The 72,089-nt window shown below is 37.2% G+C and overlaps 1 protein-coding gene across 1 annotated transcript; it reads right to left on the reverse strand.

Moving 5' to 3' along the window:
- Positions 1-22,529: 22,529 nt before the first annotated feature.
- Positions 22,530-41,134, reverse strand: LOC149816748 (uncharacterized). The gene is made up of 5 exons (XM_089987461.1): positions 40,495-41,134; positions 39,813-39,952; positions 39,600-39,726; positions 24,295-24,746; positions 22,530-23,311 (listed from the first exon to the last, which is right to left on the reverse strand). The coding sequence occupies exons 1-5, from the start codon at positions 40,538-40,540 to the stop codon at positions 22,703-22,705; spliced, it is 1,374 nt and encodes a 457-aa protein (XP_089843587.1). The 5' UTR covers positions 40,541-41,134; the 3' UTR covers positions 22,530-22,702.
- Positions 41,135-72,089: the final 30,955 nt, after the last annotated feature.

The following is a 72,089-nucleotide window of genomic DNA, read 5'->3' on the forward strand; positions in this document are numbered from 1 at the left end:
AATCAACTCTAAAGATTTTTAAATTATCATTAAATTGATTTTTAATCAATCATATGATATGTCTTAAACGATGCAAAGACTTCATGCTTATGTTTAAGGTAGTATATCCAACAAAATCTTGAATAATCATAAAAAAAATAACATAGTAAGCTAATCCTCCCTTAGATACTACGGGTGTCTTCGCCTCGAAAGAATAGCGCGCAAAGTATTGGCGAAGACAAATACAACGATTGTTTTCCATCGCTGACTACAGCGATGCAAATAATCAATAGATAAGGAAAGGATTTGTTGCCATCGCTGGATACTTCGTGCTTTGAGTCGGAGAGCGATCTGTGGCATCGCAACATAAATCCGAGTGCACAAGTTGAAAAGATTTGTTTGTAAACGTAGATCTTTGTTCGGAAGTCAAGCTTCTCATTTTTCCAAAAATGCAATAATTACAATTGAAATTACTATTACAGAGATCTTTGTCTTCGCAATCGCTGTATTTGTCTTCGCATCGAAAGAATAGCGCGCAAAGTATTGGCGAAGACAAATACAGCGATTGTTTTCCATCGCTGACTACAGCGATGCAAATAATCAATAGATAAGGAAAGGATTTGTTGCCATCGCTGGATACTTCGTGCTTTGAGTCGGAGAGCGATCTGTGGCATCGCAGCATAAATCCGAGTGCACAAGTTAAAAAGATTTGTTTGTAAACGTAGATCTTTGTTCGGAAGTCAAGCTTCTCATTTTTCCAAAAATGCAATGATTACAATTGAAATTACTATTATACAGATCTTTGTCTTCGCAATCGCTGTATTTGTCTTCGCCTCGAAAGAATAGCGCGCAAAGTATTGGCGAAGACAAATACAACGATTGTTTGCCATCGCTGACTACAGCGATGCAAATAATCAATAGATAAGGAAAGGATTTGTTGCCATCGCTGGATACTTCGTGCTTTGAGTCGGAGAGCGATCTGTGGCATCGCAGCATAAATCCGAGTGCACAAGTTGAAAATATTTGTTTATAAACGTAGATCTTTGTTCGGAAGTCAAGCTTCTCATTTTTCTAAAAATGCAATGATTACAATTGAAATTACTATTACAAAGATCTTTGTCTTCGCAATCGCTGTATTTGTCTTCGCCTCGAAAGAATAGCGCGCAAAGTATTGGCGAAGACAAATACAGCGATTGTTTGCCATCGCTGACTACAGCGATGCAAATAATCAATAGATAAGGAAAGGATTTGTTGCCATCGCTGGATACTTCGTGCTTTGAGTCGGACAGCGATCTGTGGCATCGCAGCATAAATCCGAGTGCACAAGTTGAAAAGATTTGTTTGTAAACGTAGATCTTTGTTCGGAAGTCAAGCTTCTCATTTTTCCAAAAATGCAATGATTACAATTGAAATTACTATTACAGAGATCTTTGTCTTCGCAATCGCTGTATTTGTCTTCGCCTCGAAAGAATAGCGCGCAAAGTATTGGCGAAGACAAATACAACGATTGTTTGCCATCGCTGACAACATTAGAACAAATATATGCAAGATTGAATCACTAGAATTTTTTTGACAACTGTAGAACACATATATGCATGATTCAATCACTATAATTTTTTTTTACAAACTTAGAACACATATATGCATAATTAAATCACTATAACATTTTTCTACAGCGGTAAAACACATATATGCATGATTGAATCACTATAATTTTTTTTCTTCAAAAGCTTAGAACATATTTATGCATGATTGAATCACTATTAATTTTTTTTTTTTACAACCTCAGAACACATATATTCAATATTGAACCACTATGATATTTTTTTGAAAGCCTTATAACACTTTTTTGCATGATTGAATCACTATGATTTTTTTTTATGAGAGCCTTAGAATACATATATGCAAGATTGAGTCACTATGAAATTTTTTTTGGTAGCCTTAGAACACATATATGCATGATTGAATCACTATGATTTTTTTTCACAACCTTAGAACACATATATTTAATCACAAATATATGCATGATTCAATGTCTAAGATATTTTTTTTGACAGCAATAGAGCACATATATGCATGAGTGAATCACTATAATGTTTTTTGACAAGCTTAGAACACATATATTCATTATTGAATCAATATAAAAAAATATTGACAGCGTTAGAACACATATATGCATGATTGAGTCACTATAAAATTATTTGGCAACAATACAACCCATATATGCATGATTGAATCAACATAATTTTTTTTTGACCGACTTACAACACATATATGCATGATTGAATCACTATGAGTTTTTTTTTACAACCTACGAACATATATATGCAAGATTGAATCACTATGATTTTTTTTAGGGCCTCAGAATACATATGTGCAAGTTTGAATTTTTTTTGAAAGCCTTGGAACACATATATGCATGATCGAATCACTAAAAAAATTTTTAACAGCCTTAGAACACATATATGCATGATTAAATCACTATGAAATTTTTTGTCAAACTTAGAACACATATATGCATGATTGCTTCTAAATGAACTTTTTTTTACAGCCTTAGAACACATATGCATGATTGAATCACTATGAATTTTGTGTCAAACTTAGAACACATATATGCATGATTGCTTCTAAATGAACTTTTTTTTACAGCCTTAGAACACATATGCATGATTGAATCACTATGAATTTTTTGTCAAACTTAGAACACATATATGCATGATTGCTTCTAAATGAACTTTTTTTTACAGCCTTAGAACACATATGCATGATTGAATCACTATGAATTTTTTGTCAAACTTAGAACACATATATGCATGATTGCTTTTAAATGAACTTTTTTTTACAGCCTTAGAACACATATGCATGATTGAATCACTATGAATTTTTTGTCAAACTTAGAACACATATATGCATGATTGCTTCTAAATGAATTTTTTTTTACAGCCTTAGAACACATATGCATGATTGAATCACTATGAATTTTTTGTCAAACTTAGAACACATATATGCATGATTGCTTCTAAATGAACTTTTTTTTACAGCCTTAGAGCACATATGCATGATTGAATCACTATGAATTTTGTGTCAAACTTAGAACACATATATGCATGATTGCTTCTAAATGAACTTTTTTTTACAGCCTTAGAACACATATGCATGATTGAATCACTATGAATTTTTTGTCAAACTTAGAACACATATATGCATGATTGCTTTTAAATGAACTTTTTTTTACAGCCTTAGAACACATATGCATGATTGAATCACTATGAATTTTTTGTCAAACTTAGAACACATATATGCATGATTGATTCTAAATGAACTTTTTTTTACAGCCTTAGAGCACATATGCATGATTGAATCACTATGAATTTTGTGTCAAACTTAGAACACATATATGCATGATTGCTTCTAAATGAACTTTTTTTTACAACCTTAGAGCACATATGCATGATTGAATCACTATGAATTTTGTGTCAAACTTAGAACACATATATGCATGATTGCTTCTAAATGAACTTTTTTTTACAGCCTTAGAACACATATGCATGATTGAATCACTATGAATTTTGTGTCAAACTTAGAACACATATATGCATGATTGCTTCTAAATGAACTTTTTTTTACAGCCTTAGAACACATATGCATGATTGAATCACTATGAATTTTTTGTCAAACTTAGAACACATATATGCATGATTGCTTCTAAATGAACTTTTTTTTACAGCCTTAGAACACATATGCATGATTGAATCACTATGAATTTTTTGTCAAACTTAGAACACATATATGCATGATTGCTTCTAAATGAACTTTTTTTTACAGCCTTAGAACACATATGCATGATTGAATCACTATGAATTTTTTGTCAAACTTAGAACACATATATGCATGATTGTTTTAAATGAACTTTTTTTTACAGCCTTAGAACACATATGCATGATTGAATCACTATGAATTTTTTGTCAAACTTAGAACACATATATGCATGATTGATTCTAAATGAACTTTTTTTTACAGCCTTAGAGCACATATGCATGATTGAATCATTATGAATTTTGTGTCAAACTTAGAACACATATATGCATGATTGCTTCTAAATGAACTTTTTTTTACAGCCTTAGAACACATATGCATGATTGAATCACTATGAATTTTGTGTCAAACTTAGAACAAATATATGCATGATTGCTTCTAAATGAACTTTTTTTTACAGCCTTAGAACACATATGCATGATTGAATCACTATGAATTTTTTGTCAAACTTAGAACACATATATGCATGATTGCTTCTAAATGAACTTTTTTTTACAGCTTTACAACACATATGCATGATTGAATCACTATGATTTTTTTGTCAAACTTAGAACACATATATGCATGATTGCTTCTAAATGAACTTTTTTTTACAGCCTTAGAACACATATGCATGATTGAATCACTATGAATTTTTTGTCAAACTTAGAACACATATATGCATGATTGATTCTAAATGAACTTTTTTTTACAGCCTTAGAGCACATATGCATGATTGAATCACTATGAATTTTGTGTCAAACTTAGAACACATATATGCATGATTGCTTCTAAATGAACTTTTTTTTACAACCTTAGAACACATGCATGATTGAATCACTATGAATTTTGTGTCAAACTTAGAACACATATATGCATGATTGCTTCTAAATGAACTTTTTTTTACAGCCTTAGAACACATATGCATGATTGAATCACTATGAATTTTTTGTCAAACTTAGAACACATATATGCATGATTGCTTCTAAATGAACTTTTTTTTACAGCCTTAGAACACATATGCATGATTGAATCACTATGAATTTTTTGTCAAACTTAGAACACATATATGCATGATTGCTTCTAAATGAACTTTTTTTTACAGCCTTAGAACACATATGCATGATTGAATCACTATGAATTTTTTGCCAAACTTAGAACACATATATGCATGATTGATTCTAAATGAACTTTTTTTTACAGCCTTAGAGCACATATGCATGATTGAATCACTATGAATTTTGTGTCAAACTTAGAACACATATATGCATGATTGCTTCTAAATGAACTTTTTTTTACAGCCTTAGAACACATATGCATGATTGAATCACTATGAATTTTGTGTCAAACTTAGAACACATATATGCATGATTGCTTCTAAATGAACTTTTTTTTACAGCCTTAGAACACATATACATGATTGAATCACTATGAATTTTTTGTCAAACTTAGAACACATATATGCATGATTGCTTCTAAATGAACTTTTTTTTACAGCCTTAGAAAACATATGCATGATTGAATCACTATGAATTTTTTGTCAAACTTAGAACACATATATGCATGATTGCTTCTAAATGATCTTTTTTTTACAGCCTTAGAACACATATGCATGATTGAATCACTATGAATTTTTTGTCAAACTTAGAACAATATATGCATTATTGATTCTAAATGAACTTTTTTTTAGAGCCTTAGAGCACATATGCATGATTGAATCACTATGAATTTTGTGTCAAACTTAGAACACATATATGCATGATTGCTTCTAAATGAACTTTTTTTTACAGCCTTAGAACACATATGCATGATTGAATCACTATGAATTTTGTGTCAAACTTAGAACACATATATGCATGATTGCTTCTAAATGAACTTTTTTTTACAGCCTTAGAACACATATGCATGATTGAATCACTATGAATTTTTTGTCAAACTTAGAACACATATATGCATGATTGATTCTAAATGAACTTTTTTTTACAGCCTTAGAGCACATATGCATGATTGAATCACTAATTGGCCACATCGATTTATCATACTCAGGTTACAATTTACCGAATAGAACATACCCATCAGGCTATGTTTTACAAAAAGGAAACAGTCGAAATCGGCTAATGGAAATTAACATAATCAGGTTGTATTTTTCAGAAGAAAACACATGTTATTGGCCAACATAGATTTATCATACTCAGGTTACAATTTACCGAATAGAACATACCCATCAGGCTATGTTTTACAAAAATGAAACAGTCGAAATAGGCTAATGGAAATTAACATAATCAGGTTATATTTTTCAGAAGAAAACACATGTTATTGGCCAACATAGATTTATCATACTCAGGTTACAATTTACCGAATAGAACATACAGGTTACATGTTATTGGCCAAAAGCCGTATTTATATTTTTTTTAAACGCAATCAATTAATTAGCTTCGTGCTTTGAGTCGGAGAGCGATCTGTGGCATCGCAGCATAGTGATTTGTGGGTATTGTTCGAATGTCAAATCACACGTGGAAAACTTATTTTTGAATATTTAAAACCTAATGAGCGGCATGGAAAGACGTATTTTTGAATACTTCGAACGAAAGCATTTAATTTGGCGCTGTTATAAAAAAAAGGTGGTATGCGAAAAGCCGTATTTATATTTTTTTAAACGCAATCAATTAATTAGCGGGCTGTTTTCAACAAATGGTTGCACGTTAAAGGACTTTACCTTTGGACGGCGTTTCAGTATCTCCGTTGCAAAGGTGCCATCGATATCTCCGTCCAGGCATGGCGCCGAAGAAGGGGACAATTGGAGCAGTACGACCAGCCATGGCGGACAAGAAGAGGACTAGTGGAGCAATACGACCCGGCACGACGCCAAAGACGATGGGAGCCCTACGACCGGGCACGGCGCCAACGAAGAGGACGATGGTAGCAAAACGACCAGGCACAACGCCAGAGGAGTGGACGAGGGGAGAAAAACGACCAGGCACGGAGCAAACGGATAGGAGGATGGGAGCTAAACGACCAGGCACGTTGCCAATGGAGTGGACGATGGCAGCAAAACGGCCACGCACGGCTCTGAACAAGAAGACAACCACATCCACAGTCTCGGGTGGGCGGCAACGCCCTGACGAGTTCGTAGATGACATCGAGCAGATGCAAGATGAATTTGCAGATGGGAACACTATCAGTAATTTTGTAAGTATTTGTCCACTATCAATTTCTAGGTCATCGATTTGCATGTTCTGAAGTTCGTAACTTTGTGCAACCAGACAATGTATGATTTTGTCAATTACATTCAGAGCAACCCAACGAGCAATACAATACGCATCCTCAGCCCGTATTTCATGGTATGTCTGTGCCGCTGTTGTTCTGTTTGCTTTCAGAGTGGTTAAACCTTGCTATTTCGTGCAACAGATGTACGTCCGACGAAAGCCATACGACATAGGATTCGACGATGCACTACCTTGTTGGAACAACGATGATGAGTGCATAGACATTTCGAAATTTGGAAAGGTAAGTGAACAAACCTCTTATCCAAGGTTTATTCGTAACATCTCCATCACGATAAGTCTCTGGAACGAAAAATGATTTTATCGATTCACAGATTTTACTCCCTACACTCTGGCAACATCCAGACCATTGGGTCCTATACGAGATGAATTTTCAGCTAAAACAACTATGGTGCTACAACTCATTGGACTGCCACAGTGGCGTTGAACGCGATGCTATGCATTTGGTAAGCTTGTACCCAAAGGTGAAGTAGCTATTCGCGGTGGACCGGACTGTAATATATTATCCCTTTTTCACAGGCGGGATTCCTTAACAGGCAAATGGGTGTCGACATTGGTGAGTGGATGTTGCTTTGTGCTGACGATGCTTTGTTACAAAGTAATGGGGTCGATTGTGGCATATTCGTAATGAAGCATATTGAAGCAATATACAATGGAGAACAACCTTGTTTCCACGCTGTATGAGCTTCGTATCCGATGTTATTGGGTATTTCTGTTATATATTGGATTTCACATTACCTGTTTTGTTGCAGGAACATATTCCGGTAATACGCGATGAAATATGCGGAAAATTGATTGAGTTTAAAACGAACGGCAGACAGAATAGTATAAAGTGAAACCTATCGATTGCTCTGTCTGTACAACCTAACGAGGCCCTCCATCACCGTTCTCGCCGTCCTCGACAGTAACCCAGTGGTGCAGTCGCGCTGAGGGTGGCCAGCAGGATCTCCGCCAAGTCATGTAGTGTATAACTGTAATGTTTCAAGGTGTTAGTGGGTATCTAAATTTTTGTCATGTAGTGTAAAAGAGGGTCGACAGCTATATGTTGTAACCTTTTCAGGGTTTTGCGCTAATGAAGCTTAAGTTGTCTTCCCTCTCTATTCTCCTCTCTTCTCCTTTTGTTCTTGCTGGTTTCCCGATTTCAATATGGTATCAGAGCTCTATTGAAAATGAAAGGGTGCTTTGTTGAAGATCGGTGAGAGGAAGAAGCTTCATCTGCATCGGTCGTGCTGGGACCCACCTCAGCTTGTGTTCTCCACAGCTGACGTCCGTACCAACCTTGAAGTCTTGAACTTTTGGCCGATTGATGTTGGATTCCATTAGCTCTTGATTTTTGTGATTGAATGAATCAAGAATTTTAATGGTCGGATGAAATCTCAATTTTTAGTGGATTTAATTGTATTTTCTGAAAAAATTGATGAACAGTACCCTGAATGCAAAAAGTTTGTGATTGTGATGCTATCGGTGGGTTTTGTTTGCCCAAATCAATTGTAATCTGGTCATTTTTTGGTGTGATAGATTGGGACTGATTTGAAGGGTTATTTGGGTGTTTGGGTGTTTGGGTGCAATTTTGATGATAGATTTAGGTTCCTAGTTCAGGCGGTAACCCATTTTCTGTAGTTTTTCTCTATTTCGACCAGCATATTGTGTTGGGTTGCTAGTGCTTTCGACCAACACAAGTACGACCAGCATATTTTTCTCTGGCGAAAGATATTTCTAAATATCGCATTACGTGAACTTATCAATAAGAAAGGTTTGTTCTTAGAAATCGCTGTATTGATGAACCGACGGTAATGTACACCTAAGGCGATTTCTTTAGACGTACTTGTGGATTTATTTGAGACCCAAAGATTCGGTCTAATCGCATTGACTACCATTCAGAATAGGCCTCTGGCATGACATTGTTTTCTTTAATGCGGAGTGCTTTTTTATTTAAGATTTGCTTTTGGTTTAATGAAACTGACGTATATACTGGAAAACTGACGGATGGTGATAGGACGTTTCATTAATATTTGAATGACACAACACACAGTTCCACTTTGCTTCGCGAATAAGGAACCGACATAATCGACAATTCCTGCATACACTACTTATTCTTCAATCGAGTGCATAGGCGGCTTCGACGCAGTTGTCGTATCCGTCTATACCTTTTTCATAGGTCTGTAAGATCATAATTGAAGAAACCGTCGTTTAAAATTCAAGCAATTTTCAAATGCTGGCACAGGTTTTCATGGTCGTAGCAGTGTAGTTTGACGTTAGACCACCAAGCGTATCGCTTTGTACTATTCGTAAAATAAGAACGCGACATTGAAGCGATGTTTAAGCATACAACATTTCATAGCGATGTTGAATATTATCATTTCGAACATTAGAAGTCTTTGTTCATTGCACACATCGCAGTCTCACCCTGTGACTGTCAATCACGCGGGTTGAGCGCACATCTTTTATCAATTACAAGCCTTTTAGACCTCGCCTCCGTCAGTTTCTCCTCCGAAATGAGAAACGACGTCAACTTTTTGCAGAGTTCTTCGCGGAATTCGGGTATATCAACTTGCATAAACAAATTGTAAACTAGAAGCAATAAACATGCCCTTAATTGCCAATAACAAAGGCCAAGGAATGGCATACAGCGTTGAAACAGGGTTCTGCACCATTGTATATCGCTTCAATGTACTTCATTACAAATACGCCGCAATCAACGCCATTATCTTGTAAAGAAGCATGGTATGCCGTGCGAAAGATCCACTCGCTGACATCGACTCCCAAAATGGCTATGAGGAAACCGATCTGAGAATAATGCGACCAAAAGTAAATTCATGACCCCAGTACACTACACGATACTCATATAGATGGAATCTTACGAGATGGGAAATGTCTAGCCGTAAACCACTGTCAACTTCCAACGAATTGTAACACCATAGTTGTTTTTCGCGTAAATCCATCACGTATAAGACCCAATGCTTTTCAGACTGCCAGAGTGTAGGAATCAGTATCTGCAAATAGATCGAAAAATGTTGTTACCACTGTCAAGCTGTAATATTGCACTGTAGGTTTGTTTGCTTACCTTTTCACTTGTCATAAGGTCTCTGCAGTGATTACCGTTAACCCAATAAGGTTTTCCGTCTTGAAATCCACTGGAGTATGGCAAACGACGTAATATAGTCTGCAAACCGAAAGAAACATTGCTAACACCAACGTTAACATACGAATCAATTGGACTAAATCAATAATGAAAAGCAACATAAAATACAACCGATATACCATGAAATATGGGCTGACGACGCTCACAGTCTGGCTTGGTGCGTTGCTTTTAATATAATTTACGAAATCGGATATAGTCTGTTTGCAACAAATATGGTGTTGTATTGATCATACGTACACATGACTTACGTTTATAGACAACTACTACTAGTTTAATACTAACAAAATTACTGATCATGTTGCATTGTGCGAATTCACTGCGCATTCGGTTGATGTCCTCCAGGAGTGATTGACTAAGTTTTCGCCCAACTTCGTCGGTGGATGTTCGACTGAAATGAATGCGGACATTGCAACGACCGATATTTAAATTACATTATATAGTACACAAAAACAAATCGCAAAAAACGCATGAAAGAGACGGATTTTGCTGAACATGTAGACTATGTGTAGACAATATACCCATGATTCGCCATTGTTGGTCGTGTAGCTGTCTTCGTCTGCCTCACCGACTATAATTTTCTATGTTCGAGGGCGGATCTCTAGGTTTATGAAGGAACCGTCGGTTTGGTTGTTGCTGGTTCACGAAGTAGAAGAAAAACACACCTTCCAGTGCTTGTGCAACTATTTATGACCTAAAAGATGTACTGCTCAACCAACATGATCAATGGCTACTGTACGACAACTCAAACATTTATGGGTATCCGTTGGAAAATACACATTGAGTAGCCTTTTATTTATAATATATGGATACAACTTTTCACAAGAGAACTGACAATAATGATTTCAAAAGGCAAGTGGAGGTGTCGGGAACGCGAAAGATTTGCTGGAGAAGAAGTTCACTGGAGGTATATGGCGATTTGTGGTTATCGTTGAATAGCGATCTGTGGCATCGCAGCACAGTGATTGACAGTCCTACGCTGCGATGCCATACATCGCAGCACACTTGAACAATCCTTCACATCACGCTAAGATTGACAGTCCAACAATAATCAACAACGTTCTACGCTGCGATGCCACATATCGCTATCCACGTGTGATTAGACATTCGAACAATACCCAAAAATCACCATGCTGCGATGCCACAGATCGCTCTCTGACTCAAAGCACGAAGCTAATTAATTGATTGCGTTTAAAAAAAATATAAATACGGCTTTTCGCATGCCACCTTTTTTTGATAACCGCCGCCAAATTAAATGCTTCGTTCGAAGCATTCAAAAATACGTCTTTCCATGCCGCTCATTAAGTTTTAAATATTCAAAAATACGTTTTCCACGTGTGATTTGACATTCGAACAATACCCACAAATCACTGTGCTGCGATGCCACAGATCGCTCTCCGACTCAAAGCACGAAGTATCCAGCGATGGCAACAAATCCTTTCCATATCTATTGATTATTTGCATCGTTGTAGTCAGCAATGGCAAACAATCGCTGTATTTGTCTTCGCCAATACTTTGCGCGCTATTCTTTCGAGGCGAAGACAAATACATCGATTGCGAAGACAAAGATCTTTGTAATAGTAATTTCAATTGTAATCATTGCATTTTTGGAAAAATGAGAAGCATGACTTCCGAACAAAGATCTACGTTTACAAACAAATCTTTTCAACTTGTGCACTCGGATTTATGTTGCGATGCCACAGATCGCTCTCCGACTCAAAGCACGAAGTATCCAGCGATGGCAACAAATCCTTTCCTTATCTATTGATTATTTGTATCGCTGTAGTCAGCGATGGCAAACAATTGTTGTATTTGTCTTCGCCAATACTTTGCGCGCTATTCTTTCGAGGCGAAGACAAATACAGCGATTGCGAAGACAAAGATCTCTGTAATAGTAATTTCAATTGTAATCATTGCATTTTTGGAAAAATGAGAAGCTTGACTTCCGAACAAAGATCTACGTTTACAAACAAATCTTTTCAACTTGTGCACTCGGATTTATACTGCGATGCCACAGATCGATCTCCGACTCAAAGCACGAAGTATCCAGCGATGGCAACAAATCCTTTCCTTATCTATTGATTATTTGCATCGCTGTAATCAGCGATGGCAAACAATCGCTGTATTTGTCCTCGCCAATACTTTGCGCGCTATTCTTTCTAGGCGAAGACAAATACAGCGATTGCGAAGACATAGATCTCTGTAATATTAATTTCAATTATAATCATTGCATTTTTGGAAAAATGAGAAGCTTGACTTCCGAACAAAGATCTACGTTTACAAACAAATCTTTTCAACTTGTGCACTCGGATTTATGCTGCGATGCCACAGATCGCTCTCCGACTCAAAGCACGAAGTATCCAGCGATGGCAACAAATCCTTTCCTTATCTATTGATTATTTGCATCGCTGTAGTCAGCGATGGCAAACAATCGTTGTATTTGTCTTCGCCAATACTTTGCGCGCTATTCTTTCGAGGCGAAGACAAATACAGCGATTGCGAAGACAAAGATCTCTGTAATAGTAATTTCAATTATAATTATTGCATTTTTGGAAAAATGAGAAGCTTGACTTCCGAACAAAGATCTACGTTTACAAACAAATCTTTTGAACTTGTGCACTCGGATTTATGCTGCGATGCCACAGATCGCTCTCCGACTCAAAGCACGAAGTATCCAGCGATGGCAACAAATCCTTTCCTTATCTATTGATTATTTGCATCGCTGTAGTCAGCGATGGCAAACAATCGTTGTATTTGTCTTCGCCAAAACTTTGCACGCTATTCTTTCAAGGCGAAGACAAATACAGCGATTGCGAAGACAAAGATCTCTGTAATAGTAATTTCAATTGTAATCATTGCATTTTTGGAAAAATGAGAAGCTTGACTTCCGAACAAAGATCTACGTTTACAAACAAATCTTTTCAACTTGTGCACTCGGATTTATGCTGCGATGCGACAGATCGCTCTCCGACTCAAAGCACGAAGTATCCAGCGATGGCAACAAATCCTTTCCTTATCTATTGATTATTTGCATCGCTGTAGTCAGCGATGGCAAACAATCGTTGTATTTGTCTTCGCCAATACTTTGCGCGCTATTCTTTCGAGGCGAATACAAATACAGCGATTGCCAAGACAAAGATCTCTGTAATAGTAATTTCAATTGTAATGATTGCATTTTTGGAAAAATGAGAAGCTTGACTTCCGAACAAAGATCTACGTTTACAAACAAATCTTTTCAACTTGTGCACTCGGATTTATGCTGCGATGCCACAGATCGCTCTCCGACTCAAAGCACGAAGTATCCAGCGATGGCAACAAATCCTTTCCTTATCTATTGATTATTTGCATCGCTGTAATCAGCGATGACAAACAATCGCTGTATTTGTCTTTGCCAATACTTTGCGCGCTATTCTTTCGAGGCGAAGACAAATACAGCGATTGCGAAGACATAGATCTCTGTAATAGTAATTTCAATTGTAATCATTGCATTTTTGGAAAAATGAGAAGCTTGACTTCCGAACAAAGATCTACGTTTACAAACAAATGTTTTCAACTTGTGCACTCGGACTTATGCTGCGATGCCACAGATCGCTCTCCGACTCAAAGCACGAAGTATCCATCGATGGCAACAAATCCTTTCCTTATCTATTGATTATTTGCATCGCTGTAGTCAGCGATGGCAAACAATCGTTGTATTTGTCTTCGCCAATACTTTGTGCGCTATTCTTTCGAGGCGAAGACAAATACAGCGATTGCGAAAACAAAGATCTCTGTAATAGTAATTTCAATTGTAATCATTGCATTTTAGGAAAAATGAGAAGCTTGACTTCCGAACAAAGATCTACGTTTACAAACAAATCTTTTCAACTTGTGCACTCGGATTTATGCTGCGATGCCACAGATCGCTCTCCGACTCAAAGCACGAAGTATCCATCGATGGCAACAAATCCTTTCCTTATCTATTGATTATTTGTATCGCTGTAGTCAGCGATGGCAAACAATCGTTGTATTTGTCTTCGCCAATACTTTGCGCGCTATTCTTTCGAGGCGAAGACAAATACAGCGATTGCGAAGACAAAGATCTCTGTAATAGTAATTTCAATTGTAATCATTGCATTTTTGGAAAAATGAGAAGCTTGACTTCCGAACAAATATCTACGTTTACAAACAAATCTTTTCAACTTGTGCACTCGGATTTATGCTGCGATGCCACAGATCGCTCTCCGACTCAAAGCACGAAGTATCCAGCGATGGCAACAAATCCTTTCCTTATCTATTGATTATTTGCATCGCTGTAATCAGCGATGGCAAACAATCGCTGTATTTGTCTTTGCCAATACTTTGCGCGCTATTCTTTCGAGGCGAAGACAAATACAACGATTGCGAAGACATAGATCTCTGTAATAGTAATTTCAATTGTAATCATTGCATTTTTGGAAAAATGAGAAGCTTGACTTCCGAACAAAGATCTACGTTTACAAACAAATCTTTTCAACTTGTGCACTCAGATTTATGCTGCGATGCCACAGATCGCTCTCCGAATCAAAGCACGAAGTATCCAGCGATGGCAACAAATCCTTTCCTTATCTATTGATTATTTGCATCGCTGTAGTCAGCGATGACAAACAATCGCTATATTTGTCTTCGCCAATACTTTGCGCGCTATTCTTTCGAGGCGAAGACAAATACAGCGATTGCGAAGACAGAGATCTCTGTAATAGTAATTTCAATTGTAATCATTGCATTTTTGAAAAAATGAGAAGCTTGACTTCCGAACAAAGATCTACGTTTACAAACAAATCTTTTCAACTTGTGCACTCGGATTTATGCTGCGATGCCACAGATCGCTCTCCGACTCAAAGCACGAAGTATCCAGCGATGGCAACAAATCCTTTCCTTATCTATTGATTATTTGCATCGCTGTAGTCAGCGATGACAAACAATCGCTGTATTTGTCTTCGCCAATACTTTGCGCGCTATTCTTTCGAGGCGAAGACAAATACAGCGATTGCGAAGACAAAGATCTCTGTAATAGTAATTTCAATTGTAATCATTGCATTTTTGGAAAAATGAGAAGCTTGACTTCCGAACAAAGATCTACGTTTACAAACAAATCTTTTCAACTTGTGCACTCGGATTTATACTGCGATGCCACAGATCTATCTCCGACTCAAAGCACGAAGTATCCAACGATGGCAACAAATCCTTTCCTTATCTATTGATTATTTGCATCGCTGTAATCAGCGATGGCAAACAATCGCTGTATTTGTCTTCGCCAATACTTTGCGCGCTTTTCTTTCGAGGCGAAGACAAATACAGCGATTGCGAAGACATAGATCTCTGTAATAGTAATTTCAATTATAATCATTGCATTTTTGGAAAAATGAGAAGCTTGACTTCCGAACAAAGATCTACGTTTACAAACAAATCTTTTCAACTTGTGCACTCGGATTTATGCTGCGATGCCACAGATCGCTCTCCGACTCAAAGCACGAAGTATCCAGCGATGGCAACAAATCCTTTCCTTGTCTATTGATTATTTGCATCGCTGTAGTCAGCGATGGCAAACAATCATTGTATTTGTCTTCGCCAATACTTTGCGCGCTATTCTTTCGAGGCGAAGACAAATACAGCGATTGCGAAGACAAAGATCTCTGTAATAGTAATTTCAATTATAATTATTGCATTTTTGGAAAAATGAGAAGCTTGACTTCCGAACAAAGATCTACGTTTACAAACAAATCTTTTCAACTTGTGCACTCGGATTTATGCTGCGATGCCACAGATCGCTCTCCGACTCAAAGCACGAAGTATCCAGCGATGGCAACAAATCCTTTCCTTATCTATTGATTATTTGCATCGCTGTAGTCAGCGATGGCAAACAATCGTTGTATTTGTCTTCGCCAAAACTTTGCACGCTATTCTTTCAAGGCGAAGACAAATACAGCGATTGCGAAGACAAAGATCTCTGTAATAGTAATTTCAATTGTAATCATTGCATTTTTGGAAAAATGAGAAGCTTGACTTCCGAACAAAGATCTACGTTTACAAACAAATCTTTTCAACTTGTGCACTCGGATTTATGCTGCGATGTCACAAATCGCTCTCCGACTCAAAGCACGAAGTATCCAGCGATGGCAACAAATCCTTTCCTTATCTATTGATTATTTGCATCGCTGTAGTCAGCGATGGCAAACAATCGTTGTATTTGTCTTCGCCAATACTTTGCGCGCTATTCTTTCAAGGCGAAGACAAATACAGCGATTGCGAAGACAAAGATCTTTGTAATCGTAATTTCAATTGTAATCATTGCATTTTTGGAAAAATGAGAAGCTTGACTTCCGAACAAAGATCTACGTTTACAAACAAATCTTTTCAACTTGTGCACTCGGATTTATGCTGCGATGCCACAGATCGCTCTCCGACTCAAAGCACGAAGTATCCAGCGATGACAATAAATCCTTTCCTTATCTATTGATTATTTGCATCGCTGTAATCAGCGATGGCAAACAATCGCTGTATTTGTCTTCGCCAATACTTTGCGCGCTATTCTTTCGAGGCGAAGACACCCGTAGTATCTAAGGGAGGATTTGCTTACTATGTTATTTATTTTATGATTATTCAAGATCTTGTTGGATATACTACCTTAAACATAAGTATAAAGTCTTTGCATCGTTTAAGACATCATATGATGATTAAAAATCAATTTAATGATAATTTAAAAATCTTTAGAGTTGATTCCGGAGGAGAGTATCTTTTAAATGATTTAAAAAACTATCTTGAAAACCATAGAATAGTTCATCGTAGATCTTGTCCAAAAACACCACAACAAAACAGTCTAGCTGAAAGAAAACATAGGTATATTATTGAAACAACTAGAACAACTAGAAGCAAAAACCCGCTATCTATCGATTTTAACAAATTCAACCACGAACCGCAAGTCATCAATGACAAACGACTATAAACTCTCCAAAAACCCGGCATTTGGGAGATCGGGTCATGCAAAGAGGCATGCCAACTAAGTTAATAGCCCACACAAGATTCCTGTGTCCCAAACCAATCGGTCGACTGCATCGTAGCATGTCATGAAAGAGAAAATATTAGACACTGAATTAAGTTTCACAAGAAATGCCTACCTCCTCGCAACATCGATAACATACCAAAAGCCTTGTAAAACTGTAGCGATCATTGCCGGAAATCTGGTCGGGAGGAATGTAGGTTTGAACGTTTGCCGGTACTTCTGCAGGGTATTGCTGCATGATGGACATTACACGACTTAGCTATTTGACAAGCTTCACGCAATGGGGAGCAATATAATATTTTATATACCTGTTCATTCGAAGGGCTTTGTTGATTTTTATTACAGGTTGGTTGTTTCTTAGTCCTTTTCTTGTCAACCAATTCTAGTGCACCCTTTGCCCTCCGACGACTGCGATCAGAGGCAGGTTTTCTTTTGATACCCTTTGCTTCATGAATATGTCCATCATAATCAACAATGTTCACTACTGACTTGTTGAAGATAATGTTTACGCTTCGGCGCAACTTCTCGGGAGTGTCAAGCGAGACATGATTTTGACCTACGTTGTTCGATCCCATTTTCTTCGGTTGGTATTCATTCGCTGCAAAAGATTTAATGTGAATTAACTCCACATTTTCAAGTAACTCCGTTGCAGCTTTTCTCGCACATGCATAGCCTTCTTCGCTTCTCGATGCCAAATCAACAACATGCATGAATGACCTACACAGTTGTTGGTAACGGGAGGCTATGTGGCACTTCTCGTCAACACCAGATTTACTCGCATTGTCCATAACGAGCATTTCAATCTTCGCGCGTCTCGTCCATCTTCGCATTACGTAAGACTCAGGTATTTCTTGTATCTTCTCTTGATTGAGTGCCTTTAATGCATGACAGCATAGGATACCTTTGAATTCATACATTTTGCACGAACATTCTACCCTTCCGTTGTCGACATTGTACGTGACATGCGCTTCTTGCCTTTCCTGATGCTTTTCGCCCTGACAAAAAATATGGTATTTGTGCATATTCTCGGTTTGCACCAGTTCTTCTATTCTGCAATTCATGACATGAAACACCTCTTTCTTGATCCATTCAAATACAGTTAGTGTATACAGAGCTGCAGGTCACATCAATATTTTCATGCCAAAAGTTAGAGGTCGTGTATTGGAGCATTTCACGTCTTGTTCAAGCTCATTCTGTCTTAGACCGTCTACAAATAATTCATATTGTTCCATGAAACGAAACATTGTTAAACATGAATACAGGGTTTTCTTCAGCGTGGCATGCATAGATTCAGCTCTTTGTGTGCTTATCATACCTGCACAAAAGTATTGTCTTCCATATGCCAATGCCCACTTCTCTTTTTCTGTATATAAATTTTGTAACCACAGACAGTCAGCAAGGTCGTATGTCTTAATCATTTTGTCCCAATCTGACTTAAAGGTGACCTCGTCTACGCTATGAAGTACACACCTTGTAAAATGTTTGTCAAACCCTGTATTTTGATTAAATATGTGTCCTATGTTCTTTGCTGCATTTTGAAAGATATGCCACAAACACAGGCGATGATGTGCATCTGGCCACACATGAAGCACTGCAGCTGCAATTGCGTGATCACCATCTGTGAGTACAGTTTCAGGATGCTTCCCGTTCATTGCCTGTGTAAATACTCTGAACAACCACTCAAAGGTTTCCTTGGTCTGGTCATACACAAAAGCACCGCCTAATATACAACTCTATGAGTGATGGTTCACTCCCACAAACTGCGCAAATGGCCACTGTTCAGTGTTAATCTTTACTGTAGTATCAAACACAAGCACATCATTGAAGCATTCATAATCTAATCTAGACCTTGAATCTGACCAAAACATATTCACGGCATATCCATCTGCGTCCACTTGCATTGCACTAAAGAAACCATGTTCATTGCTTGATTTATTCTGTAAGTAACGAACCAAACAACATATTTCTCCGTTTTTCATGTTATCTGTCCTCTTCCTGCTCAAGTGGTTTCTAAGATCCAAAGGTGTGAATGGCACATTTTCGCGACCACCATCTATGCGGGTAAACAAATTGTATGTCTTCCTTGGTGCAATGCGGGCGCTATTGGCTATTTCAGCCATTGCAGCATGAGCTACAGTTACTTTACGATGTGACCTTAGCATAGGAGTCATAAATGATGCAGATAAATCATGATTATGATCACTGATTAAAGTACGCACGACAAATTTCCCATTCGGATGTCTTCTCAAAACCAATCTCGCATGACATCCACATCTTGATTCTGGCGTGCTTCTAGTTGGATTTCCCATTGATTTCTTCCAACCTTGCTTGGAACAGACATATGTCTTTCTAACCAAGACACCCTGTGCATTTTTTGACCAAGAAAACCTTCTCACACTGAAGCCAACTTTTAAGGCATAATCATTGTAAAATTTATATGCATCTTCTTTGTTATTAAAATGCATTCCTTCTACAGGAACATAGTCAAGTGCAATTCCATGTACATTCCCAGTTCCTACGGTTTTCTTAAGTGTACTGACATCAAAATCAGGATCATTACTGAATTGCATTTCTTCTCCTGGAACATTGAAGTCAGGTGTACTTCCGTGTACATTCCCGGTGCATACACTTTTATTATGTGCGCTGTCATGGTAGTCTACCTCATCATTGAATTGCATTTCTTCCACTGGAACATTCAAGTCAATAGTGGGTCTAATGCCTGCACCTTTCTTTTCATGTGCATCGTTAGTGCAGATGTTCAATTCTTCAGTTGGGTCATAAGTATAGATATTCAATTCTCCAGAGCTTTCTATTGATTGAGCTACATCGTCTTTATTACAACCTGATGATAAGCTCAATAATGTTTTAAGCAATATATCAATTTGTGTTTGCAGTAACATGGCAAACAAGTCGATATTATCTCACAAAAATGAGAGTCTGTTACTAATACAGCGATTTGAGATACAATGCATATGATGAGTGAATGTAGGATACCTGATGGGGTAGAGGCCCTTCCTAGCATCTGCAAACAAGCATTCCTGTCAACAGGTCCCAGCGTCTTACAAATATCGATAAGTTTCTAACCTTCGTAAGAACAAGATCTACCTGCAATAACCAAACAAAGCCTTAATGACACACAAGACGACATGCCTTCTTCATCGATAGCATGATGCTGGGAAGCTACTCACGCCGCCTTGATGGAACTGGTTGGAATGTTTGTGCATCATTGCTTTCTTCCTTAATGCCTAACAACAACGACAAATAAAAGAAGACAGTGGAATGTTTTGTAAGCAATATATCAATTTCCGTTAGCAAGCGGCATAGGTTTACTACGATTTAATCAGGATGCATATAAGAATGGATACCACTAGGGTTACGCAAGTCAAAGCAACAATTTAATGAATGAAAGTATCAAAGCAAGTGTGGTTTGATGTTTGCTTGTGCTGAGCATCGACGTGTCGCTTACCATGCCAATAAAATAAACATGTCGTACATGTGTGTTGACGATAACACTCTCATAATATCCACGAGGCTCTAAAGCGAGTTCAATAGAAGTCGCTGAGAGAGCAACGATATGCATGCGAAAATCGCCCTGCCATGCGTGTCAAGATGTGTTTCTGCACCCAAACGTTTTCAAAGTCTGTGTACAAATATCTTACAAATACATATTACAAAACATATAATATCTTACAAAACGATATGTATAGCGATTTGTCAGATATTGAAAATCGATACAGCAGTTCAGTTTTTATAACTTATAACTCGACGATACAAAAACATACTATCTAAAAGGTCGATAAATATATCACACAATAAATTACAAATCGATAAGGAAGAACTTGAACATAATAGCAAACAAATCGATATTAACTAACAAAAATGTATTTCACAAAAATGAGAGTCTTACTAATACAGCGGTTTGAGATACAATGCATATGATGAGTGACTGTAGGATACCTGATGGGGTAGAGGCCCTTCCTAGAATCTGCAAACAAGCGTTCTTGTCAACAGGTCCCAGCGTCTTACAAATATCGATAAGTTTCCAACTTTCGTAATAACAAGATCTACCTGCAATAACCAAACAATGCCTTAATGGCACACAAGACGACGTGCCTTCTTCATCGATAGCATGATGAGATGAAAAGCTACTCACTGTGCCTTGATGGCACTGGTTGGAATGTTTGTGAATCATTGCTTTCTTCCATGATGCCTAACGACAACAGTAATGAAGAGAAGACACTGGAATGTTTTGTAACACTGGAACGTTGATAATGGGAGCACTGTTACAGCAGATGGCGCAGGCGAACGTCTCCACTTTAAATGGTTAACATCAAACTTTCTGGAATTTCTGCTTTTTTGTCCTTTTCCCCACCCGTCGTTTCACAACTTTTGAATGGAGGATATTTTTGTCATTTCCTCAAACCGTCATTTCAGGGCAAGAAAAGCAAGTAAGGGTGATTAAGTCTTTGCAACATCACCAGAGTCCGATGCAAAGTTATGTCAACATACACGGGAATACGAGCCCCATGTGCATGAATACGTGGCGCTCATTCGATCCCCCGAACACGGACGTGGGATTCAGTGAATCATCGGGGGCGAACATACACAACCCTCTCATCTGCTCTGCATTGTAAAGAGTATCTTATGCACAAGTGAGGCCAGGTGTCACACTAGTGCACACACCATTTATTCGGCAAATTGGAACACGGATCCCATAATTTGAATATGATCATACATTCAATCCAAGTCATGGATGGATAGGATTGAATGTATGATCATATTTCAAATGATGGGATCCTTGAGGCCACCTTGAGGTCGTCAACAAAAGATCCTAATTTCAAAACCTACAATTTATATCCAAATACTTCATAACTCACAATTTTTATACCAATAAACTTCCAATCCACTATTAATCCCCCACAATGCATTAATTTTGAATTCATAAAGTTTAAACATTTGTTTTATCTAAATGCCCCTCGAAAGCCTCAAGGGGGGTTGGTGTAGTGGGGTGGGGCCTTGGCTGCTAGACGGGTAGTCATGGTTCGATTCCTATGGGTGTCACCTGTCTGCAAGCCAATGTGTAGCATGGGGCCAGAGAGCAGGGGGCCAGCATGACCAGGTCTTGGTGCGGCGTACCGTTTCTTCGGGTTATAAATCCCAAAGAAAAATGCCCCTTAAAAACGTGGTGGCAACCCTTTTTTTTAAAGCTTGGACATCCACATCTTTTTGAACCATTGCATAAATAGTTATAATATAAACATAACCAACCAACAGGAAGAGTAACTGGAGAGCAAATTCACAATCTCTAATAAGTTTTGAGAGTCAATTTAAGAATTATCATATGACAAAAAAAAAATTAAGAATTACAAATTGAAATATCTTCAAAGATATAGATATAAATAACGTTGTCCAATCTATGGAAAAAGAGTGGTTGTCAGGCAAGAAATGCCTGCATATCATTTTGAGGACCTATATATCTAAAGGTCATAAATGCCACCGTAGTGCACTTAGAATGGCCTTTTGTATTCGGCGAGCATAGAGGATCATGCATTGGAGAAATGCACAGCCGAGGACAAGAATGATAGGCCATCGAATCGGTGAGCCATCTTTCTTTCTTTTGAAAAATCTAACCGTTGAATCATCATATAGCAAAACAGTGGATATATATGCAATGATCATGAATAAGATGGCATTGTAAAGATTGCTCACGCCTTCTTGTACTATGGCTAGTGCAGGCTTAGAGAAGGACACATTTGGGCGACGACCCAAAACCATGAGGAACAAAAGCAAAGCATAGAAGGAGCTCCCCACTGATAAGGTGTCTGCAACAATGAAAACGGTGAATAGGGTTTTGCCCATGAAAAAGGGGAAACCTGTATCTTGGTTGGGGCCACCAGGGATGGCATAAAGGGCAGCTGAAGCAACGCTGGCCACGAGTACAGTGACCACAGAATAAGAAGTAGCCGCGCTCTTTGCCCACTCATCATCATCCTTCAAGATTGCATTGTGGCTGCTAACGAACAACATCTTGGCCGTCTTCCCATTTTTGTTTCTGTTTTTACCTAGAGCAGAAGGCATGATCTTCTTCACGGACTGCATCATCGTCAAAGAAAATTAGCTGCTCCTAAACAGTTTATCGCCCTACAAAATATAGTTATATATGGTTTTTGCTTTATCCAAACCCGTAGATGTGTTTATATATATCATTGCTTATTTACTAAGACCATGCTTTGGATTGCATCAACTTCATAAGAAAATTTAACTTTTATTTTATCAAGTTTTAGGGCCATATGAGCACTTGATTTTCAACGCTTTAAAAACTCTTCTAAACATGAAAGGGCCTAATATAATACAATGTATGTTTTTTGCTAAGTAGCAAATAAGACTATTTAAGACCTACTTCAGGCACACACACTGAATCATGATACCATATGGTTGTACACACTCATGTTTATGTGGATCTAGCCACCAAATCTTGAATCTGATCACATATATGTGTTTAACATAATTTATTCACCATCTGAGCGGGTTTAACCATCTCCAATGCAACATGTGATTTGTATTTCAAGATTATGAAAAATCAACTGTTCACAATTTACAAGTTGAGGATGATTTAAAAATGGCTCGAAACATCATGTTGGAGTCAACTTTAATGGTTGAAAATCGCAAACAAATAATTTTAAATATAATCTAACGGTTAGCTTTTTGCTTTTGGTGATTAGATCAATTAATGAAGTGCACTACCATAAGTTATGTTTGTAATAAGACAACCATAAGTTATATATATATATATATATATATATAGAGAGAGAGAGAGAGAGAGAGAGAGAGATTCATTAGGCAAGTCTCCATGGTAATCTTTCCTAAGAAGGGATAAGGTGATAAGTGCAGTTTCCAAACCTTGTGTAACTCTGTAATTGATAGAGTCCAAGGGCAGTAATCTCAACGGCTAGAAAGGGCTGTCAAAGCCATGGATGCTTGGACGATGTTTATCATAACAATCAACAAGACTCAAAGGTATTGTGCATGCAATAGATCACATGAAAACTTGTAGAAATGGATAGTGATGCTTTTACCTTGTACCATCGATCCTCCCAGTACATTGAATGTTTAGTTGATGCTTCATCCCCTTGTTGAGCAGGTGGACATTGTGCAACATGGTGGAGGACCATGTTTCCGCTCTTGTCAATTGCCTTGGCTAATGTTTCTGTATGGTTCATATCCCTCAATAAGTTGAAGATGTGCCTTTGACGGTTCTTTATTGCCAGATGCAACAAGTTCTCACCGTCAGCATTTACACAACGTTCTGCCTGTATGTTGTGCTTGCTTAAGATTTTGTCCACAACTATCAACATGCCATGTTTTACTGCCATCTCTAATGGAGGTTCTACGCGAGCACTCCTATTGTCTTGATTGGCAACTCTGTTGTTGCTAACATAAGGGTCATTCCCAAGGTTTGTTTTTCGGTTGTCGCAGTATGTTGCGTACCTTTCAACCAAAATGTCCACTAGCTTTTTCAGAGAAGCATCTGTCATTGGAAAGCGTTTCAATTAATAGAAGTCTAGTCAAGACAAGATGTCATGCTGCATTTAGGCATACAGTACATGTGAATACGGATCCCATCATTTGACATAAGATGGGTAGCATCCTACATACAATCGAACTGTCCAGCCAACACGTCTGTGCCTGGCCATCCAGATGCATCATCTGAATTGTTAGGATTGACATAGGATCCCTTGTATCCTATGTCAAAGGACGGCATCCTTTTTTAGTACATGCTGTGTGGTCCCCACATAAACACGTGTTCCATTGGCCAAAACATATCCTTGATATTTTGCTTTTCATAATCAAAATTATTAGTCAAAGAGCAGATGAGGTCAGGGGTGCCTCTGACGGTAATATTGTTAAAGGTGACTCGAATGCCATTGTTTGCGAGGCAGGTTATATCTGTTGTGCGTCTTGGGGCGTCCTGACTGTCGGCTGTACAGCGATGCCATACGCCACCTTGCGGGATGTACGACAGTGTATGTTACCACCATACAGCCGGCTGAGCACCACGCGGCTCTCAGTTGAGACCCCGAAAATGCACTACAATGCATATTCGAGAGAGAACATGCAACACCCTCTTTATTGTTTGAGAGCCTAGATTTTAGAGATGGGATTGGTGATGAGAGTGGAGGTGGGAAGCAGATCAGGTCATGCTGAACATGAGCGTTTTTGCTCATGCCAATATCATGGCCGCCCGATTTGTATTTTGAAAAGCTAAAAAGTCAACAAAACTACGTGGCATTCATAAAAAATGCAAATAGACAGCCACAATGTTAGCATGAGCAAAAGCGCTCATGTTCAGCATGACCTGATCTGCTTCCATGGAGGGGGGAGTGAAGATGGCCTTTTATTAATTCCTCATTTAACTACATCCATATAAAAGTTGACAACTACACTCTCATCACCCATTTTTATCTCCACTTACATCACATTTTTCTTCTCAACTCCAATACCAGCTCTCAAACTAATAATAATTTCCACAATGAACTTCATCAAAAACTATATATATATATATATGATGGCTCATTCTTTGCAACCTAGAAGACAGGTGGGGCTTAAACAAGTGATGAGTATCCCATCTGTGCTTTGCTCAAATGTCATTTATCTTGAGATGAATGGCATTCGAGGCACTCTTGGTGGTAATCACCCTTCACCTGATCCTCTCTCTAGCTTATTAGCATATCCCAACTTAGTGCATATCGTTGTAAAGTTTGGGCTTCAACAGTAATCATCGTTGTATAATTTAGCATACTTGATTACTAATCTTGGTAACTATTTATATCATTAATTGTACGATTTAACATTATATGTATAGTAATAAAATTGTGTGATATGTGTATCGATTTCTAAAATATTAATTGATTTCTAGTGTCGATTTGTTAGATATTTGAAGTATGTACTTGAAACTTGTAGGTGAGGAATAACAATTCTAGCGACTTCAGGTGGCCATTGGCATGTTCAAATCGTTGCTCACTTAGCCATCTCTATGGAAATCGCTTTACATCGTCGTACCTATAATTAAAAATTTGTCACGTGAATCGCTATTGTCAACAAGTATAAATCGCTATTGCATCAAACATACAAATCGTTTGTGCTTTAAACATACAAATTGTTGCTTCAAACATACAAATCGATGTAGAAATCGCACCCATATAAGTACATATCGTTGTAACATTTTGGCTTCAACAGTAAACATTGTTGTACGATTTAGCATTAAATGTATAAATTATTGTTGCTTTGTATATATAAATCATAAATCATAATTCATAAATCGCCACAACGATTTGCCTTTATTACGAAAATATGTGTCATTCATTTATAAAAGAAACATTGTTTCACATCCCGCTCGTTGTCAAAAATTGATATGCCTTCTCAGACCTGGATTCCGATTGATGATTTATGCAATTTACTTATTAACGTCTATGTCGGCCAAACGATTTGCCTTTGTATAGAAAATATTGGATTAGTATAACACAAATCGCGGTTGGTGTAACATACTATCGATTTGCGAGATATTGTTTTATTTGTTAATATCAATTTGTAAGCTATTATGTTGAATTTATGCATTGATTTGTAATATATTATGTGATATGTATATCGATTTGTAACAACGTGTGCGTCCGACATTTATAATGTTGTGTGATTGCGATGGCGATTTGCATATTCAAATCATTGTTCATTTAGCAATTAAAATTGAAATCGATTTATAGCGTCATAGCTGTCATTAAATCGTTGTCACGTGAATTGCTATCGTCAATAAACATATATGATAAGTCATTTATTTTATTGGCACGGTAAATAACTCAAAAATCATTACAAATAACAGAATGGCTTTTGAAGTTTTCTGACTTGTGATTGCTCAACAAAAGTGCCACCTTATCATACGATTTGTAATGCTGAAGCAACGATTTGTAACTTTCTGTACGTAAATCGTTTACGGTGAGATTTCTATAATGAAATGTACTTATCAAGTATGGGTGCGATTTGGACAATGATTTGTACTTATGAAGGTTGCGATTTTGATAACGAATTGTACATTCTAAGTTGATTTGTATTTATTTTCCTTTTATCAGTCAGTGTAAATCGTTATACCAGATATTGTCCCAGAGCGATTTACCCAATCACGTATGTATCTTTGAAGTAAACTCGATTTTTTTTTTACTAAGTCTACACATCGTATCAATTTGTTTACTTTTCTTTTTCACCATTTATGAATCAGTCATTTTGTAAATCGCGATGGAACATATCATTCACTTAGACAAAGCTCGTAAAGGAAAATCGCAATAGGATATTAAAACGGATTTAGTTCGATTATTTGGTTGGTTTTCGTAGCAAGGTTGTACAGATCGTGCTGTAGCAAATCGCGATATTTCATAGTATTTATACGTACAAATCGTTTATACATTTAAAGCAAACAATGATTTATACATTTAATGCAACAATGATTTATACATTTAATATTAAATCATACAATTAATGATATATATAGTTACCAAGATTTGTACTCAAGTATGCTAAATCATACAACAATGTTTACTGTTGAAGCCCAAACGTTACAACGATATGTACTTATGAAGGGTGTAATTTCTACATCGATTTGTACGTTTGAAGCAGCGATTTGCACGTTTAAAACATGAACGATTTATACGTTTTCTTGCAATAGTGATTTATACTTGTTGACGATAGCAATTCACGTGACATATTTTATTACAGGTACAATGCTTTGAAGCGATTTCCATAAAAAGCGTTAAATGAGCAACAATTTGAACACGCAAATGGCCACCTCATGTCGCTACAATGTAAATTTCTCACGCACAGTCTTCAAGTACATACCGTTCATTGTCGAGTTCATATACTTTTGAAGCATCGATATATATCGCATAATACCTTACAAATTGATATATATCACATAATACCTTAGAAATCAATACGGCAGTTCGATAAAATACCTTACAAATCGATATACATATCGTTTCATATCTTACAAATATATATACATATCGCATAATACCTTACAAATCGATATATATATATATATATAAATCACATAATACCTTATAAATCGATACAAAAATTCAGCAAAATACCTTACAAATCGATACACATATCGCATAATACCTTACAAATCGATATACATAGGGTTTCTAAAAGGAATGATGCCCATGTTGGCCCGTACAGATTGCAGGTGTGACCATATTAGCTCAAATTTTGATTTTCTTCTGCGATCTGAGCTGGGTTGGAGGTTACATACTACAACATTTAATACAAAATATCCAACAACTAATGAACCGCAAGATATTGGGTCAGGCCTGTTTAAAAAATGTAATGATCATGGATAATACAACCTTTCTTCAGGGATGCAACAAATATCCAGACCGACTTGGTTACCATTCAAAAGTAGATCAATTAGGTACTTAGGATAGAATAACTAAAAGAGTCAGATAGGAAACCAAGCATATGTGGTTGGCCCTTATGGCGCTTCGGCAATAGCAGACGACACAAAGGGGTGCTCCGGTGGCAACAGACGATGGCAAAGGGTGGTCCGACAACAGACGACGGTAAAAAGGTGCTTCGACAACAGACGACAATGAAGGGTTCTCCGACGACAACAGACGACGACAAAGGGTGATCCCATTCTTTGTAAAGATCTTCAATTATTTCTCTTCGATGAGTTTGTACAACCACCAAATGAAACAATATTGAACATAACAAACATCTGAGAAACTGTATCGATTTGAATGGTGCAGTGGGATGCCATTACGATTGAGCTTGTTTGCTTGCATGGATCCTCAGCTGCACGACAAAGGGTGGTCCGACAACAGACGACGGTAAAGGTACTCCGACAACAGACGACAGTGAAGGGTACTCCGATGGCAACAAACGACGACAAAGGGTGCTTCAGTGGCAGCAGATGATGGCAAATGTTGCTCCTACGACGGTGGAAGGGTGACCCAGAACGAATAGGGTGACATTTTTTGAGTTTGAGATTGTTCAAGTAGAGGAGTTTACTGGTTAGGGTGAAAACAATAGGTTATCTTCCATTTTCTGGCTGAAGGACGTTTTGGTACATTACTCAAAACGTCATTTCATGGGGATAATGGTGAAAAAGGGTAATTAAGTCTTTGCAACCTCACCAAATTCTAAGGCTAAGTGATGTTGACACACATGGGGAAATGAGCCCCACGTGATTACATACGTGTCACTCATTCAGACCCGATAACACGCAACTGCCTGCTCCTGGGGGTAACATATAACCTGCTTGCCGTGTTAGCCCATTGAACCAATACCTCATTCACAAGCCACCCTTCCATACGCTTCTTCATTTTCTCTAGTATATTCTCCGGTACTGTTTGTAAGAGTTTTCCAAGGTTGGGTGGGAAAGAGCTTTCTTCAACTGGTTCTCCTAATTGTCTTTTGAGTCTTAATACATGAAAAACATGGTGGACAAGCTTTCGAGTGTAGCTCCAACTATTAAGATAAGTAGTAACTCCGCAGAGTTACACTTAGAGGATGATGGATGATGGTTAGCATTTGTTGATTTACTGTTCCACAAAAATCAGCAAATGTAGATGGTACTGTTGATATCTTATCTTGTAACTTATCTTATAAACCGTGTATGGCTAACCTTAGCTGAACAACCAAATGAGAATCTACCTGTGTTACATGTTGATAGCTTATCTTGTACACCGTGTATGGCTAACTTGTTTTAACAGCAAGCCCATGAATGTAGTTATGGTAACAACTTTCCTTTAATAAAATTCTAACTCACATCTCATGTTAGATGGTGAGAGTGCATTCCTCAAACATTGTTATTCGTCTTTCATGATATCAGAGCCATCTTCTCTAATGAGCAAATCAATGACGTCCGATTCATCAAACTCGTTTGGCTCAATAATACCCACTGCGCCAACAATTCAGTAGAATACAATGGCAAGTCCAGTATTGATTAAACTGAATCGAGAAAACTATCTTTTCTGGCGTTCACAGCTTGAGTCATCATGGTGAGTCAAGACCTCTTAAGTTTTGTTGATGGGTTGTTTTCTCAACCCATTGAATTTGTCACCGACAAGAAAGGTAGATAGGTAGTCAATCTTGACTATCATATCTGGCAAAAAATTGATCAGCTAGCTCTAAGCTGGATCAAAGCTACTGTCTCTAAAGCGGTCCTTAGACAAATCATGAGATCTAAGTCTACCCGTGATGCCTGGGTAGCGCTGGAGAAAGCCTGTGGTTCGTAGTCACAATTATGAATCATGATGTTGAAGAAAGAGTTAACTTTTATCAAGAAAGAATCAATGGGCATGCGGGCATATTTTGACAAAATCAGATTTTTATCTGATTCATTGGTTGTCTCGCGTCATCCAGTTGATGACACAAATGTCATTCATATAACTCTTAATGGGCTACCCATTGAGTATGAAAGCTTTGTAACATCTGTTATAACGGGCGCTACTATTCATGACTTTGCTGATCTGTATGATCTGCTTATAAATCAAAAAAAGCAAGTACTCATGTTGCACTCAAAACCGTCTTAACCTCAAGAATCAACCCAAATTGCCTTTTCTGACACTTGAGGTAGAGGCTGAGGACGTGGTTCCTATAGAGGTCACTGGAATCAAGGAAGGGAACATGGGCACAATTCTCCCTCAAACAACAACTTCAATCAAGGTAACTCAAATCAATGAGTACTTGTAACCTATCAATACTATGGCAAGCACGATCATACTGCAAAAGACAGTTGGGACATCTAGAAGGCTTTTTCGACTATGTCTATGTAACAGAGTGGGGGCAACTATTGATACCCAGATACGGGTGCTACTAATCATTTGACGATGAATAAGCAGAACTTTGCCAATAAATCCCCATATCAAGTGAGTGAGTCCATCATGATAAGAAATAGTAAGACTATCCATATTTCTTATACAGAAGACATGATTCTTTCATTTAGAGGATCTCAATTTGCATTAAAGAATATACTCCATGTTCCTGCCATCACAAAGAAATTATTATCTGTTGGTCAATTTATTACGGATAATGACTGTATTTTTTAATTTACTCCATCTCACTTTTTTGTTGAGGATCGTCAGACATGCAAGATTCGGTTTCGGGGTTCAAAAACCAATGCAAGTCTACATCCAATAAAGGTAAGTAATGATTCTTCATTGATGGCAGCATATGCAAAAAAATGCAGATCTTTTGATACATGGCATAGGCGGCTTGGACATGCCAATAAGACAATTGTGTTATTTCTTAAATCTAGCAATGTTATTTCTTTTGATAAAAATAGGCAAATAAAACACGTGTTGATTGCCTCATTGGAAAGGCTCACAAACAGTCGTTTGGTTACTCCCAATCCAGCAGTTCACAAGCTCTAGAACTCTTGCATGCATATGTCTGGGGCCCTGCGCCTGTGGATTCTCGGGAAGGTTTCAAATATTATTTGCTATTAGTTTATGATTACTCATGGTTTTGCTGGTTATTTTCTATGAAAAATAAATCTCAAGTGTTTGACTATTTAAAAAATTTTAAGTCTATTGTTGAGAATCAAGTTGGCTTTGCTATCAAATCTTTGTTGTGTGACAATGGTGGAGAATTTACAAGTTCTGAGTTCAAAAGCTATCTTCAAAATTATGGTACATTGCATCATTTTTCATGTCCTCATGCACTTGAACAGAATAAACTTGTCAAACGTAAGCACAAACACATTATTGAAATTGGTCTTAGCATGCTCAGTGAAACAAATCTAGCATATGCCTATTAGGTTGATGCATTCTGAATAACCACCTACATCATCAACAACTGCCAACTCTAGTTCTAAGTCGCTATACATTGTACGAGCCTCTTTTCCACAACAAACCTGACTATACTCAACTGCAAGTATTTGGTTGTTTTTGTTATCCCTTACTCACACCCCATAACAGGTCAAAGTTTCAGCCTAAAACGATATCGTGTCTCTTTCTTAGTTATGTATCATGTCAAAAAAGTTATCTTTGTTTTCATCCTCCAACTGGTCGCACATATATATCTCGACATGTCTATTTTGATGAGTCATCTTCCCACAGTTCTCGGAACACATCGACCTCGCTTACCCTGTCATCTTCAAACTAGACTCAATGGGGCATTTTCCTATCAGTTGCACCTGACATCTCCTCCTCATCTGTATCGTCTTCACCACCCGTGTGTCAGTCACCCAAGTCTGATCCTGACCTCTCTCATGTGTCTCATGTACTTGTTGCGAGCACTGAGCTTGATTCACTTTCTCTGCTCCGCTCACCGTTCCCTGATCCTCACCCATCCCCTACCTTGCCCCTTGCTCCTTCGGTATCTTCTGATTCATTCTCATCTAGTCTCGCTCCACCAGTGTTTCATACATATCCTTTTGTTCCTACATCTAGTCCAAGCATTCAACGTCTTTCTGATCATTCTCATCCCATGATCACATGGTCCATAACTGACTCCTTAAAACCCAAATCATTCATGACCTCTCTCTATCCCCTTATGCTTACTGGCCTTCGTACCTCCTTTCTTGAACCCGAACCTTCCACCTTTAAACAAGCATCTCAACTTTCCCAATGGTAACAGGCTATAGCCGCTGAATATGATGCTTTTATATGCAACCACACCTGACACTTGATCTCCTTGCAATCTTACTTTAATGTTGTTGACTGCAAATAGGTTTATCACATCAAAAGGCACTTTGATGGCACCATTGCTCAATATAAAGCTCGTCTTGTGGCCAAGGGATTTCATCAGGAAGAATGCATCAATTTTTTTAAGGCTTCAGTCTCATCATTAAGCCTACTTCTATTCGGGTTATTCTCTCACTTGTTGTCTCCTCTAATTGGGTTATGTGTCAGCTTGACTTGAACAATGCTTTTCTCAATGGATATCTCGATGAAGATATGTACATGAGCCAGCCTCTCGGGTTCACCGATGTTAAGTTTCTCAATCATGTCTGCAAACTCGACCATGCTATATATGGACTCAAGCAAGCCCCCCGGGTATGGTACCAATGCTTGAGCACATACTTACTTTCTCATGGATTTGTCGTATCCCGGTCCGATGCTTCGCTTTTCATTTATAAAGATCATCATTTGCTTATCTTTTTACTGGTCTATCTAGATGATCTCATCATTACAGGTAATTCTTCAGAAGCCATCAACCACATCGTCACCAATCTCGGTTCTACCTTCTTAGTCAAATATCTTGGGCGCTTAAGCTACTTTCTAAGTATCGAGGTTCACTATCTTGACCATGCACTGCATCTGTCTCAATGTCTTTATATTCTCACTCTTATCAAGAAAGCCGCTATGGTTGATGTCAAGCATGTGACAACTTCGCTGAGTGCATCTCTGAAGCTCACCATAGCGAGCATTGCACTATTTTTGGATACAACATTGTATCACAGTATTATGGGAGGCCTGCAATACTTGTCTCTCACTCACCTGGATATTGTGTTCGCAGTCTACAAAGTTTGTCAGTTCATGCATCAGCCCTATGAGGCTCATTAGACTGCCGTTAAATGCATTCTTCGCTACTTGAAGGATACAGTTGAATATGGTTTACTTCTTCGTTTGTCTTCCTCTCTTGCACTCAGTGCATACTCTGATGCAGATTGGGCAGGATGTCCCAATGATTGCAAATCCGTTGAGGGTTTTATTGTCTTTCTTGGCAATAATGTTATCTCTTGGTTTTCCCACAAACAACACACTGTTGCCCGGTCTAGCACCGAAGCCAAGTACAAGTCTCTTGCATATGCAACTTCTGACTTGTTGTGGTTAAAGTCTTTAATCATGAAACTTGGAGTTCATCTGCACACCCCACCTGTTTTGTGGTGTAATAATATTGGGGCATTATTCTTAGTAGCCAATCCCGTGTTTCATGCTCAAACAAAAATGTCGAGATTGATTTTCATTTTGTTCAGGATTACGTCTGTAGTGGCAATCTCCAAATTCAGTTCATTTCTTCTGGCGATCAACTAACTGATGGACTCACCAAGTCGTTATCTACACTCAAGTTTTGAGACTTTCGAGATAAGCTCAACGTGCGTGCCCCCCCTCCCCCTCATTGAGATTGCAGGTGCATGCTAAGATAAGTGGTAACTCCACAGAGTTATACTCAGAGGATCACATATGATGGTTAGCATTTGTAGATTCACTGTTCCACAAAAATTGACAAATGTAGATGGCAGTCAACTGCCTGTTATTATCCCCCCATAAAGCCTCCTCATATCTCGTGGTTGGTTAGCTTAACAGCAAAATGACCGTCGACCTATGTTACTTGTTGATATCTTATCTTGTAAACTGTGTATGGCTAACCTTAGTTGAACAACCAAATGACCGTCTACTTGTGTTACCTGTTGATAGCTTATCTTGTAAACCGTGTATGGCTAACTATCTTTTAACAGAAAGGCCATTAATGTAGTTATGGTAACAACTTTCCTTTAATAAAATTCTAACTCACATCTCATGTTAGACGGTGAGAGTGCATTCCTCAAACACTGTTATTCTTCTTTCACCAACACATGAGCCACTTGGTCGATTCTCTCCGTGATCTTATAAAGCCCAATGTGTCATGGTTGCAACTTGTGATTCTTGGCTCTCCGAATGGTGAGTTTCTTATGAGGATGCAACTTAAGTAAGACCAGGTCTCTCACTTCAAATTCCTTCTCTTGGTGGCCTTTGTTGTAGATTTGCTACATTCTATTTTGAGCATCCTCTAAGTTCTTCTTGAGAATCTTGAGGATTTGGTCCCTTTCTTGAAGGACCATCTCTAGTGCTTCAGTCTGATAAGTTCCTATGACATGGGAGGCTATGGAGGGTGGTTGTCTCCCATATAAGGCTTCAAAGGGTGTCATCTTGATGGTGGAATGATACTTGAAATTGTAGGACCTCCCATTCAATCCACCGTAGTAATGAGACCCAAGTCTTTGGCCTCTCTCGAGGCATTTATTGAGCACTTTGTTTGGCCATCTCTATTTGAGGATGGTATGTTGTACTCATAGACAATTTAGACCTTTGGAGTGTGAAATTTTTTTCCCAAAAATTGGTAGACGTGCGGTCTTACTTACCCTTTAACACACATCACATTGCTTCACATACTCCGCATCTTTCTTAAGCCAAATTCTCTTTTTATTCTGTAGTAAATTTTGTCAAAACCTTCATGTTCAGCTGTGGGAATGTTATGGAAGTGGTGAAGCACCATCCCAATGAGACCAGATCCCAATGAAGGAAAAATATGACCTTAGAGGATGGCCTTGGAAATGAAATGAGAATTATAAATGGAAAAGAGGTTTGGTTTTCCGGGAAAGTCATCTAAAGGCATTGGCCATTTTCATGCAAGGGATTAAAATTCAAGAGAAGAACGATACTTATACAGTGTTTTGGAGGAATGTCTGGTGTGTTGATATCCCTTTGAGAGAAGAATATCTACTTCTGTTTCAAGTTTCTAGAGGTGGTAGTCAAACAGTCAGATCCCAAAACTCAAACAATATGAGCCGTGATATTGTGTTGAGGAGAGAGCCGAACGAGCAGGTCTTGCAAGAGTGGGTTTCTTTAATGCAACAACTATTTTATATTCACTTATCGAAAAGTCATGACGTTTTGAGATGAAAATTCTCTCATTCTAGTCAGTTCACAGCGTCGTCATGATACCTGATTCTCTACCCTCAGTGTCCTACTCTCTGACCTAACTGCACAATTTGAGGAGTTGGCCTACTGCCTAGAGTAGCTTTTTTTGGTTGGTTGGTGTTATGTGATAGAGTCAAAACTAATGAATTTATGAAGGAACATCGTTTTCATTTGCCTAGTAGATGTACGTTATGCAATAGGCAGAGGAAACTATGTTCCACATATTTGCAGAATGTTTCTTCATTCAAGAGCTTTTTCGCATGTTTTGAGGAGATGCTACAAGTTTATGGAAAAGCATTTCATCGCTCAGGGTGAATGTTTGTCTAGCGATGCTGGCTACTTTTGCTTTGGAGAGGAGTTTGGTTAGAACATAATAGCAGGGTGTTCAAGGATACTGATCTCCCAGCAAAGGGGATCTTGGCAAGAATAAAATGGGAATTTAAGGAGTGACTCGAGATTAAATGGAAAAATGAGGCACTGAGTTGGTAGGGTCAACCGAGGCTATGAATTTTCATTTTTTTTGAATGCTTTACTGTCACAAGCAGGTTATATGTTACCCCCCAAAACAGGCAGTTGCGTGTTATCGAGTCTGAATAAGTGACACATATATAAGCACATGGGGCTCATTTCCCCGTGTGTGTCAGCATTACTTAGCATCGGAGTCTGGTGCATTTGCAAAGACTTAAGTACCCTTTCCCGCCATTAGCGCCATAAAACGACATTTCGAGTAAAGGATAAAAATACCCTCCCGCCAGAAAGGGTTAAAATCATCATCGTTTTCGCCCTAAGGAGTAAACTCTTCTGCTTTTACAAAAGCTCCTCGCAAGATGTTGCCCTAAACATTTTGAATCACCCTTTGATGATGCACCATCTGCTGTAACAGGAGCTCTCTTTAACAATGCACCCTTTGCCATCGTCTGCTGCCGCTGGAGCACCCTTTTTCGTCGTCTGCTGTAGCCGAAGCACTTTTTGTCATCGTTTGCTGCCATCAAAGCACCCTTTATTGTCGTCTGCTGCCGTCGGAGCACCCTTTACTATCATCGTCTATTATCGCCGGAGCACCCTTTACTATCATCGTTTATTATCGCCGGAGCACCCTTTACCATCGTCGTCGTCTATTATCGCTGAAGCACCCTTTGTCGTCGTTTGTTCATGAGAAATAGCTGAACTACTAGAGAAATCAGCATTTTGTCTATTGTTCATCATAATACCAGGCTGCAAGCGTCGAACTGAGTAGACAAAGAATAATGTTTTACAACAGAGATAATGGTGGCAACATCGAACTGATTAGAGTAGAGTAGTGATTTATAGTAGAAATCAGATAAGAGAGTAGCGATTTACAGTTGAAATCAGATAAGAGAGTAGCGATTTATAGTAAAAATCAGATAAGAGAGTAACATTTTACAGTAGAAATTAAATCAGAGAGTAGCAATTTACAGTAGAAAATAAAACCAGAGAGTAGCGATTTACAGTTGAAATCAGATTAGAGAGTAGCGATTTATAATAGAAATCGAATCAGAGAGTAGCGATTTACAGTGCAAATCTGATCAGAGAGTAGCAATGTACAGTAGAAATCAAATCATAGAGTAGCGATTTACAGTTGAAATCAGATCAAAGAGTTGTAATTTACAGTAGAAATCGGATAAGAGAGTAACGATTTACAGTATAAATCAAATCAGAGAGTAGAAATTTACAATACAAATGAGATCAAAGAGTAGTGATTTACAGTAGAAATCAAACCAGAGAGTAGCGATTTACAGTAAAAATCAGATCATAGAGTAGCAATTTACAGTAGAAATGAGATCATAGAGTAGCGATTTATAGTATAAGTCAGATTAGAGAGTAGCGATTTATAGTACAAATAAGATTTCTACTGTAAATTGTTACTCTCTGATCTTATTTATACTGTAAATCACTACTCTTTGATCTGATTTCTACTGTAAATCGCTACTCTCTGATTTGATTTATACTGTAAATCACTACTCTCTGATTTGATTTATACTGTAAATCGTTACTCTCTGATCTGATTTTTATTATAAATTACTACTCTCTGATCTGATTTTTATTGTAAATCGCTACTCTCTTATCTGATTTCTACTGTAAATCGCTACTCTCTGATCTGATTTCTATTATAAATCATTACTCTCTGATTTGATTTCTACTGTAAATCACTACTCTCTAATTTGATTTCAACTGTAAATCGCTACTCTCTGATATGATTTCTACTGTAAATCGCTACTCTATTATCTAATTTCTACTATAAATCGCTACTCTCTAATCTGATTTGTACTGTAAATCGTTACTCTCTTATCTGATTTCTATTGTAAATCGCTACTCTCTGATCTGATTTCTATTGTAAATCGCTACTCTCTGATCTGATTTCTATTGTAAATCGCTACTCTCTAATCCGATTTCAACTGTAAATCTCTATTTTCTAATTTGATTTCTACTATAAATCACTACTCTCTTATCTGATTTCTACACAAGGGAGTGTTAGGAAACGCTCAAGCGAGAAAATGAAGAAACAAGAACAATCAAACCACAAAGAAGAGAAACACACAGATTTACGTGGAAAAAACCTCCTCTCAAACTAGAGAGAGTAAAAAAAATCATGGCCGCCCAGAGAGAAATCTTATTGCTCTTTTCAACAGTTACAAAAGAGAAAGAAAAGAAAGACAAGGGTGACAACTCTAAACCTAAACAACTTGAGTCTGATCCATAAGAATCTGGGTTTCAAACATAAGCCTCAATTTTTTTTTTGGGCGTTGCCCCCCTACGACCCCCCACCAAGGGCGACCCCCACTGGACCTCCGCCCACTGACCGCTCAGCGGGACTAGCGCTGGGGGAAACCCCACTTTTGTAAAGAAAAAAACTATGAATCAGGCTCCACAACTCATCAGGCAGGAACGAGATGGCAACCATGTGTTGTAACACAAGCTAAAAACAAAGCTAGAACATGCAAATCTATTTACGAGGAGCGGGAGGATATTTTTGTCCAATGCATATCTATCTTACGAGAGGACATTTCCATCAAAAGCATATCCACCTTTTTTATATGTTATTTTATTATAAAGTCATCGTGGGCAACATTGGCATATGAATTTGCACAGATCCCAAGATATTCCTTCATAGGGGGGTAACATGCAATTTGTGTTTCGGGGGTAACACACAACACCCTCTCTGTATTGTCCCTTTTGTAACTGCTGCGATCCTTTTTTATGCAAGTTAACTTTCTTTCAAGAAATAACAAAGATGCCCTCATCCTCTGCCACAATTGAAAAGATCAGGTGCAATATGATTGCACAAATATTTGTGCATTAAGCATCTGATCACCCTATCTTGAGGGCAGGGCCTTTCAGTTGTGGGGCACGAGGTCTGATATAGAGCAATCAGGTACTTAATGCACAAATTTTGTGCCATGTGATTGCACCCCCATCCGGATTCCTGCCACAAGCAGTTTCCCATTGTTGTTCCCAATGAGTACGTCAAGGAGCTGCTAAGGTGACATCTGGGTCATAACTTTCATAACGATGACAACTCCCAAAATGCAAGGATGAGACTAAATCAAATTGAGTGTTCTCAGCTCACCTATATTGTGAAGGAGTGTCACTTGTAGGCTATATTATGGATGTAGTGGCCGGGTCCAAAGCGGTTCTAGTTCTCAAGATTGTCATTGAAAAAATAAAACAATTACTTGACTTACCATTGTGTGCCCAAATAGCCTTGAAGATCTTTCGAAGCATTGAGCCAGGTATGATATTGAAGATAAGGGTCCATAAAAATTCAGATAAGAAACCAAACTCCACATCTTCTCCATGAAGGATGTCAGTCTGCCAAAATAGAAAGCTTCAGCCATGGTGCATAATGGCCATCAGGCAAAGAGTTTAATTTGATGTGTCAAAAGCACGATTTATACCTGCTCTAGCCTTATATATAGGAATTTACGGGAGACAATGGCCATTGGCAAGCTTGCAATCAGGTGCAAGGCTGTCATGCCTCTCTCATCACCCACGTAAATGAGATCAGGATACAATTTGGCAACCTCCAATGCTGTATCTGCTTTTCCAAAAGAAGAAATAACATTTTTTTCTTTATGTTATCAAGGGACGAGGATGGGCTAAATTCAATGGTATAACTGAATAAGACGAGGTTATTTGAAAGTATCCATATTTATCAATAAGACTAGGGGGGGGGGATGAGAAATTAATTTTTGGAACTATATATGGAGGCCACAATACAAGGTGTCATGTTACTTTCGTTTCCAATATAAATGATAAAATAAATTACAACTGAAGCCTTTAATTGACAATTTCATTGGAAAGTCGAGTCTTTAAATATCTTTTCAACAACATGATGCTTTTTTACATACGAATTAAAAAATGGGGCTATAAACGGAAATTTCTCAAAATACAACTATGAATGAAACACAAGCCAATTAGAAAGGAATTTACAAAATAAGAGAGAGAGAGATCTGCAAAGCAAAAAAAAAAAAGAAAAATCATGTGTGTGTGACAGAGAGGGATTTAAAAAAAAAAACACGGGCATGTTTGTGTGAAGCGTAGGTGGGTGAAGCAGCAACAGTTAGACGTGATACAAACCATAGTGTCGGCCGACGACACATAGATGAAGTGGGGGTGCTCCCATCCCTTCTTTTCATATACGAAATGGAGAAACCACCTTGTTGTTGTGGCCCAATTTTCCCGTGAAAATACACAACCAGGTCCGTTTTTCCGTTAGCCGCAGCACAGAAGAGCGGGATCTCTCCCATGAGGTTGGGTGTCAAGAGAAGATATGGGCTCTTGCCCACGATCATATCGGCCATCTCCTTGCTACCGAGCAATGCGGCTTCGTGGAGAATGGTGTTGCCTGTTTCCGCGTTTACCTTGTTGACTACATCCAGCTGGCTCGTTTCTAACAGCGTTTCCCACAGCAGTGCAACGTTCCCCGCAAGAACTATCTGGTGCAGATCATCGCCCGCAAGTGCTGCCCTGTCATTCCCTTCCTCCGAGCTTCTTGGATGGTTCATTTCCCTTCGCTGCCGGTGCCCTTCACGTACGTACCCCTAATTCTCCCTCTCCTTCTATCAATATCGTGCTGCGTTAGGCTTGGCTACCCAAGCCAACTCCTCTTGGGCTTTTATAGAGCAGAGATTGGTGGTGTAAATCATGTTTTAAATAATTAACAGTAAATGAACAATAGATTATTCTTAAGATAAGAACATACTCTTCAGCAAATGCTTATGTTACTTGATACAATATTTTTTATGGGGAATGCAAGGCCCGCTTGGATGACAGGACGTGGGCTCGTCGAGAGACTTGTGTTCTGGACACCAGAGCCCACTTTGGTTTCCCTAGACTTTTTGGGACAAATATGCCCCAGGAAGGGCGGTTTTGTCCTTGGCGATGCACTTTACAAATGCAGACAACCCACCAATGGGAACCGCTTTGTCCATTTGCAGGTTACATACAGTAGACCGGATGATTCTCTTGAACCTTTGACCTTTCCTGTGAGAAATTGGGACGGAAGAACCATTAGGCTTTGTTTGTTTCCTGCCACACTTTCATAGGAAAGTTCCGAATTGGCCCAACTGAGACTAAGCATTTCCCACCTCCCTCTCGTTTATGTGTAAACTCAGTTATACCACACCTCGGGGGTTGGAAGGTATAGCTTGGAGGAAGAGAAACTGGCAGGAGCTTTGGAAACTAGCGCCAGCCCCGGCCATGAAACTCTCTTACTTCCCATTGGTGGAAAATAAACGGACCCTTAAAAAATGAAAGCTCTACTATGTCAAAGTCAGGAATTGCATGAAAAAGCAGCTACACAGATCACATCCAAATGCCACAACTGTGGTCAGTAATAAGTGCTTGAATCAGATATCTGGCCAACTCGGGTCCGTTTAGTAAGAATTGTCAGTTTATTTCCACGTCTTGTAGCTACGGTAATTGGGTGGAAGAACCATTATTAGAAAACAAAAGCTCTAGAAAACTCCAAATCTAAAATTGCAATATTCATTGGATATGAAACCAACTTGGGTCCGTTTAGTAAGAATTGTCAGTTTATTTCCACGTCTTGTAGCTAGGGTAATTGGGTGGAAGAACCATTATTAGAAAACGAAAGCTCTAGAAAACTCCAAATCTAAAACTGCATAGAAAAGTAGTACATGGACCACATCCCAATTCCATAACTCTGGTCAATATTCATTGGATATGAAACCAACTTGGGTCCGTTTAGTAAGAATTGTCAGTTTATTTCCACGTCTTGTAGCTAGGGTAATTGGGTGGAAGAACCATTATTAGAAAACGAAAACTCTAGAAAGCTCCAAATCTAAAACTGCATAGAAAAGTAGTACATGGACCACATCCCAATTCCATAACTCTGGTCAATATTCATTGGATATGAAACCAACTTGGGTCCGTTTAGTAAGAATTGTCAGTTTATTTTCACGTCTTGTAGCTAGGGTAATTGGGTGGAAGAACCATTATTAGAAAACGAAAGCTCTAGAAAAACGAGAGGGTGGTGTATGTTCGCCCCCGATGATTCACGGAATCCCACGTCTGTGTTCGGGGCTTTGAATGAGCACCACGTATACAAGCACATGGGGCTCGTATTCCCGTGTATGTTGACATAACTTTGCATCGAACTCTGGTGTTGTTGCAAAGACTTAAGTACCCTTTCTTGCTATTCTTCTCATAAAGTAGTGGTTTGAGAAAATGACAAAAATGGCCTTCATTCAAAAAAGAAAAAACAAACAGTTAAAAAAAAGGACAAACATGTCCTCCATCCAGAAAGTTGAGGATGATGTTGACTCTTCAAAGTCTTCTTCTTCTTTCTCCGTTCAAAAAAAGGACAAACATGTCCTCCATCCCGAAAGTCGAGGATGATGTTGACTCTTCAAAGTCTTCTTCTTCTTTCTCCGTAAAACACTGTAAAACTCTCTCTCTCTCTCTAGAGAAGAAATCAAGGGAGGCAAAGAGTTCTCCCTGGAGAAGGCCATGAACATCAATCCTCTCACTCTCTCTCCCTTCTCTCTCTACTTTTGTGCACATTCAACAGATGATCCTACATTGCTCCATCACCATCTTCTTCTTCTTCCTTCTCTATAAAACACTGTAAAACCCTCTCTCTAGAGAAGAAATCAAGGGGGGCACAGAGTTCTCCCTGGAAAAGGCCATGAACATCAACCCTCTCACTCTCTCTCTCTCTCTCTTCTCTCTCTACTTCTGTGCACATCCAACAGACGATCTTACATTGCTCCATCGCCATCTTCTTCTTCTTCTTTCTCCGTAAAACACTGTAAAACCCTATCTCTCTCTAGAGAAGAAATCAAGGGAGGTAAAGAGTTCCCCCTGGAGAAAGCCATGAACATCAACCCTCTCACTCTCTCTCCCTTCTCTCTCTACTTCTGTGTCTGATTTAGAGTTTTTGCCCTTACAAGAGGGGGGTCCGGGGGGTCCCCCTCGGCACGGATCCTGCTGATTTGTAGTATTATCGGGCTTTCCTACAGCAATTTGTAGTATTTTTGGGTCTCCAATGAAACACTATAGTGATTTGCGGAAGACACTACAAATCGCTATAGCGATTTGCGGAAGACACTATAAATCGCAAATCGCTATAGTGATTTGTAATGTCTTCCGTAAATCGCTATAGCGATTTGTAGTGTCTTCAACAAATCGCTATAGCGATTTGTAGATTCTTCCGCAAATCGCTATAGCGATTTATAGTGTCTTCCACAAATCACTATAGCGATTTGTAGTGTTATTCAGTAAGCAAATCGCTGTAAATCACTACCCGGATTAGGACAAACTTGTCAGGGCCATATCTCCCTAACCAAAGGTCATATTCCAAATCCGTAAAAAGTGGTGTCTTCGTTATTGAGTCTAGTTTATTTCTGTAAATTTTCAATGATTTTTATTGTCATTTCATTCCTTATTTTAACTAAAAACCAGACCCCTATTATTTTGTGTTATTTGAGTTGCACAACACCATTCTCGCTTGACATCTACATATTGATTCTGGCATGCTCCTTGTTGGATTTTCCATTGATTTCTTCCAATCAGGCTCCACAACAGTTAATGTGCAGGTCAGCCGGTGCTTGATGGAGCAATGTAAGATCTTCTGTTGGATGTGCATAGAAGCAGAAAGAGAAGGGAGAGAGAGAGAGTGAGAGGGTTGATGTTCATGGCCTCCTCCAGAGGAGATTTCTTTCTCAGATAATCCTGCAGTGCAGAGACTGGGTCTTAAATAATCATCTTCGGGGCACAAAAATATGTCTTTCTCACCACGATACCCTGTGCATTTTTTTACCACAACACCCGGGACTCGTGCCGAGGGGAGCCCCCGGACCCCCCTCCTGTAAGGGCAAAAACTCTAAATCAGGCTCCACAACGAATCAAGTTGAACGATGCTACCCACACTGGGAGGAGCCCCCAAACCCTCCTCCTATAAGAGCAAAAACTTTAAATCAAGCTCCACAATGAATCAAGTTGAACGATGCTATCCACGCTGGGAGGAGCCCCCAAACCCTTCTTCTATAAGGGCAAAAACTCTAAATCAAGCTCCACAATGAATCAAGTTGAACGATGCTATCCACGCTGAGAGGAGCCCCCAAACTCTCCTCCTATAAGGGCAAAAACTCTGAATCAGACTCCACAGCTCATCAAGTTGAATGATGCTACCCACACTGCGAGGAGCCCTCAGACCCCCCTTTCTGTATGGGTAAAAACTCTGAATCAGACTCCACAACTCTTCAAGTTGAATGATGCTACCCACATTGGGAGGAGCCTCCAGACCCCTCTCCTGTAAGGGCAAAAACTCTGAATCAGGCTCCACAACGAATCAAGTTGAATTATGCTACCCACGCTGGGAGGAGCCCCCAAACCCTTCTCCTGTAAGGGTAAAAACTCTGAATCAGGATCTACAACTCATTTAGTTGAATGATGTTACCCACGCTGGGAGGAGCCCCCAAACCCTCCTCCTGTAAGGGTAAAAACTCTGAATCAGGCTCCACAACAGTGAATGTGCAGGTCAGTCGGTGCTTGATGGAGCAATGTAAGATCTTCTGTTGGATGTGCATAGAAGCAGAAAGAGAAGAGAGAGAGAGAGAGGGTTGATGTTCATGGCCTCCTCCAGGGGAGATTTCTTTCTCAGATAATCTTGCAGTGCAGAGACTGGGTCTTAAATAATCATCTTTGGGGCACTTAAGTCTTTACAACCACTCCTTTTCAAGAATCATCATTTTTTTTGCACCAATGGAAGAGAGGGTACTTAAGTGTTTGCAATCACATCAAACTCCAATGCTAATTAATGCTGACAAACATGGGTATACGAGACGCACATGCTTACATACGTGGTGCTCTTTGGGACCCCCGAACATGAGATGTAGCTAACTGCCCTGTTCGGGGGGGGGGGCATATAACCTGCTTTGCTAGAAAACTCCAAATCTAAAATTGCATAGAAAAGTAGTACATGGACCACATCCCAATTCCATAACTCTGGTCAATATTCATTGGATATGTAACCAACTTGGTTCCATTTATTAAGGATTGTCAGTTTATTTCCACATCTTGTAGCTAGGGTAATTGGGTGGAAGAACCATTATTAGAAAACGAAAACTCTAGAAAACTCCAAATCTAAAACTGCATAGAAAAGTAGTACATGGACCACATCCCAATTCCATAACTCTGGTCAGTATTCATTGGATATGTAACCAACTTGGTTCCATTTATTAAGGACCGTCAGTTTATTTTGACGTCTTCTAGGATAGTCGGGTGGAAGAAGCATTAAAAATAAAATTTCTACAAAATCAAAATCGGAAATTGCATAGAAAAGCAAAAGTACATGGACTGCGTCAACTCTGGAAAATATTCAATAATTAGCCCCTTGATCGGACATGTGACCAACTCGGTTTCATTTTATTAAGGATTGTTAGTTTATGTCGAGGTCTTCGGGTAGTTGGGTGGAAGAACCATTAGAAAATGAAGCTCTAGAAAAGTCATCGAAGAGTAGTACATGGACCATGTCCCAATACCACAACTCTTGTTAATATCTACTCCTTTGATCAGATATGTGACTTACTCGGTTCCATTTCTTAAGGATCGTTAGTTTATTTTGATGTCTTCTAGGGTAGTCGGGTGGAAGAAGCAACTCTGGTTAATATTTTACTCCTTTGGTCTGATATGTGACTTACTTAGTTCCATTTATTAAGGATCGTCTCTTTATTTTGATGTCTTCTAGGGTAGTTGGGTGGAAGAACCATTAGCAAATGAAGAAAGTCACCGGTGTGAAAGTGAGGCGAGAGAGAAATTACATTCTTTTAGAGAAGAAGAACACGGAAAAAAAATGAAGATGAAATGGTAATTAATATATCATAAATTACATTCTCTAAATTAATTTTATTTAAAACAAATTAACCAGGATATATCTATATATAGATTTGCAAGAAGACGAAACGGTAAAATACACAAGGGCATCCCAACCTAGCAAGACCAGGTGGCCTCTTTGATATTTGAGGCCACTGCCTAGGACCTCAAATAAAAAAAATGTATAATGCATATATTTCATATGTTGAGGGTTTCCAATGAAACATGGCACATGCATGTGCCTCATGTTGAGGGCCTCTAATGAAAATAAAAATATGGGCCTCCAATAAAATATGCATACGACCTCAACTTCTCTTGATCCACCCCTACAACCTAAATGGGACTTTAGGCAGGACAGCATAATCCGAGCATGGTATGCGTGAACATGGTAGGGATGTGCGAGTTAGATGCCGAATGAGTGATGCCCTTCACTAACTAGTCTTGTTGCTTGGTAGAAGCAACAATCTGTAAGGTCAGATCAACACTCATTCTACCCACAACTAAATTGAGCTCTTGTTGCATATTGGGTGCACCCGCAACGAACATTGAGAGGATGTGCTTGAGTCATGCCTTCTTTGAAGAATTATGCAATATTTACATAATACAAACTTAGATCCATTTTTTGTCAATCTTCACATGGTTCTGTGAAGAACGATAGGAGATTCACAAAATAAATGATCAAGTTAATATCCATTCTTTTCCTTCACTCAGCAAATTCACAAAGGCATTTCGTCAAATCTCTCAAGGCACTGTCTATCTTGTACCGCAATAAATCCATCTTGACTACACCCTCCAAGTCAAGTGCTGCTTGCCTGCATGACATAATGTATCTGGTTCGAAGTTTGGGTGGTGCAGAGGGGTAGGCTAGGGTTTAAGGGAAGCTTGAGGTTTGGTCATCTGGTATGAGGTATCAAGTATGTAAAAATATTTCTTTAGGATTTTTTCAAGGTTTTCTAAGGTCAGTATTAATTTCTTTCTGGGTTAGGTCAAGATGTTACAAATTCAGTCAGTTTTTTGAGTTCTGATAGGTTACAATGATTGAACCAGATGATGAGAACATAAATCATCCTAAACCTGATCCTATTTCCAAAGGCATATTTCTGATGGATCCAAAATCCATTTATGCTTTACTTTTTCTATCTGACCTTGCCCTGTTGTCACGACCATATCTCTCTATCCATAAGTCATATCATTACGTTCTAGGAGTCGTTGGAAAATCAATATTCAAGACTATATTTCTCAAATTCAATGAGATTTCAGATTTTGCCCATAAGGCCTCCAAAAATGCATGAAAATCGAAAAAAATTGTCATTTTATGATTGTTTACTACTAACCTACTTTTGCTTTTTAGATCATATCTCAACGTTTTGATTTCAAAAATTAGCATTTTCACAGCCATTGAAAAGCTAATATCTTGATTTGAAACTTCTTTGTTTTAAGTCAGAACCGAAAACCCCTCTAGGATCATCGTTTTTGGGTTGCAAAAACAAGGCAAAATTCTAGTGTGCAATAAGTGGTTGACAAACAATATGTCTTCCAAAAGCCATATCTCTCCAACCGTACATCGTATCAAGGTGATTTTAGTGTCAGTAGAAATTCCTCCTCTTTTTCAGTTTTTTTTTGCTATTTTTTTTATTTTTAGTGTTGGTGACTAAAAAATAGGTTAGATCTATCATGACCCAAAAAATTGACCATTTTTTTTTTACAGAACGGAAGAAGCTTGGCTTAAAAAAAATGACTAATACGGTAACATCCATGACAATGAATTGAACTCAAAATTTATATCTAACTTATCTTTTCCATTTCACCAAAATGAAAGTTCATTCATACAAAGTCTCCATATACAAAATTTTAATATCAAAATAGATGGAAGTCCCAAAAATCGAGGTCTCTGGAATAGAATGGGTCCTAGGTCCTGCCTTAATAAGCACATGAGTACTCAATAGTTAGAAGCACACAAGTATTCCACATCCATCACCTCAAATGTCAGCCTACCCATGGGTTCCTAAAAAGAAAAAGAGAAGTAGGGGTAAGACCAACCACTATCTTAGCAGGACACTCAACCTCCTGTCTTGCGATAGTGAACACAACTAGGTCTACAAGCAAGCAAGACCTACCAAGGGTCCACAATATAACCATGAGTCATACACTGAACAACACTTTTGGCAATGGGCTTTGTTATCAGAGAAATGATAGAGATAAATATGTTTTAATAGTTATGGCTTTTTTAGATGATGATTGGGTAGCGGATCCAGATGAAAGAATGTTTGTCTCTAGCTATTGTGTTTTTATTAGAAATAACTTGGTTTCATGGAGCAGTAAAAAATAAAAGGCAATGGCTTGATCAAGTACTAAAGTTGAATACAGGTTAATGGCGACAAGATCATCTGAAATCATTTCGATTAGATATCTATTGTATGATTTATATCAACAAATGTTAAGTTCTATCCTATTTTGTGATAATCAAAGTATGATTTGCGGGATTTGACTCAACACATCCCCAACTCAAGCGGAAGCACTAACAAAAGGTAACACAGTCCAAGACATGCATAATTCTAGATGCATGAACATATTTTAATTACTTTATTCATTTAGGTTTTCTCTTTTGCTCTCTATATGATGCAAATTATAAATTAGTTGTTTCGATATTACTTAATTATTTCGATGAGGGCACTAGTACTTCCCTCTGCTATAGGCTCAGCAGTCTACATGGGAGTGTATTTTTTAATCACTTGTAATTTTTGTATTTTCTTAAATCCCATAAGCACTCGGTTACACCAACACCAAGGTCCAAAACCCTTAGTCAAGGTGTTTCTTTTCTCGAAAGAAGTTGTAGTGTACTATCGGTAGAGTACGTAGCATGACCTTCAATTCTCAAGAATCCTTGTCCTCTAAGCCATCATGGTCGAGGACTGGTCCACACTCGTGACCAAATGATGGGACCTCACCCACACCAGGTCACCCATCAAGTCCACGGGGTTGGTGCAAACTCACGCTTAAGACTAGTATAAAGTCACTCAAGGTGACAGGTCACCCCATCTTTTAAGGGCAAAACCTCACAGCTCTGTGTAACTTGTTCCAATTTATTTTTTATTTATTTGCATCAATACAAAAGTATCTGAGTACCCACATGGTACCCTAGGTCCTTGCCCAATTACCTAAATAATGAAATCAATTAAGCAATATATTCTATTCATGCAAAAATTCTTATTCCACTCATGGGGTCACTCTCGTACCCCAAACTGCATCATGTCATGGATGAATCTCTATTGCCACTCATGCAATAGGCTCACACATGGCAAACTGTTTTTTCAAGGTCTAAAACCAACAATTACTTGGAAAAAATTTTGTAAAATTTGCATCTTTCCGAAGCCTATAACACACACATAGTCTACTAAGATCTATACATCTAAAAATTATCACTAATCCATTCTTATGGCCAACATGGATAAAAAAATGTTCAAAATCACCCAACCTAGGGTTATTTTCATTCTGATCACAATTAACAAGTATAGGTTCATTATTTGATTAATGCCACTACCTCCAAGCCTTTAGTTATATTAATGACTGCCAAAAATTAAATCGCTTAGCATACAAAATTTAACATCAAGCAGCAGGACAAACAAGTTAACTATGATGGCTGCATATGGCACCTCAGAACAACATGCATAATTTTACATAATTTCAATGATAGCATGCTTGCATCTAACCATCAAAACAATATGCATGGGTTTACAAAAACTATATTTATCATGCTAGCATAGAGTTAGAAAAAAATTTAACTATAGCACATAGACATAATCAGGTTTAATGTGAGGGCATATCGATGATGCACACTCACCCATACATACGTACAAAAAATGCACACTTACTCGGTGTGCAGCATGCTCATATAAAAAAGAAAATTAACTTTTATCAAATTAACAAGCAGAGTTCACTTATATCAGCACAACAAAATTTAAGTGATCAAAAAGAACACTAGGAACAACATGACTGTGAACTGAATAATGGTTAGTTCTAAAAGCCATGTGAGCATAGCCCTCGCATACAAGACTACAATAAAATATATACTAAAAATGTGGATAGGTGCAGACCTTGAACATGCCAAAACCGATTTTTATACCCATTTTGAGCAGCAGGAAAATTTGTTCAAGGACTAGCATTGGAGGAAGAAAAAGACTCTATCTGGCAATTATTCTTTGATGGATCCCAAAATGTGGATGAATTAGAAATCAAATATGTTATCATCACCCCTAACGGTGAAAAGATTCCCCATGCTTTCAAGTTGGATTTTCTTTGCACCAACAACATAGCCGAATATAAAGTTCTGATCTAAGGATTAAGGTGTCTAATTGAACTGGAAGCTAAGAAATCCATGTTCAAGGTGATTCTATGTTGGTGATTCAACAAGTCATAGGGATGTAGAGAATCGAGCATGAGAAATTGATCATTATGTCAATATTGTGTCAAAGATGACAAAAATGTTTGAATCATGTGAATTTTCTCACATTAGAAAAGTCAGTAATCAATTTGCTGATAGTCTGGTGAACCTCGCTTACATTGCTAAAATGAAGCAGAGTGTTATCATTGCAAAATTTTACTTTTGCATGTCAAACTGACCTTTGAAAAAGATTTTGAAAATAACTTGCCTCTGTTTTAAAATGTAGGATAATTCCAAAGAATGGGACTCGTCTGTCGGTACAAGGTTCAACCATTCCCGACACCTTTACCAGAGGTAATTAAACCAAGGATCAATCAAATACTTTGCTCTATTAAACTTATCTAAATCGATGTTCTAATTCCTAAATGCACAAAGAATCAGGCATGTGCTATGAATTTCAGAAAGCGCAGGTTTGAAAATATGATGTTTGTTTAAGGGATTTAGAATACTTGGAAAAGGGGGCACTGTGAAAATCATGAATCACAGTTGGACAACATTTCTGAAGAAAAGAAAAATCGATTTTTGAAGAAATCTTTTAAAAAATTGATTTTTGAGAAAAACTTGGATAATTCTGAGAAAAATCTGTTTTCTATGAATTTAAACTTGGAAAGTTGAAAATATAACTTGGAAATTCATGATTTTGAATTTGAAAAAGACTTGAAATACCATTTAAAAGATCAGAGTTTTGAGAAAATCAATTTCTGAGTAAGACTTAAATTTTTTTGAGAAAATCGATTTCTGTGAATTGGAATTGGAATTCGCAAATTGAATGAAATGAGTGAACATAGATTTGAAAGACATTGTTTTGAAGAATTGAGAAAACCTTTTGTATTTTTTAGAGATGCAGTGCATTTTGAAGTTAGCTTAAGAGTGTAGGCTGAATGTGGCTAATACGAAGATCACAAATCTGGGTCTCATTCGTATTCTGACTATGGCCATAAATACGAATTTCACCGAGTTTGTCAACTCCCTAAGAGCTTGTGCACGTGCCATTCGTGTCGACCATGGTGGAATTAAAATGTGTGCATGAATGACAAACATGGCAGTTATATATCAAAGTTTAAACTATATGCAATGCAATCCTAATCTAAGCAGGAATTGAAATTCTTATTCCAAATGTATTTACAATTTACATCACTAATTGAATTTAAATTCAGAAAAATAAAGGAAAATAAAGTCTTCAATATCCCTGCAAAACTAGAAAACTTGTTAGTGGAGATATGTCAGCTTTTCTAGATTTATCCAGTAATATATGGAAATTACTGGATTTATCTAGATATAAGCATTTTTTCATGATTCTCTGGAATAAACATAATGAAATATAGAATAAAATTGAAGAAATAATTAAAAAAATACTTTGAAATTCAAAATTTGGGGGAAAATGATAAAAATACCACTGAAAACAAGACTATGGCCTTGAAATCAGGGTTTTTCAGACATATACTTGGTAAAATACAAATTTTGAGGTTTAAATGAGAATAAATCAACACCAAGAGGGTAGGATATGGTTGAAAATGAGAAAATCAAAGTTTGTAATTTTAAAATTGAGGTCAAATGACCAAAATGCCCCTGATAGCAAGACTATGGCTTTGAAATCAAGGTTTTTCAAAAATATTTTGGTAAAAACTTTAGAATTAGGGTTTAAATGAAGTCAAATAAAACCTAATTTGATCATAAAGTGTCCTAATATGATTCTACACATGACCAAACCCTAAAAATATGGACTTATGCACAAAAATCTAGAAATATCATGAAAATCATGATTTTGGCAGTGTTTCGGGATCCTACGGGCACCCTGTTTTGCAATTTAATCAATTCAAGCATCAAATGAACTCCAAAATCAATAAAAATTGACATGTGAACTTATGATAACCCTAAAATTAAACTGGAATCATAAAAATCTATTTTCGATATTATTTAAATCCAAAAAGTGCATTAAAACCCTAAAATATGTTATTTTTATCTACTGGTACGAACCTGTCATGGTGTTAGACCCGAATCAGGGGTCAATTCATGATATAAATTTCTGAAATTTTACAGAGAAATAATAGACAGAAAAAAAAAATTTACTTTTTACATATTGAAAAAATCATTTTCGGTGAGGGAAATATCGTTCCGGCAATCAGGATTTGAATTTTACGAACTTAAAATTTAGTAAAACAAGTGTTTTCGGTTCTAAATACAAAGAAAAATATCAAAACATATCAAACAAATTTGAGATTTTAGCAAAGAATAATAGACATATAAATAAATAGTTTCTTTTTGTACAAATCATTGATCGAATCTACGGTTAGGGATCTATGATTAACACAAGCTAACTTAGGGTTTTAATAAATCATAACGAGTTCTAAAACATGGGTCTGACTATATGACAAAGGAAAAATAATAAAATATAACAAAAAATTATAGGAAAATTACAATAAATACTAGGAATTAACACAAAACTTATGCACTTTACGAATTATAAATCGAAGTTCAGATGATAGAAATAACGTAACTGCAAGCTCTACTTGAATATGAATAATGATTTTAACGCCTGTAAATCACGATTCAGTATTTTATTTTTTGACAAGGTTCCTGAATCCCAAAACCTCTGATTTTTTTATAGAGACTCACTGACATATCTGTGTATCACATATAAAAAAATCAGAAATTTCTAACAATTTGTTAAATATGAAACAACATGATTTCTATGGATCTAAAATCAAAACACACGAAAATCTAAAAAAGCCCTAAAAAAAACATGATTTAATAATGAAAAACAATAAAAAAATCTAAACAGCAAAACGAAATTTATTTTAATGCTGAAACACATGAAATAAACATTAATATGATAAAAAAAAAAAAACACAGGGAATCCATGGCTGAAATTGCTTTTACCTTTAAAAACATGGATTTAACCCATTTAACAGGTAAATCTCATGTTTCGTCGGTTAAGAATATGAAAAACAATAATGCAAACGATTCTAATGGATTAGAATCTCAAAAAACAGCACCAAACAGGGTTAAATCATCTTCTTGGGTCGACCTTGGGGTTCTTGGATGAGAATCCATGGTTAAAACCATGAAAGAGGGGGAGCCACTTTGAGTCGGCCCCACTTGAATTTTCAAAATCAATTTTAAAACCTGAAAATGAGAGGTTTTTTAAAAGAGATTCAAAATAAACTTGGAATTGAAGGTTTTGAAATAGCACAGAGTCCTGATTAGATCAGAACTCCTCTAGATATGGTGCCCACTGGATGGGCCCCAAGTCAGAGTTTTGAAAAATTTGAAATAAAGATTGAATATGGCTTAAGAAAGGTGTTAACATCAATAAATGGAATTCAAAGGCTTGAAAATAGAGTCTTAAGCAAGCTGGAACTCTGGGCTAGAGTCCTAAAATTTTAGGACTCTGAGATTTTAGAATTTTGAAAGCCAAATAAAGACGTTTTTGAAATATTTCATCAAAACTGGTAAAATAAGTCAGAAAACACAGTAAGGGTTAGAGTCCTAACTCAACCAAAACTCTGAAATAGAGTCATGAATTAACTGGACTCTATGAAACGACCTAATTTTTGGAAAAAAAATGGAGGAAATGGAAGTAAAAAAAATCTTCAAAACAAACTCCTAATTGGATTAGGACTCTGGGACAGAGTGTTGATCAAACTGAAACTCAAGGTTTTTTTTTGGTATTTTATGAAAAAACAGATAAAAGAACTTGTGAAGATAGTGAAAATAATAATGAACAGTGAAATCAAAGCAGAGTTCTGATCCAACTGGGACTCTAGGGATAGAGTCCTAACTGGACTAGGACTCTCAGAATTTTGAATTTTCTGAGAAAATAAATGAAAGGATTTTGAAAATGGGTGAAAACAAGATAGAATTGAAGTCTGGTTTGGAGTCCTGATCTGACTAGGACTCTGAAGAAGAGTCCTGATTCAATTAGAACTCTGAGAATTTGGTTTTCTAGAAAGCAAATGATGAGTTTTAAAAAGAACTTTTGAAAACCAGTGAAAATAAAGTGAGAAAGTGAATTTCGTTTAGAGTCCTGATCCGATCAGAACTCTGGGATAAATCCCAGAACTGTGAAATTCAGTAACAAAATTATAACAATTTTGAAATTTGGAAAGATAAATGAAGAGATTTTTTAAAGAATCTCTCAGAATTGAAATCAGGGTCAAATTCCTGATCCAACTGGGACTCTTTGAATAGAGTCTTGGTTTGACTAAAACTCTGAGTTCTTGACTCATTTTGAAAGATTTTAGAAGGTTTTGATGAAAACAAGTAAAAATATAGCAGTGAAAGATAGAGTCCTAATCTGCCTGAAACTCTGAAGAAGAGTACTAATCCGAATAGGACTCTAAAATCTTGGGCCAAAATAAAGGATTTTGACAGATCTTGTTGAAAACAAGTGAAAATAGAGATAAAAGCAGAGTCCTAGTCAGACTGAAACTCTGTGATAAAGTCTTAGTTCAACTGAAACTCTAGGATTTTGGCTCTTTTGAAAATCGGATGGGAAAGTTTTCGAAAACAGAAGTAAAGGATGAAGTCAAGATAGAATCCTGATTCGATTAGGACTCTAAAAAAGAGTCCTAATTCGACTAGGACTCTAAGATTTTTGGCCAAAATGAAAGATTTTGAAAGGTTTTCACAAAAACAGGTAAAAATAGAAGTGAAAGATAGAGTCCTGATCTGACTGGGACTCCGAAAAAAGAGTTTTGATCCAACTAGGACTCTAAAATTTTGGCCAAAATAAAAGAAATGGACATAGGATGTGACCACAACTGGTTTAAAACCAAAATAAAGTTTTGAAAAGACTCAAAAAGATGAAAGGATAGAGTCCTGATCCAACTAGGACTCTCAGAATTTTAAGAAATTTAATAAATAAAGAAATCCAGAAGTGACACCATCTAAATGGGTCTCATATGAGAATTGAAATTAGTTGAAATCGAGTTTAAAATGAATCCAGATCATTTTCTGAGAAAGACATTTGGAAATATAAGATCTTGGGGGTTGGCAAATGACAAAATGTCGATTAAAAACCCAGGTTTTGAAATTTCTTTTGAAAGATGAGTTCTAAAATCGAATCTAGATTTTAAAGACAGGAGTATTGGATCATGATGAGGAGATGCAATGCCATGAAATGATAAGGAATGATGAGAAATGATAAGATATGACATGGAATGTCATATGAAGTGCAAACCTTGGAAAAAGGATTTCAGATACTGGACCCCGATCGACAGTTGTACCAGTTTTAAAAAAATGATAAAAATGAACAAAATGACTAAAGAAATGGTTCTCGTTTCTGCAGGACCAAGACTGACACTGAAAGTTAAGGTTTAAACTGGTTTGAACATGAGTGGACTAGAACAAACTGGAATGAACTAGGTTCTAGGATTTTAGAACTCAAATGGACTGACAAGACATTGACTCCACCAAACTCCTTGACTAAATTGTCAAGAAATACTGTCATTCTTAGAGAAATGGTCACTAGAGTGAAGTCAATTACGAACACAAGCTGAGTTTGAGCTGGAACAAAGATCAGTAATACTAAGATGAACTAAAATTGAAGCTCAAACACAAGCTTAACTGACTAAACTTAGCATAATTTCAGCTAAAATAGGCTCCTAGACACTATGAAATGATTTTGAACTGAAACTGGAGCACTTGAACTCCTGGTGAGCTCAAGCTAGACTCATGGGAATAGGATTGATTGGGAACGACTGAGTCAGAGACAATTGGTTTGAATTTGAGCTAGAAATGAGCACATTTCTGAGTAAATGATCCCATTTTGGCAGGAATGGTAAAAAATGAACATGATCGACTCACTGTGAGCTCAAATGAGCTGAAAATGATTGACATTCTAACTTTTCTGAGTTTACAAATGAGCTTGGTCGACTTGGACTAACATGAGTTTAGGATGACTTAAGGGTAAAATAGTAATTTTCCTAATGAAAATAGGTAAAATGGTAATTTTACTGAAAAATGGGCTAAGATGACACTTAAACTGGGACAGACCTGGGATTAGACTCCTACATGGACTGACACATGTTGAAGGAGGGTATCTGAGAATAGTTGAGAAAAATTTGGGGTGTTTACAGATGCCCCTCTTTGTTACTAAGCCGGTTGAAAGCTGAGCTTAGTGGCAAAGAAAAACACACCAAATTTGGACTATAAAAATGCCCCAGTGTAGAAGAATCTGATCGAGTATGAGAGAATTAGCTTTGATGACAATGGTAGATATAAAATAAAGAATAAAGAAGATTCACCTCTTCGAAATGAGACTCAGGCTTAGCTCTTAACCTGGATGGAATGAAAAATACCTCGTGGAAGAACGAAGTTCAGACTTAACCCTTAACCTGAAAGGGGACAATACCTCATGAAAAAATGAGGCTCAAGCTTAACCCTTAACCTGAAAGGGGACAATACCTTGTAGAAAAACGAGGTTTATGCTTAACCCTTAACCTAAAAGGGATGATACCTCATGAAAAAATGAGGTTCAGACTTAACCCTTAACCTGAAAGGGGATGATACCTCGTGAAAAAATGAGGTTCAAGCTTAACCCTTAACCTGAAAGGGGACAATACCTCGTGAAAAAATGTGGTTCAGGCTTAACCCTTAACCTGAAAGAGGACAATACCTTATAGAAAAATGAGGTTCAGGCTTAACCCTTAACCTGAAAGGGGTTGATACCTCATGGAAAAATGAGGTTCAGGCTTAACCCTTAACCTAAAAAGGGATGATACCTCATGGAAAATGAGGTTCAGGCTTAACCCTTAACCTGAAAGGGGATGACAAACAGAATCCTCAAATGAAGAAATCATGATGGGACCTTCGAATTTTGCACAATAAATACGAGAGGGGTTTGCAAAAGGAAGAAAGGGGGTTTCCTAATACTTGAAAAGGGATTGATCTTGGGCGTCTCATTGCTAAGACTAGATGACTTTTAAAACAGATGACCTTTTGCAGAAACAATTCAGGTTTAACCTTTACCCTGAACGGGAACTGTCTATGGTGGGATAGTGGGGTATACGGGGAAGTGTGTGAATCTGAGAGCCCAAGCGCTTAGATCAAAACAAGAAGGGAAGGATATTGAACAACTCTCGTTATCCGATCCTAAAAGGGATAACAACAATGCCAAAACATATCAAAATAGACATCGAGCTTTCACTTCATGTCGAGATAACTTAAAAAGATTGCCAATAAGATAAAAAATGCAGTTGATTCAAAATAATTGAAAATAAGCACATTTGTTTGAAATATATTCCCTCTTCTACCTAGAGTATTACCTCCAACTGGGCTAACTTCGTAGAATCTGGAATCAAAATCAAATTATTTCTGTTGAGTTTCTTGAAATAAGCTATCCATTTTCTTGATATGAAAAAGAAAGAAATTTGTTCTCAGTATCATAAAAGCAATTGATGAAAAGATATTGATAAAAGAATTTCACATGAATAAAGATAATTCTTAGTAGTTTTGGCAGTTTGATATCTGGAGTTTATCCATGATGACCTTTTTGCACCCTATAAAGACATAGAGAATGAGCTTTCCTGAGATTTGGCGAGAATTACATCACACCAGCCTTCAACTCGTTGATGTTTTGATTTTGCCTAGAAAGATACGTCACAAACTTCTTCAACTTGGAGATGATCTGAGTCTCTTTTTTTTGGTCCTAGGAATGATATTGATAATATTGGTCTCTTTTGATTGAAATCTCTTTTGATAGCAGTGATCATATAGCTTTTAGGGATTGGCAGAAGGTTCATCACATCTGCCTTCAACTTGACGATGATCTAAACTTTCCCTGGAAGGACACGTCACAAAACCTTCAACTTGGAGATGATCCGCGTCTATCTTTGCCCTCGGGAACCTGACTCGTCCATCGTCTTCAACTTGACGATAGTTGAGAATTCCTTTTGCAGATATATAATGGCAGCTTTGATATTTATTGAAGAGATATTAAAATTGAGTGGATTTTTTTTTATCGTGCAGGATATTTTCATTGCCTTATTTCTACGAGAATGGTCTTTAAAATGCGCCATTGACTGTGATCAATATCAATCACTTATGACTTCTCAACATCATTGAATTTTTTCCTTTGCCGGTCATATCGAGGATTTTTCTTCATCCCTTTGGTTGACCAACAGAAAAGAACTTGAATTATCTTCTTTCTTTGCAAAAGCTTTGTCCTTTTGAAGGAAATACTGGAGGTAATATGAGGTAAATTTTTTTTGCAATAAAATTTTTGAGATCAACAACTGGTTTTTATAACAAATTGACAAAATATTCTTGGAATCCTTGGTGAAAGAAATCGCTCGAGGTCTAAATGACACATCCGTAGCTAGATTCTCCTCTCCTTTCCCCAAAGGAGAGACTCGGGCTTAACCCTTACCTGAACGGATAACAAAAAATACTTCTCTTTTCCCTGAAGAGGAGGTGTTTGCAAAATGAACTTTCGAAGAGAAATAAAGTTTTCGTCAAAACTCCCTATCTCTAGGCTTCTCTTATGGAAAGGGGGTGAGTAACAAAGGTTGGAAAGATTTCATAGAGGAGCGAGTCTATCACACTCTTCCTAGAAAAAGGGTCCTCGATGACGGGGGTGGCCTAACAAAAGACATTTAGGGTTATAAGAAAGACAAATTTTTATCAAAATTCTCTCTGGAAAAAGGGTTCCTTGTGTGACAACAAAGATTGTTTTGCAAACTGTTTGTGAAGCATGAGTCCCTTCAAACTCTCCCTAGAAAAAGGGGTTCAACGAACAAACAATAAAGACATGCGAAAAGAACAAGCTCCCTCGAACTCTTCTTGGAAAAAGGGTCTCTCGCAAGAGAAAATGATTGATAATTGATTTTGAATTGATTGGCAGACGAATTCGATGCAGAGGTCAAATCTTGAAAGACCATAATTGTCGAATGTGACCCGAAGGTCGAGAAATAATTATTAATCTTGATAAAATTTGATAACCCGAAGGTTTTTCTTAATGAAATTGATGACCAGAGGTCTGACTAACAAGATTGACGAAATGGGTGACCCACAGATCTGACTAACAGAATGAAGCGACCCGAAGGTCTGATAAAGATCGTTTGGCTTGTAACTAGTATGATGACCAAATTTTGACAGAGTACCAGTACAGGCATTGAATTTTTAAAGATCATCAGTATGAGCATTGAATTTTAAAAGATTGCCAGTATGAGCACTGGATTTTAAAAGATTGCCACTATGAGCACTAAGTTTTAAAAGATTACCAGTACGAGCATTGAGTTTTAAAAGACTATCAGTACGAGCATTGGGTTTTTAAAAGACTACCAGTATGAGCACTGAGTTTTAAAAGATTACCAGTACGAACACTGGTTTTTTAAAAGATTATCAATACGAGCACTGGATTTTGAAAGATTACCAGTACGAGACTAGATTTTGAAAACAAAGTACCAGCACGAACACTGGGTTTTAAAAGACAAAGTACCAGCATGAGCGTTGGGTTTTTAAAGACAAAGTACCAGCATGAGCACTGGATTTTAAAAACAAAGTACCAGTTAATTGTGATAGGAGATTTTTAATCTCTACACTCGCGATGATTTGGACAACTTGTCGGGGTCTCAGGATTTATCCCTTATCCTGAACGGGAAATCAATGCAAATATAAAATGGATGCAATCAGATGCAAGCAAATGCAAATGAATGCGGATGAATACAAATAAATGCAAATATATATGAATGAATAATAAAGAATTTTGTTTGATCCTGCCTGCATACAGGGTATTCTAAATAAAAGACAAGTTTTATAACAAAAGATGCCCCTGTGTAATCTGGGGGGAAAAGCATCCAGATAAAAGAATAATTGATCATTATTTGAACAAAATTTGTTGAGGAATATAAAAAAATAAAATAGAATAGAAGTTTTCTAAGTATAGAATTTCTTTAAATATCGGGCATTGATAGGATCGGGTAATTCTACCCCATCAGCATTAATCAGACGATATGAATTACGTGGTAATGCTTCTTTGACCACGTAGGGACCTTCCCAGTTTGGTGACCATTTACCACGTAGGCGGTGCTTGAGATGAGTTGTTGATCTAAGGACCAAATCATTAACTTGGAATCTTCTTTCGATGACTGACTTGGCATATTGTCTGGCTATCCTTTGATGATAAGATTGAGCATGCTCTGCTCCCTTGAGCCTTCTTTCATCGAGTAGATCAAGTTGTACCAACCTCTGTTGCTGATACTGATTGAGTGGTAATTTTAGTAAGGATGCGAACTTGAGAGTAGGCTTCTGAACATGAAGAGGCAGTACCACCTCGGTCCCATATACAAGCTTTCAAGGAGTTGCATTGGTCAGGGTCCGAATGGTGGTTCGATACACCCAAAGTACATCATGGATTTTCTCGTGCCAATCACGACCCGTCTCGACGATCCTTTCCAAGATGTGAATCAGAATCTTATTTGTAGCTTCTGCATGACCGTTCCCTTGGGGATAGTAAGGGGCAGCGAAATGATGATGAATTCTGAATTTTGACCAAAAGATCTTCATTCTCTCATTCTTGAAATGAGTATCATTATCTGAAACAATGTCATGCGGTATACCGAAACGACAAAGAATATTCTTGTGAATGAACAAGACCACATGTAGTCCTTCTATTGTACGCAAAGTGATGGCTTCGACACACTTGGTTTAGTACTCTATCGCGACTAGAAAATACTTATGACCATTAAAAGCATAAGGGGTGATGGGACCTACGACATCAAAGGCCCACATAAAAAATGGTCATGGAGAGACAACATATTACAAATACGAGGCTGCCGCATGAATGAAAGGTGTGTGCATCTGACACTGAGCACATTTCTTCACAAAACGATAGCAGTCCTGTTGCATGGTTTTTCAATAATGTCTCGCTTGGACGATCTGCTTAACAAGAGTGTGGTAACCAACGTGACCACCGCAGATGCATTCATGTGCTTCCCGTATAACTTTTTTGGCCTCATCTTCATCTAAACATATGGAATATTTAGAACTGAATCCATGACGATAAAGAATATTGGCAAGGATAAAGTATCGAGCTAGCATGCGCTGAATTGCTTTCTGTTCTCTTTTTGACAATTTTGGTGGGAATTCACCAGTTTCTATGAAATTCTTGATATCATGATACCAGGGCTTCTTCTTTTGCTCAGTCTGGTTTATCTACTCTATTGGGAGGAAGGCAGGTTGATCGAGTATGCTGATTTCAAAAGAACGACAAGATTCTCCGTCTTTGAAAGACATGATAGAGCCTAGGCTGGCTAAGCCGTCAGCTATTTGATTAAATTCTCTTTTGACATGAAAGAACTGGAATTCATCAAAGCTATTGATGAGGGCTAAAACAATCTTCTGATAAGGAAGAAGCTTTTGATCTTTCACTTGCCATTTGGCTCTGACTTGGTTGACGATGAGCAACGAGTCGCCAAAAGCATGCACTTTCTTAACATTGAAGTCTTGTAGAATTCTCAGACCTTGTATTAAAGCTTCATACTCGGCCATATTATGAGTGCATTGAAAATCGAGTTTGAGGGAGAAGGGAATCATTTCCTTTTTTAGTGTGATCAATAAAATTTCGACTCTTATGCCGGCCATATTCTTGGAACCATTGAAGAATAGATTCCAAACCAGAGATTGTTGGATATTATGAATGCGCTCATCAGGGAAATCATCTTCTGCCTTCACATCTTCTGTCAAAGGAAAATCAGCTAGTTGGTCGGCGATGGCTTGACCTTTAATTGACTTTTGAGAAACATATTGTAGGTCGTGTGGCAATCCGTCCACTGAGAAATGGTTGTTGAAGAATATACTTGAGAGGGTTAAGCTTTGAGAGAATCTTGACTTCTGATGCTAACAAGTAATGTCTCAATTTCTGACACATTCAGACTAGTGCCAGGCACGTCTTCTCTATCTGAGAGTACTTCTTTTCGTAATCAATGAAAGTCTTGCTTACATAGTAGATGGTGTGCTCAATCAGGCTACCTTCTTCATATTGCGCCAGGAATCCACCGCAAGCGGTATGATTGACTGAGACATATAATAACAGAGGCTTTCCCAATTCTGGCGACTTCAGAATAGGAGGATTGAGAAGATATCTCTTGATGCGCTCGAACGACTGCTGACACTCTAGTCCCCATTCAAACTTCACTCCTTTCTGAGTAGATGATTAAAAGGTTCATATCTCATGGCCAAATTAGATATAAATCGCTGGATCGACTGCATACGTCCTTGAAGGCTACGCAATTCTTTGAGATTAGTCGGGGGAGGCATGTTGATGATGGCCTTTGCCTTAGAGGGGTCCACTTCTATTCCCCTTTTGCTGACCATGAAACTGAGTAGCTTGCCTGATTCTACTCCAAAAACACATTTATGAGGATTGAGTCACAACTTGAATGAAATGAGTTGCTTTAAGACTTGACTTAGAGTATCAATATGATCTTCTTTTTCCTTGGATTTGACTGGGATATCGTCAACATATGCATCCATGGTCTTATGCATCTGGTCATAGAAGATGGCAGTCATTGCGCGCTGATAGGTTGTCTCAACGTTCTTAAGTTCGAATGGCATAACCGTGTAACAGAAGGTGCCCCATGGCGTGGTGAAAGATGTTTTGGATTGGTCACGAGCGGCCAACTTGATCTGATTATATCCAGAGTATCCATCCATAAAGGAAAACATAACATGACCTGTTGTGCTATCGATAAGAAGATCGATGTTTGGGAGCAGATAGTCATCCTTCGGAGTAGCTATGTTGAGATCACGAAAGTCTATACAAATTCGAACTTTGCCATTCTTCTTAGGAACTGCCACGATATTTGTCAGCCAGTCCAGATAATCTATCGCTCGAATGAATCCCGCTTTGAGTAGGTCCTCAAGTCCTTCTTTGACTTGTTGCTCGATTCGAGAATCCATTTTTCTCAACTTCTGCTTAACTGGTTTAACATCGGGTTTCAAAATGAGGCAATGTTCCACCAATTTAGAGTCTAAACCTGCAATATCCTCATAAGTCCATGCGAACACTTCTTGGTATTGCTTGAGAAAATTGATGAGCTTCTCTTTATCATTTGTGCTGAGACTAGTACCGATCTTGAGAATCTTTGGACTATCCTCTGAACCAATATTGATGTCTTTAGTTGGATCCTAAACTAGGGTCGATGACTCATCTTGTTTCTGAATTGCTGCGAACTCTGGCAATTCTTGAAGAGATAAATCAAATTCTACAGCCTCTTCTGACTGTTTTGTGACCTTTCTATCCTATGTTCTTGCCCTGACCCGATAAATCTTCGCAGGCTTCGACACGATTGAAGGATTGATGACTAATCTCTTTATTGATTGAGAAGACATTCTAAAATTTTGAAAAAGGAGTAGCATTTTAGAAAAATTTTGCTCATTATGACATAAATTGCATAAAATAAAAAGGATAATAGCAACTTTTGAAGACAAATTATAGAGAAGAAGGATGGCATCCAGATAGACAAGAAAAATTGATAGCTTTATTGAAGACTTAAATGAAATGATGACATTAAGGAAAATGGGCTGAAATGGGACATTGTCCCTACAAACTGCAGAAAATCAAAGGAAAAATACTGATGGCGGATGCTCTTAATGGGTCCCCTTAATGAAGACAATATCTTTATGAGATCTTTTGCCCCTGAATTCCAATCCTGCTCTTCACGGATGATGGTCAGGGATCACTCGCTCTAATCGGCCATCTCTGTTCTTGCCCAGACCCTTGAAAGGCTGGTAACCATGCTTCAATAGGAGATCAAATCCTTTTTTGGTTCTAATAAACTGTGGGAAAAGAGGATGGTCCCTGAAAGTGCTGTAATTGATGTTGAGAAACTATATTTTGATGACACACAATATGATACACTGTCATACTTGATTTAATATGATAATATGTCTTCATGAAAAATGTTATATTATGAATGGATATGCTTTGTCATGTATCTAACGAGTATTTGATGCAAGGATATCTCTCCCAAAAGGATGGAGACCTCTTGTTCAAGTACTACCTTGGTGCAATCATACTCCTTGAAGAAAAAGCTTGATGGGCCATTCATTCCTAAAGATCATCTAAAAGAATCGGTTACATCAACATGAAGATTTTCTTCTTCTTTAGAGTCATATGTAATAGAACCTTCAAAAGCATGCATATTGCATATTACATACTTTATCATACAAGTCACTCATTCACAAAAAGCTATGCTTCATAAAAGTATACGATATTTTCAAAAAGTACCTTTTTGAAAACCAATCATTGTACCTTCTTACAAACTTTTATGAGAAAGGTATTTTAGCTCATGATTTCAAAAACATTAATTGTACCTTCTATCATGTATAAGACAACTTGAAAAGAAATAAAAAGTAATGATTTCAAGTATGTAAGAAAAAGACAAAATATAGAAATCGACTAGTTGAACTAAACAAAGAAAAACTAAATATGTTTAGAAAAGACTTTAGTTACTTTTTACAACTCAAAGAATATCGACTTACTTAAAGTCATTATTCTTTCTAAAAACATTAAATACCTCCTCAAAAACTTGTTTAGAAATGACTATCTTAATCCCACTCAAGAATGTCGACTTGCTTAAAGTCTTAATTCTCTGTGTAGACATTAAGTAGCACATCATAAAGTATTTTGAGATTTGACCATTTACAAATCAAAGGACTCAAAACATTTATTGTACTTACACCCATTTAAGTAAAGAAGTGACAATTTCTAAATAAAATACTAAAGTACTAAATCATTAATTAGAATAAAGACAAAACTACATGATAACTTACACTCCAACGTTCAATGTACTATAAGTCATTTATTATGAGAAATGGACTTTTTACATAAAATATATCATACCTAAAATACTACAACGACTAGTGTACCCCATACACTACTTTTATAGAAAGAAGACTTTTTCAAAAATCCATAAAGTGTTGTTTGAAAGACATCTCACATCCGAAAAAGACCATCTTTTCAAAAAGGCAACGACTATTTTTCTAAGGCTATATAAACACAATCAAATAATTTATTCACAATGGACATGTGAGCTTACAACGAGAAAATTTTTATTGATATTTGAAAAAGAGAGTCTAGAAAAAGAAAGAGAAAAAGTCAAGAACAACTCTTTGACAAAGAGTATCTTCTGAGTGAAAAGAACAGAACATTCTAAGAATCCTTCATTCGTGCATTCATATCATTCTGAAGGTTCTATAGGAAGTATTGTAACTTTATGTTATTCACTGTATTCCTTCTTTGTTGAAAGAAGTAGACCTCTGTGAAAGAGGGTGTGCCCCTTCTCTGCTGAGAGAAGAAGACCTCTGTGAAAGAGGGTGTTTTTCTTCTTTGTTGAAAGAAGTAGACCTCTGTGAAAGAGAGTGTTCCCCTTCTCTGTTGAGAGAAGAAGACCTCTGAGGAAGAGGGTGTTGTACTATTTATCCGGTAACTCGGATGTTATAGTGGAAAGCTCAAGTGGTTTGCTTGGGGACTGGGTGTAGGTCAGGGTTTTAACCGAACCAGTATAAACTGTGTGTTTTATGTGTTGTGCCTTATTGCATTCTATTTTTAATTTATCGATCTTTTAAGAATTTCACTATTCACCCCCCCCCCCCCCTTTAGTGGAATTTCATTTGGTATCAGAGCAAGTTTGCTGGTTTTGACATAACAAGTCTTCCAGCACAAATGGCATTTACCTCTTATGCTCGTGATATTGAAGGTCAACATGCATCTCGTCCTCCTTTCTTCAACGGCTCCAACTATGGATACTGAAAATGCAGAATGACTATATTTCTCAAGTCCATAGACTTTGTTGTATGGAAAATTGTTGAGCATCCATACACATCTCCATCCGCAGACTATAGCTTATGGTCTGATGAAGAAAAGAAAATGGCAAATTTAAATGCAAAGGCTATGAATGCCTTATATTGTGCCATTGATCAGAATGAATTCAACAGAATATCTATTTGTGAATCTGCTTATGATATTTGGCATTCTTTAGAGGTTATTCATGAAGGAACCAACAAAGTAAAAGAAGCCAAAATCTCATCTCTGGTTCGAAAATATGAGTTGTTCAAAATGAACAAAGATGAACCCATCACAAAGATGTTTACAAGATTCACCAACATCACCAACGACCTGAAATCTCTGGGAGAAACCTATTCCCAGATAGATAAGGTAAATAAAATCTTGAGATCTCTCACAACTGACTGGGAGAAAAAGACTACTGCTATTGAAGAAGCTCAAGATTTATCCAAGCTTACCCTAGATGACTTGATAGGCAATCTTATGGCCTATGAAGTCCATATGAAGGAAAGAAGGGAAGAAGAAGAACCTGTAAAGAAAACTCTAGCCTTCCCAGCCCTTTCTGAGAATGAGGACTCAGAAAAAGAATCTGAAATTGCGCTACTCACCAGAAAATTCCAGCGCTTCATGAGAAAGAACCGGCTTCAAAATAAGCACAAGGAAAGAAAACACTCTAAGAAAGATTTCATGTGCTATCAGTGTAACAAGCCAGGTCACTTAAGGCGTGACTGACCTCTTCTCAAAAGAAAATCCAAAATTGAGGAACCAAAGAAGAGGTTCTTCAAGAAAAAGGCTCTACATGCTCAATGGGATGATTCAGAACCATCCACAAGTGAAGAGTCAAGTGATGATGAAGCTGAAACCGCCAACATGTGCTTCATGACAGAAAGCTCTGTAAGTGAATCCCTTGATTTCTCCTTTGAAGAACTTTAAAATGCTTTTCAGAAACTTTTTGAAGAATCAAGAAAAACGATTCTAAAAAATAAACATTTGAAATCTGAAAATCTAGAGCTTATGCTGAAAAATGAAAAACTCAGTATTGAAAATTTTGAGTTACAAAAGAAAAAATTTCTGATTACTTCTAAAATCTCTTCTACTAGCTCCAAGACTAAAAATCTTCAAGTAGAAATTTCAGAATTAAAAAGTAAAACTGAGAACCTTATGAAAATGGTTTTCAAGTTTACTAAAGGAAAAGAGAACATGTATAAACTCCTATCCTCTCAAAAAGTCTCTTTCTACAAGAATGGTATTGGCTACTCTCATTTCAACAAACCTTCTTGTATGAATCAAAAGACCACTTTTGTCAAAGATTTTTCTGAACCTAAAAAGGAGTATTATAATTTTAATTCCTTGTACTCCTCTAAAGTTATAGACAAACCCAAATCAAAATGGATATGGGTTCCAAAGCCTAACAAAAAGGGACCCGGCCGAGTACCAAAAAGAATTTTTACTTAATATTTGCAGGCTTCAAAGAAGAAGAACAGATGGATACTAGACAGTGGATGTTCAAAACATATGACAGAACATTCAGATCTTTTTGTTATTCTTCATCATAAAGAAGGAGGAATTGTCACCTTTGGAGATAACAAGAAAGGTTTGATAATTGATATTGGTAATATTGGCAATATTGATAAACCTCTTATCAAAGATGTTCTCCTTGTTAAAGGCTTAAAACATAACCTTCTAAGTATAAGTCAAATGTGTGACACAGGTTATAATGTTAGCTTTAAACATGATGCATGTCTTATAGCAGACACCAATGAAAATATTATTTTAAAAGGTATAAGAAGAAATAATATATATGAATTATACCTAGAAAACATTACTGAACATTGCCTTATAGCTAATAATGACACTCAACAGGCACATGAGAATGGGTCATGTCAACTTCAAATACATGTCCAAATTAGCTAAAAACAATTTAGTACGTGAGTTACTTAAAATACCTTTTAAAAAGGACTATTTTTGTGATGCATGTCAACTAGAAAAATTATCAAAATCATCTTTCAAATCAAAAAATATTGTTTCAAGTAAAAGACCTTTAGAGCTTCTCCACCTGGATCTTTTTGGTCCTTCTAAGTAGCTAGTCTTAATCATAACAAATATGCTTTTGTCATTGTAGATGATTACTTAAGATTTACTTGGGTAATATTTTTGAAAAACAAAAGTGATACGTTTTGTGAATTTAAATTTTTATGTAAAAAATTACAAAATAAAAAATCTTGTTCTATTATAAAAATCCGTAGTGACCATGGAGGAGAATTTGATAATGAGCTTTTAGTAAATTTTTGTAACGTGCATGGCATTTTTCATAACTTTTCCTTCCCTAGAGCTGCACCTCAAAATGGTGTAGTAGAAAGAAAGAATAGAACCCTTCAGGAATCTGCTAGAACTATGCTCCAACATAATAACCTTGCAAAATATTTTTGGGCAGAAGTTGTTAATACTGCATGCTATATAACAAATAGAGTTCTTATCAAACCCTTATTAAATAAAACTCCTTATGAATTATTCTATGACAGAACTCCAAGGATAGACTATTTTAAAGTCTTTGGGTGTAAATGCTTTATCCTTAACACAAAAGATAGCCTGGATAAATTTTATGCTAAATCTGTTGAAGGCATATTCTTAGGATATTCAAGTCATAGTAAAGTATACAGAGTTTTTAATAAGAGTTCAAATACCATTGAAGAATCTATGCATGTCAGTTTTTGTGAATCTATTGATCAATCTGTTCTTAAGCAGTCTAACGATGATGATGTTGAAAGTACAGATTTATTCTTAGACAACACAGCTAAACCCAATGAAGATGATCTTCAAAGAACATTTGCCGAAATTAGAGATCATCCTCAAAAGCAGATTTTGGGAGACCTAACCCAGGGGGTTCAAACTAGAGCTCAGCTGGAACGGATTGCAAACATGGCATTCATTTCTCAACTTGAACCAAAGAAGATTGATGAAGCCATCATCGATGAGTTCTGGATGCTGGCCATGACTGAAGAACTAAATCAATTCCAAGAAAATGATGTTTGGGATATTGTACCAAGACCTAAAGATCATCAGATCATTGGGACAAGATGGATCTTCAGGAACAAGCTAGATGAAACATGTAATGTTATAAGAAACAAAGCAAGACTAGTAGCTCAAGGATACAACCAGGAAGAAGGTATTGATTTTGATGAAACATTTGCTCCTATTGCTAGACTTGAATCTATTAGAATGTTTATGCAAGCTATATGGATTTCAAACTATATCAAATGAATGTTAAAAGTGCATTTCTAAATGGTTTTATAAATGAAGAAGTATATGTAAAACAACCTCCAGGCTTTGAAAATGAACAATTTCTAGATCATGTTTTCAAACTAAAACGTGCCTTATATGAATTAAAACAAGCACCTCGTGTTTGGTATGACAGACTCAAAACCTTTTTATTAAAAACTGGTTTTTCTGTTGGCAAAGCAGACTCTACTCTATTTGTGAAAATAGTGAATAATCATACCCTAATCGTTTAAATTTATGTGGATGATATCATCTTTGAATCTACTAACAACACTCTCTGTGAAGATTTTTCTAAGTCCATGCAGAAAGAATTTGAAATGAGTATGATGGGAGAACTCACCTACTTTCTTGGACTGCATATTAAGCAAACCAAGGATGGAGTCTTCATAAATCAATCTAAGTATGCTCATGAACTTCTGAAGAGGTTCAACATGAACTCAACTGCTTCAAAGAATACTCCTATGAGCACAACTACTGTTTTGGACAAAGATGAAGATGGTAAGTCTGTGGATACAAAGTTATACCGAGGTATGATAGGATCACTACTCTATTTAACTGCTAGCCGTCCAGATATCATGTTCAGTGTTTGCTTGTGTGCTAGATTTCAGTCAAATCCAAAAGAATCACATCTTAAAACTGTAAAAAGAATAATGAGATATCTAAAAGACAGTTAATTTTGGATTATTTTATTCAAAATCATCTACATTTGATTTTATCTTATACAGTGATGCTGACTTTGGTGGAAGTAAATCTGACAGAAAAAGCACAAGTGGAACATGTCATATGCTAGGGAACTCACTAGTTTCATGGTTTAGTAAGAAACAAAATTGTGTATCATTATCAACTACTGAAGCTGAATACATAGCTGCTAGCCTAGCCTGTACACAGGTCATCTGGATGAAACAAACTTTAAAAGATTTTGGTTTAAAATTTGAAAATACAACTATTTTATGTGATAACACCAGTGCTATAATTTTGTCTAAAAATCCTATCTTACACTCTCAAACTAAACACATTCAGATTAGACATCACTTTTTAAGAGAACAAGTTCTAAACAATGTAATCAAACTGGAATTTATACCCACTAATAAACAATTAGCAGACATTTTCACTAAACCTTTAAAAAATGAAGACTTTATAAGAATTAGGAGAGAATTAGGAATATGTAAATTAAGTGATTTATAAGATTAATTCTTATGACTAATTAAAATTTAGAAAGAATAGTCCACTCGAGTTCACCTTCACAATATATTAAAATATAATCTATACGTGACTTAACCAAAGAATAACAAGTAAAAATGATAAAACCACCTTATGTGAAATATTGTTTTACAAATTTGTGTCATAAGTGAGTGCTTGCTTTTCTTACTATTTTTTGTCATCATTTCATTCACCACCTTTTTCAAAATAAAGGTCTCTCATACTTCACGTACTTCATAAAGTTTTACTTTTAAATTAATACTTTATGTCATCTTTTATATCATATTTCAAGTACAATCTACTTTTTGTCCTATCATCTTTCACTCTTCCTATATATTATTCCCATAAAAAGGACTCATTCTCGACAACTTGTATTTCAATTCTTTTAACTATTATATTTTTTTGTACCATTAGTACCATCTTTTTCTCTCTCTATCTCATACGAAGTGAGCCTCCATCCGTGACCTTAACTCCTTTACATATTTTATATTAATATCTTTTTCAAAATCCATGAACTCCCTCCAATCGAGATTCATTAAAACCATGTCCTTTAAGTAAAACATCAATTCATGTCAATCATAACTTTACTTTATGTCATACATCTCATATCTAACATCAAGTGTTTTTTTTGTGTCTTTTATGACCACTCTTGTCTCTCTCCAAATTTGTATATAGCATCACCTTCTTTATGACTATTCTCACTCCTTCCACGCATATCCATAAAAATATTTCTTAAATAAGAAATCATTGCATCTCTCTCATATCTCTCTTTTGTCTTATTCCAAACTCATTCTTCACGAATTTAGAATGCATTCACATAAAGTAAAAACATTGTAAAAAAAGTTGTTTGTTTTTATTAGGCCATTATTTATTTTCACTCTATAACAATCCTCACATCTCATCACTTCCTCACACAAAAATCTTTAAAATTCATAGATTATACACCTTCTTAACTTTATTCATTCATCACACATCAAGTCTAATGGGCACTTCATACTCAATGTATGACACATCTCACAATTCGATAAACTCTCCTATAGTAATTTTTCCCTATATAAAAAAATATTTGTGAAACTATGTTCTTCTTGTCATTCATGCTAATATAATACAATATCTTCCAAAAAT

The sequence above is a fragment of the Nuphar pumila genome, chromosome 14, assembly GCF_984573655.1.
Source record: "Nuphar pumila chromosome 14, dmNupPumi1.hap1.1, whole genome shotgun sequence".
Classification (NCBI taxonomy): Eukaryota; Viridiplantae; Streptophyta; class Magnoliopsida; order Nymphaeales; family Nymphaeaceae; genus Nuphar; species Nuphar pumila.

Excerpts from the sequence above, each read along its gene's own strand:
- LOC149816748 (XM_089987461.1), bottom strand. The coding sequence starts at position 40,540 with ATGGGAGCACCCCCACTTCATCTATGTGTCGTCGGCCGACACTATG. Across the intron at positions 24,747-39,599 it reads GGCTATTTGGGCACACAATG|ATGCTTCTCTGAAAAAGCTA; the intron begins GTAAGTCAAGTA and ends TTCCAATGACAG. Across the intron at positions 23,312-24,294 it reads GGGAGGATCGATGGTACAAG|TCCGTGAAGAAGATCATGCC; the intron begins GTAAAAGCATCA and ends ACGATGATGCAG.